This window comes from Saimiri boliviensis, chromosome X (assembly GCF_048565385.1).
Source record: "Saimiri boliviensis isolate mSaiBol1 chromosome X, mSaiBol1.pri, whole genome shotgun sequence".
In the NCBI taxonomy this organism is placed as follows: Eukaryota; Metazoa; Chordata; class Mammalia; order Primates; family Cebidae; genus Saimiri; species Saimiri boliviensis.
Window position 1 is genome coordinate 35,359,160 of NC_133470.1, and position 72,089 is coordinate 35,431,248.

The 72,089-nt window shown below is 40.8% G+C and overlaps 1 protein-coding gene and 1 long non-coding RNA gene across 2 annotated transcripts; both read left to right on the plus strand.

Moving 5' to 3' along the window:
* The first annotated feature begins 7,748 nt into the window (after positions 1 to 7,748).
* MID1IP1 (MID1 interacting protein 1) lies at positions 7,749 to 10,038 on the plus strand. Its single transcript, XM_003924044.4, has 2 exons — positions 7,749 to 8,027; positions 8,281 to 10,038. The coding sequence occupies exon 2, from the start codon at positions 8,533 to 8,535 to the stop codon at positions 9,082 to 9,084; it is 552 nt and encodes a 183-aa protein (XP_003924093.1). The 5' UTR covers positions 7,749 to 8,027; positions 8,281 to 8,532; the 3' UTR covers positions 9,085 to 10,038.
* Positions 10,039 to 21,400: 11,362 nt separating this feature from the next.
* Positions 21,401 to 32,519, plus strand: LOC141582809 (uncharacterized). Its single transcript, XR_012515714.1, has 4 exons — positions 21,401 to 21,633; positions 22,707 to 22,846; positions 24,576 to 24,628; positions 32,240 to 32,519. It is a non-coding gene; the product is annotated as an uncharacterized LOC141582809 (long non-coding RNA).
* Positions 32,520 to 72,089: the final 39,570 nt, after the last annotated feature.

Below are 72,089 nucleotides of genomic sequence, written 5' to 3' on the forward strand. Positions count from 1 at the left end.
CGAGACCATCCTGGTCAACATGGTGAAACCCCGTCTTTACTAAAAACACAAAAAATTAGCTGGGCATGGTGGCACGTGCCTGTAATCCCAGCTACTCAGGAGGCTGAGGCAGGAGAATTGCCTGAACCCAGGAGGCGGAGGTTGCGGTGAGCCAAGATCGCGCCATTGCACTCCAGCCTGGGTAACAAGAGCGAAACTCCGTCTCAAAAAAAAAAAAAAAAGAAAAGAAAAGAAAAGAAAACAGACTCTTTGCTACGGAATGTACTAGTTCCTAAAAGATCTCTTTAAATTGAGAAAAAATATTTTGTAAAGTCTTTAGGTTTTAAATGGCACAATTTGGTTTTAGGCATTGTTGATTGACCTACTGCAAAGAAAGTTGGTTAGCTCTGCTATTTTTCATTCCCCCATCTTCCAATTTTGTTGCTTGCATTGCTTTTTCATTCTTCAGGTTTAAAATATTTACATTATATTCTGCAACAAGTATTTACAATGTTTTATTTTATTTCTGCATTTAAATTGATTCAAACTCACCATCACTCTTCATCAGGGTTTCTCCATTCCTGGATTACTAATTTCAATTAATTTTTTTTTGTTGTTGTTGTTGTTGGCAGGCTTCTACCAGTAAGTGTCTCAAGAAAAATCCTGAGTTCATGTTTGAGAATGTCTGCCTATTGTTTTTTACTTGAGCAATATAATATTTGTGAATCATACATTCTTTCTTCCAGCTCCATTGTCACCTGTAGGGGAATGCTTTTGTAAAGCTGGTTGGATTTTCTTCTGCAACCACCATATTTTTGGTGACTTCTGCAACCACCATATTTTTGGTGACTTGTTTTCCTGCTTGGATACTTGAAGACTTTTTTCTTCTTTTTTGAAGTTGAAAAATACAACTATCTTGTTTTTCAACTATTCTGCATAATTTTATCTGGTATATAGTGTGCTGATTAAATCTGCAGGTGAATGCTCTTGTCAAGGAAAATTTTCTATATTACAGTTGAATTTCTTCTATTTTACTCGTTGAGGTCTCTTTGGAAATGTCAGTTATGCCTATATATATATATATATATATATATATATATATATATATATATAGTATGTGTGTGTGTGTGTGTGTGTGTGTGTGTGTGTGTTGAGACAGAGTCTTGCTCTGTCGCCCAGGCTGGAGTGTAGTGGCATGATCTTGGCTCACTGCAATCTCTGCTTCCTGGGTTCAAGTGATTCTCTTGCCTCAGCCTCCCAAGTAGCTGGGATTACAGGCACGTGCCACCATGCCCAGCTAATTTTTGTTTTGTATTTGTAGTAGAGATGTGGTTTCACTATGTTGGTCAAGCTGGTCTTGAATTCCTGACCTCAAGTAATCTACCCGCCTCAGCCTCCCAAAGTGCTGGGATTATAGGCGTGAGCCACCACGCCTGGCCTGTATTATGTTGTCTTTGTCTTTTTTATCCAACATTTCCTCTCTATTTTCTTCAATTTTTTGTGTCTTTTCATTGTGATTGCCTGAATCCTTTTGCTCTATGCCAGCAATTGAACTTTCCAGCATGCCTGTTTTGTTCCTTGTTTGAAATTACATTTATTGACTCTGTAGTGATGTGTTTTGTTCAAATTTTGTTTCTTTTGCTCTGCAACATCATTTTGTAAATCTTGCTAATGGTTTATTATTTTTCTATTCTTATCAAGGTCTTCTATAACTGGAAGGACTTGTAGGTTGTATTTGCTTCCAGACTTACATCTTTTTTGTACTAACTCTGTCCAGACTGTCTAATATGATGTAGGTGAATTCTCTTTGACTTCATTGTACCTTGTCCAGGTCTAGTTTTCTTTATTATTAAGGTTGGAAAAGTAAGTTATGGAAGACTTGGGCATGTAGCTATTGAACCTGTCCATTGGATAATATTGTATTTATGACACTGTACCTTCAACAAAATGAAACTACAACCCATATGTATATGTACATACATTAACTTGTAAATAGGACTTGAACATATAAAATATTGATAATTGTGCTGTCTCCCTATGTTAATTTGGTGTTATAATTTGTAAACTTTGAATCCAATTTCAGAATTTAAATTAACCGAGCTGACACACTTTAACAGGTTAGAGTGAAGAAAGAACATCCTCATTGTTCCTTCTATGCTGATGGTACAAGAAGGTCCTGGAACCCTAAGGAAAGTAGGAATAATCAACTTGAGAAGTTTCTATATGGTAAGAAAAGATATGATGTGTCTTGCCCTTTTCTTATCTACCATACTGAAATTGAATGCACCATTCTGCATACAGTTCAGAGTTCTTAAAGATGTAGAAATGATGAGAACATAACAAAAGGTATTCTTTAGTATTCTCAACCTTCCCTGTGCTCTACTTCTTCCAAATGAAAGGCTAAAGACATTTTAAAAAATGAGATTGTGACAAAATGCTAACTACGACATATCCATACATTCCAAAACCTGAAATGAGGTCTGAAGCCAGCAGACTCACTACTCTCTGTTCTTAGATTTTAGCATTTTTCCACCTACCTTCTCTCAACTAAATCTTCATGATAGTTTTTCCTGTAAGGACAATTACAATGAGATACGTTCTCTTCCCCATCTTAACTCAGAATATTATGATGCTAATTCTGCATTTTTTTGTATCATGGGATGGTGGTTTCTTTGTGGTATATGACAAAAATGCCCTTCTTCTTGACTCCATAGGAAGAAAACTGGCTATTAGCTTGGGACTTCAGCAAGGCACTTAGCAAGGTCTCTCATAATATCCTGTGGTCAAGAAGAAAAATATAGGCTGGATGACTATACAATTAACATGATTCATAGCTGGCTGAAACAACAGATGCCAAAAGGTGCTAATTAATGGAATGATATCAAACTGAAGGAGCTCTCCAGATGTTCTACAGCAATTTGCCCTTTGCCCAGTGCTGCCTGGTACCTATTATCAATAACTTGGATAAATACATAGAATAGTTTTCAAATACATGGGTAAGATCCAAGTACATTACAGCACAGCATCAGGGCCCAAAATAATAATAAAACAGGCTGAACCAGTGGGCCAAATCTAATGAGATAAAGTTTAAGTAGGATAATATAAAGTTCTGTACTTTGGTCCCTAAAAAATCCCCACTACTCAAGAACAGGATACACAAAATTTTGTTATATAGATGGCAGCATATAGATGTAGCTGTTAAAATAAGTCCATTAAATGTTAGGCAGCATTATAAGCAGTAGATATCTATTGGGTACTAGAAAGAACATTGGATTTGGCATCAGAAAACTGGGTCAAATCCCAGTTCTGAAACTATGGCCCTTAAACTCTTTGATCCTTACTTTCTTCTCAGGGTGGTTGTGAAGTTAAAATGAGTCTCTTAAATTAACATGTCTAAGTTCCAAGCACTTGTGTTCAGTAAATATGATCTAGAAAAATTACCATTTAGATTACAATAATATAAGTGGCTGTGCCACTCCATTTTGTCCTAGAAAAGATGGTACTTGGAATGAGAGGGGCCACACTCGAAAACAAACCAGAGTTACTTCTAAAGAGAGTGACCAGGATGGATGAGTGACTCAAAAGAGAACGTGAAGAATGGCTACAGGAACTGGGGATAACTGACTTGAAGAATAGTAGACTTAAGGAGACCGTATCTACCTTCAAACATCAGATGGTGTGCTTCATGGCCTTCTGCAGAGCTCCAATAGAATACTGGAGAATGGAAAATACAAGAATGTGGGCAAGGGCGACCACTTGGTGGGGATGTTGTGAGCGATTTCAGCACAAGTGGATGGTTGGACTACATGGCCTTTAACACTACAGTCTGATTGTCATATTTCCAGGACATTTTTCATGAAGTGGATCCTTCTAAGTCTGTCTCAAAATAATCCAGGATCTTTGCTATCTTGGATTGGGCTGGTTTCTTGCCTTGACATATCAGCTTTCTTCCAGCTCTAGGCCAGATACATTCTTTAACCTGTCTGACTTTCTTGCACCAGTTTACTCTTGCTGACTACTTTGTTTAGGAATTTCTGGTCACTTTTAAAATGTCATTTTTTCCCAAACTACACAAGGGACACAGTACAAAGGGTAATTTGTGGATATTTTTGGGATGACCAGCAAAGAATGGTTTTCTGGTTGCTGAAGTAAAAGGTGAAGTGGAAATTAAGAAACAGAATTTAAGAGTTCCAGAGTTGGAACTATGAACGAAGAAGTGGGTTGGGTGTATTAGACAAGGATTTTACTGGGAATTTAGCATATAGGATAGAAAGCAGAGACCAAAGACCTCTTGCTTTGAGGCTGTGGGCCTGCCGCAAAGGCTCAAAAGTTATTTGTTCAACGGATGACTTCTGTTTTCTAGATGCAAACTGAATCCCGGGTAGGTGGCTCAGCACCTCCAGCCTGTTCCAGATCGCCATAGGGAGGGTGCCTGGGGCAATCAGTAAGGTTGCCAGCCTCCCGCCGGCCTGGGCCAGCCCGCTCCCCTCCCATGTGACCCCAGGGAGCCATTTTAATTTTTTTACAGCCAGGCGTGGGGGAGAACTGGCTGCGCGCCGGTTGCCAAGGACGCGGCAGCCAGCTCAGCCTGGGGTGAAAGAGGACGCTGCGTGGGGGAGGGCTCCGCGGCTTCCGACTGGCTGAAGCAACAGGACTTATTTGCATAATATTTTCTGACGGCTTCTGATTGGCTGAAGACAAAGGGGCGGTGGTGGGGTGATTCCAAGGGCCCAGAGCTCTGGCCCGCGGACCTTTTCGTTCTGGAGGTACTCCGGTGGGTGTGAGTTGTTGCGGGGGCCCGGTTTGAGAAGTTTTGCAGGCAGGTACAGGAGCCATCTTTCTCTGATAGTGTTTTAAGAAATGTGCAAGGACACTGGCCAGAGTCAAGAAACTGAGGGAGGATGAAGGGTTATCTCGAGACTAGACAGAAGGAAACATATCGGGAGTGGGGGAGGCCAGAAGGAAGGAGTTAGGGGCTCTCTCCCAAGCTGGCGTTTTTGCTGGAATTCTTTTGCTAGGTCCCTTGGATTTCCGTTTTCCGTGAGTTATCACACTGCAGGAACTGGGAAGAAGAGAAAAAGAGGCAAGATTTTGGCATTTAGTAACTTAAGTCTGAATACCGAGTTTTCATTCGGGTGCATACGTACTTAAAATACTAAAAGAGTTCAGGAAGGGGGACAAAGTATGCTTTAGTTTATGAGAAGATCAGCTACTAGAAACCGAGTATCTGTTTTTCTCGAGTTTTCTTCTTGCAGTGCTCTTTCAGTCTCATTGGGCATACTTTATATTCTTTTCCTGCTTAAGCACTGGGGGTTGAGGGGGAAAGATCTGTGGCTCATCATAGCCAATTTCCACACTTTTAAGATTTCTGACTCTTGACATAAACACCTCTCACTATGATGAGGTCCTATATCAAGTACAATAAATATTTGTACCTTAAAATTTACATAGTGATTTTTATTTACATTATTTTATTTAACCTTAATCAAAATCCTTGGCACTGCCCATGGAACATGCTCCATTTTTTTTTTTTTTTTTTTTTTTTGATAAAAAAACGGAGGCTAGGCCGGGCACGGTGGCTCAAGCCTGTAATTCCAGCACTTTGGGAGGCCGAGGCGGGTGGATCACGAGGTCGAGAGATCGAGACCATCCTGGTCAACATGGTGAAACCCCGTCTCTACTAAAAATACAAAAAATTAGCTGGGCATGGTGGCACGTGCCTGTAATCCCAGCTACTCAGGAGGCTGAGGCAGGAGAATTGCTTGAACCCAGGAGGCGGAGGTTGCGGTGAGCCGAGATCGCGCCATTGCACTTCAGCCTGGATAAGAAGAGCGAAACTCCGTCTCAAAAAAAAAAAAAAAACGGAGGCTAGAAAAGTTTCTAAGTTTATGTGTGCAGAGAAAGAAGGTGAGATTATTTTAATACTTCAAAATTATATAATGCTTTTTTTCCCCTCTATATTTTTCTTTCCATTGATCTTCCTTCAAAACCCTGATAGGTCTATCCCAGTTTTGCAAGTAAGAAAATATGGGCTATGATCTAGAGCTAATAAGTTTTGAGGTAGTGGGTCCCCAGGCTTGGGTCTGTCTCCAAGGGTCACTGACTTTTTTTTGTCAACAGATTAGTCCTTGTAGCACCAAGTCAGAATTTCATTCAAAAGACAATTAGGAAGATGGTTTTCTATGGAAAATATTTAAATATAGGTCTTAATGTGAAAGAGAAATGGAAAGAAACTCCTTTATTATGTTCTCCCTTCCTTTGGCATTTTTTGTTCTCTTGGAAAACAGTGTACTAGGGACAGACAACCCTGTTAGGTTTTAGAGAAAAGGGATTTTTTTCTTTTCCTTTTCTTTCTTTCTTTCTTTTCCTTTTTTTTTTTTTTTTTTGAGACGCAGTCCTTGCTCTGTCACCCAGGCTGGAGTGCAGTGGCTCAGTCTCGGCTCACAGCAACCTTCGCCTACCAGGTTCAAGCGATGCTCCTGCCTCAGCCTGAGTAGCTGGGATTACAGGTGCCCTCCACCACGCCCGGCTATTTTGTGTTTTTAGTAGAGACGGGGTTTCACCATGTTGGCCAGGCTGGTCTCGAACTCCTGATCTCATGATCCACCCGCCTCGACCTCCCGAAGTGCTGGGATTACAGAGGTGAGCCACCGCGCCCGGCCGAGAGAAGGGATTTAAAATGAGAAGCTTCAATTTTATTGAACATAATTGTAGGACTATCAGAGAGGACTGGTGGATGAGGAATATGGCAAGGGACGTGAAGTGGGAAAAATTAAATAGACTGTCGTTTGTAAGTCTCAAAGTGAAATTTAAGGTGCAAGGCTCTTAAAAGTTAAATATAGCAATTCGGTACATAGCTTAGGCCCTATTAAATGACCCAGTGCTTTAAGAACTATCTTTTGAAAGGAACACTTCACGCAAGCACCCTCAAAACTAATTGGACACCTCCCCCCTTCTCTGTTAAATGATGAAAGACACCCAACACTGGAGCTAACTACTGTCACCCTCTCCTGGCCTCTTGGCAGCCAAAAGGCCACATGGCCCAAGCTCTCCAGCATCACTGTGTAGCCGACTTGGACAAAAATTGGCTTTTCCTCATTGCCACGTTCAGAGCTCTTGAAAGAATCTGCAGATAGCATAGTGTGCTGCTCTTCATCCCCTGGCTACCACTGTTACAGGCAAGATTGGGAAACATCCCGCCCCGCCGGGAGGGAGGCAAAAGCCTCTGACGGTCCCCTCTCCCCAGTTGATCAAGGCCAGGGCCACTGCGGGAGCACCCCGCGTCCACGTGCACCCAGCATGCGCGGCCACCCTTCTTACGTAAGAGTCCCAGGATGGAGTTGTACCCGCTGCCGGCCCCTCTTCCCCGACAGCTAATAATAAACCTGGGTTCCTGTTTCCCGGCCGCGGCCACTCCAGATTCGGGGTCGAGGGGTTAACTCTGCAACCAAGGCACGTGCATTCCGGTCATCCCACCCCAAGAACGCGCGTACGGCCCGCCTACCCCCCACTTGCCAGCCCACCCTCCAGCTGGTCGGGACGCCGACACCTTTTTGACCCTCGCAGTGCCCGGCTCTCCCCGAGCTGGCCAGCCCAGGGCTTGGTACTGGCGGGGACCGGCTGCTCTAATCCCTCCTCTGCTCTGCCCTGCCCAGTCCTGCCCTGCCCCGCCCCGCCCTGCCGCGCCCTGCCCCGGCGCCCTCCCTCAGCCCGGGTATCAGGCGAGAGGCGGAGCTGGCCCGGCGCGCCCCGCCCCCGCTGTAGAAAGGGCTGGGCAAGTGTTACTCGCGGTCATCCCGGCCCGGGCCTTTTATCTCTGTGCTGCCGGGGGAGGCGGGAGGAGGAGACACAGGGGTGGCCCCCAACGCCGGCGACACCTTTCCTGGTCTATAAATTGAGCACCTGGGATGGGTAGGGGGCCATCTCAGCCACCGCCGCCCGCAGTCATAGTCCGGCCACTGACCGCAGCAGCGCCCTTGGGCAGCAGCCGCTGGCAGCGGGAACACTGAATCGCCAACGAGCAGGGGAATCTCCAGGCACAAAAGGAGGTGGGTGCCCCCGCCCCATCGCTGCCCCGGCCAGCGTAGTTGCTTGAGCTCAGGCTTTTCGGAGGGAGAAGTTGTGGTGGTAGGGGGTAGGGGGACCCTTCTCCCGGCGGCCCTAGGCGGGCGAGGAGGTGGGACTGTCCAGCCGTGGGGAGCCACCCAGGCGTCGTCCGGGACCAGCTGTAGCCAGAGACGGGGGTGCGCACGGGTGGGTGAATAATCTAATCTGTTCTTTCGTCCTCGTGCACCAAACAAGCCAAGGCTTGACCTACAGACCATCCTCAGCCATCGCGAGTTTCCGGACGCCAAAGCCAAGAGAAGCCGCCCATCCCGCAGGGCCGGTCTGCGAGCGAGACGAGAGTTGGCGAGGGCGGAGGACTGCCAAGAATCCCGCCACACCGGCTACAGCCAGGTCCCCAGCGCGGGCCTTGGAGGCGGGCAGACCCTTGACCCGGCTGACCATCCCTGTGCCCCTGCGTCCCTGCGCTCCGGCGCCCGCACGGCCACCATGATGCAAATCTGCGACACCTACAACCAGAAGCACTCGCTCTTTAACGCCATGAATCGCTTCATTGGCGCCGTGAACAACATGGACCAGACGGTGATGGTGCCCAGCTTGCTGCGCGACGTGCCCCTGGCTGAGCCCGGGTTAGACAACGATGTTGGCGTGGAGGTAGGCGGCAGTGGCGGCTGCCTGGAGGAGCGCACGCCCCCAGTCCCCGGCTCGGGAAGCGCCAATGGCAGCTTTTTCGCGCCCTCTCGGGACATGTACAGCCACTACGTACTGCTCAAGTCCATCCGCAACGACATCGAGTGGGGGGTCCTGCACCAGCCGCCTCCAGCGGCAGGGAGCGAAGAGGGCACTGCCTGGAAGTCCAAGGACATCCTGGTGGACCTGGGCCACTTGGAGGGCGCGGACGCCGGCGAAGAAGACCTGGAGCAGCAGTTCCACTACCACCTGCGAGGGCTGCACACTGTGCTCTCGAAACTCACGCGCAAAGCCAACATCCTCACTAACAGATACAAGCAGGAGATCGGCTTCAGCAATTGGGGCCACTGAGGCGGGGCTCCCGCGGCCGTCTAGCACCCTTTTCGACCCATCTCACCCTCTCATTCCTCAAAGCTTTTTTCTTACTGGCTGTGGGGCGGAAAGGGCAGACTGCATATTAGGGGGCGGCATACTTGCAAGAGGCGCGGTAGGGCTGCAAGGAGGAGGGGGCCTCGTGTGAGAGAGGAGAAGAAAATGGTGGCCGGAGAGGGGAGGGCTCAAGGAACCTCCCGGGAGGGGGCCTGCATTCTATGTTGGTGGAAATGGGACTGGGCTGACGCCCTGCATTCAGCCTATGCCTTGCCCTGGGTTTCTTTTCTGTTCTTTTCGGAGGAGAAGGGGCCAAGCCAGGGCGCGGCGCTGGGTTGCCACACTTCGGAAAGAAGCCCGGAGCTGGGTGCTGGGGAAGGCGGGGCACACAGTCTCCCGCCGCCCTGCGGTTGGGTCGGTGGAGGCCCAGGCGTTGTTGCTAGGATTGCATCAGTTTTCCTGTTTGCACTGTTTCTTTTTGTAACATTGGCCCTGTGTTAAGTATTTCGAATCTCCTCCTTGCTCTGAAACTTCAGCGATTCCATTGTGATAAGCGCACAAACAGCACTGTCTGTCGGTAATCGGTACTACTTTATTAATGATTTTCTGTTACACTGTTAACACTGTATAGTAGTCCTGTGGCACCCCCACCCCATCCCTTTCATGCCACTCCCGTCCCCGTCCCCACCGCAGTGTGTATAAGCCAGCATTGCGCCAGCTTGTACGAAGCTTGCCACTCAGTGAAAATAATAACATTATTATGAGAAAGTGGACTTAACCGAAATGGAACCAACTGACATTCTATCGTGTTGTACATAGAATGATGAAGGGTTCCACTGTTGTTGTATGTCTTAAATTTATTTAAAACTTTTTTAATCCAGATGTAGACTATATTCTAAAAAATAAAAACGCAAATGTGTCAGCTAAACTGCAAAATTGTCTGGTCCTCATTAATCTGCCAATGAATGGTTTCGTCGTTAAATAAAAATCAATGTAATTGATTTACTAGCAAAAGTAAATTTTGTATTCTCTGGTATTTCATGGTGGTGGATATTCATCTCTGCAAGTACTTAGTTTTGTTTGGGAACTAGGTATTGAAAAAAATTTACTTCCAAACTTTATTTCTAATTCAGTACCAAGATAGGACCATACATCTCAACAAAAAGTCTATAAATATTCAAACTATTTGGGAAGGTGCATATACTGTATCTTTCAACGAATTTGGCTAACTTATTGGTGTGTGCATAATCAGCATTTTGAATTTTTTAAGAATTTGGAGCACAAGCTAGTGTTTTGAGGCATAAAAACAAGGCTAAAATTTCACTTGGTTACTGAGAAATGAAAATTAGAAAGGGAAGACCAGTGCACACATATTGCAGGTTTTTATGTTTAACTGAGTAGATATTTAAATGCATTATAACATGATCAATGACTTTTTTCACTAGTTCCAACAAAGTACTAAGCCTTGTTGAGCAGCGTCCAGTAATGCTTCCAGTTTTTCAGTGAGCCAGTCTGCAATTGTGGACAGCAATTCTGATCAAGGCTGCTGTAGAGCCCTTGGGAATGCTTAGATGCCATTATGATGCTCTACTGGGGTGGTGGGAAAGGTAAAATACAGTGCTCTGCATATTCTTTATTTCATTATTTGTTTTGGGGGATAAATGTCAGATCAACTTCTTGAAATCATGAGGCATTCTCTAAGCTCATAAGGCTTGAATTTAAAATGCATATAACTTTGCAGTCTTAAACAGCAAAATGTTTTGTGGTGCTGGCGGGCAGGGGCAACTCAAGTCTATTATCAGCTTTTAGCGGCAGTGAAAAAAAATGGGGAAGTGTGAAGATGGGTGCTTGCCAGTTGCCAGAGAAAGTTAATCTTTAATTAGTATAAAGATAAGCTAAGCAGCACCAAAAGTTACGCATACAGCCTCTTGTCTAGAATCCCCTTTAAAATATTAAAGTGCAAGCAAAAAATAAAGGAAACTGAAAAAAAAAAAAAAAAAAAAAGCTACATGGTAGAGACAAAGACTTTCAAAGACTTTGTAGCCAGAAACTGCAAATCCTCTTGCTACTACTTACTAATTGTATGCATTTAACTCCAAGCCTGTTGCCACATTAATAATCAGGCATACTAATAACTACACTGCTTACTTCATGGAGTTGCAGTGAGAATTAAATGAGATTATATATAAAGTGTTTGAGGCTTACAATATTCTTTAGGCACTACTGAAGTGCTTTGCAAGTTTCTTTTTTTGATGTTTACAGTGATTACATTTATCTAAGCAACATTCATATATGTTTAACATGTTGGCTACATTTCTCTGACAAATATGCTTTTAGAAAAAACAACAATAGCATTATAGAGTTAATGCAGAGTCCTAAGCGTAGTCTAGTAGCCACTAAGTTTTTCTTAAGTCTTCATTTTAGGTGCTGTTGTTTCTAGCACAAGTAAGCAGGCAGAGTCTTTCATCTGTGTAAATACTGGAGTCTTGGTTGCTACCATTATCGGCTGGCTTGTAAGCAAGAAGCCAACCATTTTAGGAATGCTTTACATGAACAACTTGCAAACCCCCAGGGATGGAAAAAACCCTAAGAGTGCCTAATTGTGAGCATGTACAACCGTCATAACTGTGGCTGAAGACTATGCCCTTCTGAAATGAGATCTCAAAGCAATATAGTTCGAAACAAAGGGTTTCAGCAAAAAATTGACGTACGCACAATTTCTCCCCCACTTTGTGTGTGTCAGCCATTTAGTTAACTTTTCCACTTGAAAAAATGCAATAGAAAACCAGACACCATGTTTCATCATCTCAGTTAATATTCAAAATTACTGTGGCTACAACTAGGAAAGGCATCACCAGCTGCCCAGAGTCACTTCATATTGAAATTAAGTTCTTTGCATCAAGTAAATGGTTGTTTACAATCACTGGCTAGTGTACATATGAACTAAACTTTCTACATTTGGAGGGGAAACAAATGCTGCTCCCATCATCTCCTGCTACTTCTGTTCCTCAGTTCATCTTAGAAACCTTTCCTGTTACTCTTGGTTTTGTCAGTTTGCTTGCCTGTGGGGGTTTGGGCCTGCTGATCTGTACATTTCTCTCTTAGTCTAAATGCTGTTTCATGTCTCCATTTCTGCTCCCACCCTACATTATCAGTGAATATATGAGGCTTAGGACAATATGTCCACTTTAAGGAAAAGCATAATTTTTATTACATATGTGAAGCAACAAGTAAACTATTTCCTTTCTCAGAACCATGAAGGAGAAACTGACTTAAAAAACCAAAAAATAAAAAATAAAAAATATCACAGTTTGGGCAAGTGACAGCAAGAACTCTGGGGACATTCACTGAAAGTTGTTTTCAGAATATTATTGCAGTGTATGTAATACAGAAAATTACATGCAGATAGCAAAACTAAACTGTAAAGAGTTATTAATTATTAACTTTATTTTTGAAAATATTTCTTCAAGTAAGAGAATTTTTATATGTAAACAGTGACTCTGACCTGGCAGTAATGATGCTCACTGTTAAAAAGCATTGGGATATTTATGAACGAATAAGGTTTCCCAGGCTCAGTAAGTACTATTCCACTAAAGTAACTATGATTTTATTCCAGATCAGTTTGTGAAACAAAATTAGGACAACTCCCCCAAAGATTCACCAGTTAAAACTTCTCAAGCTATTGAAAATTTTGCTTAACTTCTGAAGTAAAGCAATAAGTGACTTCATATTTTCAGAAGGTCTCTCCTGAGGGATCTCAAAGTCATTTGTAGATTTTAAGAGTTGAATAGAGTTGAATTTTAAGACTTGAATACATCGTGTGGCATCCCTTTCAGAGAGCTCTCAGAGATACTGGCTGTCTGACAGTGCCCATCTCCATGGCAGTTTATGACTAAAGGGAAGACACAGATAAATAAACCGGGCAAAAAGGAACAGGTTAGGGGGCAATTGATCACCCTCCAGATATTTACATTTGATAAGAATGTAGGAATTTTTTACATCAAAACCTTGTACCAAAGCTTCTGAGAAAGCCTGATTTTGCCCCTCGACACTGCTTTCTGCTTTGTTCACATGGGGATTTTCATGTTTTACATTTATACAATGTTTCTCAGTGGTTTGGCCTAATTTACTCTTTCTGTAAACTTAAAAGCAGTTTGTTAGAGAGCATGGCACTGCAGCTGCCGTAATTACTCTTTTGACCAACTTGAAAATTATTCTGCTGTTGACAACTTTTTTTTAATGAAGGTTATTGGCATTTGCATATGCCTCATCATTTCCCCTTATTTTTAGTTACTGAGCAAAAATCATTTGAAAAATAGTGCCTCTCCTCTCTCCCTCTTTCTCCCTGTTTGTCTCGCTCCCTGCCCTCATCCCTTCCTCCCTCTGTTCTGCATTGCCAATGATTCTCAGATGTTTGCAAATTGGACACAGTTCTGGTGGATTCAGAGCTCAAATCTCATACAATGTACCTTTTTTCCCAAAGGTATTTATCTTTTGATGGTACATCTAGTACATTTTTCCCAATCATTGCAACTTTCGTTCATTTATTTTGAAGGGTTTTGGATACAATAATGACAGAAGGAATGTTTTTTTTTAAAATTTTGAAGATGATGTTTTGCTCGCAATTAATAAAAAACTTGATTGAAAGTTTTTGAAAACTCTAAAGATGTAGCATATTGGATTAGTCTCTTAAAATTAATATTAGTCTTTTGAAAGTTGAAAAGTTTAGGTAGCTTCTAATCAAGACTAAATTGCTTTAATCGCTAAGATGATTTAAAGTTAAAACTATTTTTTCTTTTAAGGCTGTGCACATTTTTTTTTAATTTTTATTTTTTTTAATAACTCAGGGAAATGTAAAGGTTGTTCTTGAGTCACCAAACATTTTGCTAGGCCTCTAGTTAGTTTACTTGGAGCTGTGTAGAACTTTCTGATAGGTGGCGGACATGATGATAATGATGATAATGTATTACCAACAACTGTTTTGGTCTCTGAAAACTAGTATTATCTGACTCATGCAAATCTCATGCCCAGAATTCTCCACTATATAAGGCCCCAACTCTTACTGTCATAAGGCCTAGCCACTTCCCATGGGGCAAAGAATCCTCACGGCCAAAGGAATACCCAGAACTGTGTCCCTATTTTTAGACCACGCTCTAGGCACTTGGATCCCCAGAGTTTCCTGTCCAAATGGCTCTGGGCTCATTCCTGAGATTTCACAGGCATCTGTTCTGGGTGTATTCTCTAGTGGTAGAGTCGCTGCTGATGTGTGCACCCCTAGGCCTGGGGCTTGTTGGGAAGCTGTGGATGGAGCTTGGACATGCAGACTGGGCTGTTCAAATTTGTGCATACAAGGCCTTTTGCGGTACAGAATGAAGCTTGGGTAGGAAGATAAGGAGGTGGAGCAGAGGTTGGGGATTCCTGTTTGTTCTCTTGCCCCGTCTCCCTGGATTTTAGGATCAACAAAGGGTTTGAAGCCTGCAGAAACGAAACAAGAGGTGAAAGCAGCTCAAGCTTTAAGATCTCTTTTGGTTTCAACAAATGAGGATTTCATGGTTTTTCTTCCTATTTCCTACATACCTCAGGAGTCACCTTGCTCCACGGAAGAATGTTATTTAATTAATACAATGGTGATTGAGGAAAAGAAAATCCGCAACTGTACACAGAACTCTTCCAGCTGCTATTCCGTGCTTGAATAGTATTGATTGCAGCTAATGTACTTATTCCGAACTCAGATACATCTTTCTTACAGACATGAGGATTTCACCTCCCCAGATAGTCTTTTTTTTTTTTTTTGGTTGAGTTAGCTGTTTCCTTTTTAGTATTAAAAGTCTTGGTCGGGGGTGGGGGTGGGGGGTAAAATACATAACAAATAAAATAAAATAAAAGTCTTGTTTAATTTACAGCAGAAAAAGAAGAGTTGTGCATCTGTCTAAAGAAGTCCCCTAAAACCATGGCTATCTTGTCAATCCTTCCTGTTTTGACATTCTGTACTTTTAAGAGAAACATTTTTTTGTGACTTCCAGTGCTTTTCTTTTTTTTCTTTTTTGTTTGTAGAAAGTGATTTATTTAAAGGGAGAGAAACAGGAGGAGAGAGAAAGAAACAGCTAACTCACACTGAGTGAGAGAATCCAGAAAGATGGAATCCAGGAGAGGAAAGCAGCTTCCACACTGAGTGGAAGGGAAGAGAGAGAGATGGAGTTTAGGAGGAGAAGACAGCCTTCCATAAGAACTTCCAGTGTTTTTTGTTGTATTTTATTAATTGTCTATTCTTTCAGAATGCTTTGCCTAGAAGTTTTCAAAACATATCTGCCAAAGGGCCCAATTAGAATAATCCCAAATTGGTAAGAATTTGGATTGTAGAATATCCTCATCACCTAGTTAAGAACAGGGTTGTAAATGAGAACTTTCTGACCTTTGACTGTCTAGAGAAAGTGGTTACATGCACGGTAGATAATAAGACTAGGAAATCACTAGCAAAACATAGAAACCAGTTCTTTATTTTATCTAGCTAAATAAACAATGTTGGCGATGGGCATTTTCGAAAATCTATTTTATTTTTCAATATCAATATTACTAGTGTTGATATGTGCACTTTTATCAATAAGCATTCACTTGAAACTAGACGCGATTCATTTGATTTTGTCAAAGATAGAAACTAACTTGGTAGAGTTGTTTTTTTCTTCCCCTTTTGAATACCACACTGCTGAAGTAAAGAATGTTGTAGCTTGTGGGCGAGCTCAGTAGGGCCAATTAAAACCTGACTACTTTCCACCACGTTGAAATACCTGACAGAACTTGCTGTGCATTTGGATAATGGCCTTGTTTCTTCCTTCTTAGATATCTAATTGAAGAGATTTCCTGTTTGGTAGTCAAGGAAACATGAAAACGAAAGTACCACATTGCTGCTTCTGACCAAGTATATAAAATTGTCCAGTTGTTCACAATGCAATATTAATTTTAAGCCCTGCTTTAAAAAAATAAAATATAGACATTGTAAAAGAATACATACATGTTCTGTAGCAGCCAAAGTATGCATAGAATGCAAAGAGTGTGGTTAGTGTAGATTAGTCATTCAGAAGAAGGTGTAATATTTTATAACATCTAATTGACATTGCAGCTTATAATTCATGGATGCTTTGAGAATATAATTTTGTTTCTGTTGTGATAAATACTTGTTGATAATTTCTTCATAGCTTAAAAGTTTCAAGAGAACTGCCAATTTAGATGGTTAAGTCTTGTGTTGGGGTCTGGGAGGAATTGCAGAAACCAGCAGCCCTTTTCTTCTAGTGGGTTTGGGAGCAGAAGAAAGTGCCTGCTCCTTGCAGCCCTATTGGCTCCATGTGGAAAAAGGGAGGTACCAAGACAAACCTGCCTAATATAGTCTTTCCAAATTTTCCAGATGTGGCTCTCCACTCCCCCATCCTGGGTCAGTGTGAGTAACAGGAGTGATGCAGAAAAGCAAAATGTGATTACATGGGGCCCATCAAGTGATGGAGAAAAGCAAATATGTTTCATTCCTGCCCATTGGAAACCCGAGGAATAAGGAGAAATTGTTTTCTTCCGATAGCCAGCTGTGATACCTTTTTCTCTGACTAGACAGGCAACAGATATTAAGTAGAAGCATGTGAAATTGCTATTTTTGTTCATCAACCAGCATAGTCACTTTGTTGGTACACCAAAATGGTTGAATGCTCCCTAATTCCAGCAGTTAAATGCCCCTCTTGTGCATGTGCTGTAGTCTCTTTCCATCGCTTTATGAAACTATTTTTTGCCAACTCAGGGTTGGCCTGATCTTGAGGTAGAAGGGGTAGGGGACAAAAGGAGATGGGGTAGGGTGAGAAGGATATTATTTAAAGGAGACAAATAGAATGGAAGAAAGAGGAGGATATAAAAATAAAGCGAGGGAATGAAAAAGTGGCAGTGAGTCTGTGGCACATTGTATTTTCTAAAACTGGATGCAAAGTTATTTCCAACCCTACATGTACTTCTACAACCTTGCCACCTTCCTTCAAGAGGTAGAATCTCTGTATCCTCCCATTGAATTTAGGTGGGGCTTTGTGGGCTGCCTTGACAAAATGAATGTGGCTGTCACTTCCAAGACCAGGCCATAAAAGGTGATATATCTTCCTCTTGTATGAGATATGTGACTCAATATTGAGATGCTGGCTCTTGGAATCCAACTGCCATGCTGGGAGGAAGCCCAAGCCACATAGAGAAACCACCTGTAGCTGTTCCAGCTGACAACACCACTGAGGTCCCAGCCAGCAGCCACCATCGACTGCTAAACATATGAGGATGCCTTCAAATGATTCTAGCCCTCAGCTTTCAAGCCACTCCAGCTGATGCCAAGTAGAGCAGAGACAAGCTGTCCCTGTTGAGCCCTGCCCAAATTTCAGACTTGTGTGCAAAATATTTTTATTCTTTAAACCACTGAGTGGTTTGTTACACAGCAATGGATAACTGGAACAGAGACATGTTCCAAATTTCAGGAGACTGTGAAACTAAATGGAAACAATTGAAAGTAGAATGTAATCTATGGAGCAGGATCTGTTCTATCTCGTTTACCTGAGTAGCCGCTTACAATAAACCTGGAACCTTTGGAAACATTTATCTGATGGCTGGCATAGAAAATAGAAGGATTTGAAGTGGTTTATGATGAGACAGGTGCTCCAAGTAACATTTTACAGTGCCGTGAAGACTCAGTATGGTAGGCAGAATAATGGCATTCCACAGACGTCCATATTCCATTCACCGGAACCTGTGAGTATGTTACCTTGCATGGCAAGGGATAATTGAGGTTGCAGATGTGATTAAGGTGGTTAATCGCCTGACCTTCAGATGGGGAGATCATCCTGGGTTATGACCTTGTATTGTATGGGTCCTTGATTGACCCAGTGTAATCACAAATTCCTTTACACAATGGAAGGAGGAGGTAGAAGAATCAAAATCAGAGGGATGTAGCATAAGAAAGACTCCATTTGCCACTGCTGGCTGTGAAGATGGAAGAAGGGGCCATGAGCCAAGAAATGCAGGCAGCCTCTATAAGTTGGAAAAGGCAAGAAAACAGATTCCCCTCAAAGCCTTCAGAAGGTGTGCAGCCCTGCCAACACCTTGATTTTAGCCCATTGAGACTCATTCTGGACTTTTGACCACCAGAACTGTTAGATAAGGTTTAAGCCACCACATTAGTAAGAATTTCTTGCAGAAGCAATGGGAGACTTATTTTAGTTTTCTGTTGGCATCTAGCATATGACCAGAAAACGAAGAAGTTATATATTCTTGTCACCTAATCCATTTGATGCCTTTGGGATGGTTAAAATAGAATTTTTAGTACAACGACCTGCTGAAAGAGTATTAAAAGGTCTTTTTTGTCTTGTTTTGTGAAGGAAACTTGATTTTCTTTTAGGCTCTAATCTTGGTGACAGTGGCTCTGCATAAAAAGATACTACTTATGGTGTTGTCATTGTACTACTAAAAAGCCTTGCTTCAAATATAGCAGCACTATTTATTATATATTTGTGATTAAGATCTTAGACCCAACTTCTCTTTCTTTGTGCATTATTCTTACTTCTTTCGTTCCAAAACATTTTGTGACTCTTTTGTGTAGTATTGTTTTTTGTAGCCTCCATTTCATTATTTTTGTTTTTATTGCCATATAATTAATAAATGCACAGATATTACCTATATAGTTTAAGTTTTGATAAAGGCATACAGCCATGACTAACAGCTCAATCAAAGTACAGAACATAACCTTCACTTTAAAAAAAGTTACCGCATGTTCCTTTCTTTCTTTTTTCCCCACCCTCCACCTGAGACGGAGTCTCACTCTGTTGCCCAGGCTGGAGTGTAGTGGCATGATCTTGGCTCACTGCAACTTCCACCTCCCAGGGTGAAGCCATTCTCCTGCTTCAGTCTCCTGAGGAGCTGGGATTACAGGCGTGCGCCACCACGTACAGCTAATTTTTGTATTTTTAGTAGAGACAGGATTTCACCATGTTGGCCAGGCTGGTCTCGAACTCCTGACCTCATGATCCACCTGCCTCGGCCTCCCAAAGTGCTGGGATTACAGGCGTGAGCCACCGGGGCGCCTGGCCTTTTTTTCTTTCTTTCCTTTTTTTTTTTTTTTTTAATTTTTTTAAATTTTTTTAAGATGGAGTCTTGCTCTGTTGCCCAGGCTGGAGTGCAGTGGCTTTATCTCGGCCTACTGCAACCTCTGTCTCCCAGGTTCAAGCGATTCTCCTGCCTCAAAACCCCAGGTAGCTGGGATTGCAGGCACCCGTCATCACACCCTACTAAGTTTTTGTATTTTTAGGAGAAACAGGGTTTCACCATGTTGGCCAGGCTGGTCTTGAGCTCCTGACCTCAGTCAGAGTGATTCCTTCCACCTTGGCTTTCCAAAGCGCTGGGGTTACAGGCATGAGCCCCAGCACCTGCATGTTCCTTTCTGATCAATCATCCCCCTCATCCCATCTCCCACACAACCCCTGTTCTGATTTTTATCCCCATATAAGTAGTTCTGGCTGTTCTTCAACTTCATAGTAAGAGTGTCATACAGTATGTTCTCTTTGATGTCTTGCTTCTTTTACTCGACAATTTTGAGATTTGTCCATGTTCTTGCATATGTGAGTAGATCATTCCTTTTTAGTGCTGAGATATTTTCCATTTTATAAATGTCCATGACTTATTTATTCATTCTTTTGTTGATAGACATTGAAGTTGATTTCATTTTATTTCTTTTTTTTTTTTTTTTTTTTTGAGACGGAGTTTCGCTCTTGTTACCCAGGCTGGAGTGCAATGACGCGATCTCGGCTCACCGCAACCTCCGCCTCCTGGGTTCAGGCAATTCTCCTGCCTCAGTCTCCTGAGTAGCTGGGATTACAGGCATGGGCCACCATGCCCAGCTAATTTTTTGTATTTTTAGTAGTGACGGGGTTTCACCATGTTGACCAGGATGGTCTCGATCTCTCAACCTCGTGATCCACCCGCCTCGGCCTCCCAAAGTGCTGGGATTACAGGATTTCATTTTATTTCTTTTAGCTATCATGCACAAAGCTGAAAATAGTATTCTAGTGCAAGCCTTTCTTTTTTGTTTTTTGATAAATGCATAGAAGTGAGATTGCTAGTTCAAAAGATAGGCATATATTTAACTTTATAAGAAACTTCTATTAAATGAAAAACCTCACACAAATTAAATTGAACAGAGTTTAATTGAACAAAGAATGATTTTTGAATCAGGCAGCCCCTGAACCAGAATAGGTTCATTCAGAGAGACTCAGGCACTGACGAATGGTTGAAGATATGTGGACAGAAAAAGGAAAGTGATGTTTAGAAAATGGAAGTGAGGTACAGAAACAGCTGGATTGGTTACAGCCCAGTGTTTGAACAGTTGGTCACCTCTGATTGGCCATATCTTGGTGACTGGCAGCAGAGTAGGTGTAGTCTGTTTGCACATCCAGTTAGGTTACAGTTCGCTATGTAAAATCTTTAGCCTGAACTTAAAAGGTGTCAGGGAGCAGCTTTAGGCTAAACTTAATTTAACACTGCCAAGCAGTTTTCCACAGCTGTTATAACATTTACCATTTCGCAAGCAATGCTTGAAAGATGCAGTTATGTAGCCCCTTTGTTGATTAGTGGCTCCTCACCATTGATTCCTTACCATTGGGACCTAGTACTTCTGGTGGTCATTGAATGGTGATGAGTTAGTCTGGAATGAAGCATAAAAGCTTTTCAAAAAAGAGAAGCATATTAGATATTGTCTTGATGAACATAAGGATCATAATATGAGAAGTGGTGTTTGCTAGTTGTTAATTAAATATGAGGGCAAGGGAAAGGAGAAAAAAAGAAATCCTTGAGGAGGGAGCTTTTCTTTCACCTCTTTAAGACTTTATAAGGCACTGCAGCTAATTTCTGGATTGTTCTGACTGGTTATTTAATCTGTGGATTTCCCAGGCCTTTCTTTCTCCTCTTTCTTCTACCTTCATTTACTTTACTGGTTTTTAGGATATGCACTGATGAGAATTCACACTAGAAGCTTTAGATTCTTGTTGATAACACTCAGAAAGACTTGTAAAGACCATAAACTCAAACTCAAAGCAATCATTCCTGATTTGGGCCCTTCAAGGATTGAGAAGGAGGCTAAAGGAACTGGACCAGCTCCCATCCCCCTCCCCCTCCCCTCCCCACTGTGATTCTGGGAGGCAGAGTAAACAGGAAGTGGGGTATGAGGGGGAGGAGTAGCTGGGAGAGACACTCCAAAACAGTCTGCACAAGGCAAACTCAGAAGGAACAAAGTTCTAGAACAAAGTTCTAAAAGAAAGACCTAATCCCTCCCTCTCTCCCTTCTCTCTTTCCTTGCTTCTTTCCTCAGTCTGTTAAGGTGCAGTGGAATCAAATGCAAGAACTCGGATGTGGTTCCAGGAATTTTCAAGTTCACTACAAAGACTGGAGTGTAGACAAACAATTTAGCAATACCATGAGAGAGAGAATGGAATTATGCTGGGCTCTGGGAACGTGCAGGAGGAAGCTTGCAAGGTAAAGGAGGCTTCACAGAAGTGATACTTCATTCAGGAAATATTTATTTAGCACCTGCTTACTGTATGCCAGGCACTGGGCTATGTGCTGACAATGATAGTGAACATTACACAGTCTCTATCCTCAAATGCCTATCGTCCAGAAGAGGATACAGACAAGCAAAGAGGTAGTTAAAATGCAGCCTAATAAGCGCTATGGTGGCTGGGTTCTGGTTACTCAGGAGAGGCCCCTGATGAGGGCAGGGGTTTGAGGAACCATCTCTTGGCAAGTGACCTTTATGCTGAGAACTCGGGGGACAATGTGGATTAACTAGGTGACAATGAGGTTGGAATGGATTCTCTGGGGCTGTAAGAGCCTGGGAGCAGCGATGGGCAGAGGGTGAGAGAGGAGGGCAAGACATGAGCAGCAACACGATGAAGAAGGTTTTAAAATGTGTGGAAGACTGCTTCCTGATAGGATGTACTGAGAAGGACACATCACTTCTGCCAAACATGCATAAGCTACATTTAATCACAAAGAAACATCAGGCAGATACAAACTGAGGGGAATTCTAAAAAACGTCTGATCTATTCTGTTCCAGAGTGTCAAGGTCATAAAAGGTAAAGACAAAGGAACTGTTCTAGGAGAAATAGAGACTTAAGGAGATAGGAAAATGGAATGCAGTATGTTATCCTGGATTAGATCTTGGACCAGAAACATCAACATCTATATGTATATTTACACCTCTTTTGCTATAAAAGACATAATTTGCTTAATTGAAAAATATGAGTAAAGTCTGTATTAAATAATTACGTTGTAGCAACGTTAATTTTCTGATTATGATAATTGTACTGCAATTTTGTGAAAGTCATTTTTCTCATTTAGAGGAAGACATACATCGAAGTATTTAGGGGTACAGGGCATTGTGTTTGCAATGTATTCTCAAATGACTCAGAAAGAAACAAATGAGAGGGAGAGAAGTAAAATAGTTATTTGGGTGAGGGGTAGATGGAAAGTTTTTTGCATAGTTCCTGAAACTTTTCTGTAAGCCAGAAATTATTTCAAAGCAAAAATTCTTAACAAACTATGCTCAGTGCTTTATCCGAGGACGATAGAAAATGGTGGGCCCTTGGAGAGCGTTGTGCTTTTGAAAGATGTCTCATGCTGCAGGGCAGTGAATGGTTCAATCCAGGGAAGACTCATCACCAATTTGGAGGCCCTTATAATAATGCAGGTGAGAAATGATACTGACCTCAAAGTGGTGGCTGTGGATAAAGAGAGAAGTGGATAGCTAAATGAAATAGGAAGTAGGAAGCAGAGCACGTGAGGGACTTAGTGGAGATTTTAGAGAGAGAAGAGTCAAGGGTGGCCTTTGGGATTCTTCCTGGTTTATTGAATAGGTCTTTGTAGAATGTGTGAGGTAGCACTAAGACGAAAGAGTAGATTTTAGATGGAACGACCGTTTTAGTTTTGTAAATTACCCCCAAGCTAGCTCTGGCTGCAGCCTTTCCCATCTAAGTTGATGACAGCTCCATCCCTCCATTTGCTTGGGCTTAAAACTTTGGAGACACCCTTGATTCCTCTCTTTTTCACACAATCTGCATTCAATTTGTCAGGAAATTTTGTTGGCTCTGCCTGCAGAAAATATCAATCTGACACTTCTCACCACCTCCACTGATACTATGCTAGTTCAAACCACCATGATATTTCACCTGATCTCTTTGCATCTAAGCTTTTCCTCTACAGTGGCCAGATAGATGTCACCAAAATAGAAGTGATATGTCATTCCTCTGATCCAAATCGTGCAATGACGCCTCATATCTTTTGGGGTAAAAGCCTTCCAAAGGCCTTCCAGACCCTTCGCAGAATGGCTTCAGTACTGCTCTGATCTTATCTCACACTCTTCCTCTTGCTTCCTCTGTTTCAGCCACATTGATACTCCACGCTCCAGCCCTTGAGCCCTTTCTCTTGCCGCTCTCTTTTCTGGAACACTCCTTCCAGAAATATCAATGTAACAGAAAACCCCAAAATAACAAACACTTAAACAAGATACAATTATTTCTCACTCTTGGATAAAGAAAATGTGCAGTTATCTGGGAGTGCTGTTGTGGCCCCTTGGTGTGCCATCAGGCCCTGGGCTCAGACACTTATGCTTGCATAGCCTCAGAACCGGTCCTTAAGGATATTTCATGGCACAAGATAGATGCTAGAGCTCAGGATATTATGTCTATGTTTCAAGTTGCCAGCAGTAGAACAGGTAGAAAGAAACAGAGGACTACTAAGTAGTTGCTCTCAACTGAGTCAGTTCCATGATAAGCAGCAACTTACAACTTATAATTTGAAGGCTTTGGAAGGAATTTGGCTTTTACATTGAGAAACTGTATCTAGTTGCTAGGAAGTCTGGAGCATGCAGTTGTTTAAACAGGTGGCAGCGTGCCTTGATAAAAGTTAAAGTTATGGTACTAAGGAGAAAGAGGATAATGGATATTGGCATAGGTAGCTAGTAGTGTTTGCCACAGATCTATTGTTTTTGATGTTGATGATCTCACCATTCCCCTGTCCTCTGACAGCATGACCACAGGGTCTGGTACCATGTGGCCCATCTTCATTGTGGGAGATGGGCGGTGGGGAGCCTGGGTTTTGAGCCACACTGGTGAGGTAGTAGGAAGGAAGGACAATTTAGGGGAGAGGGTGTGGAAAGCCTGTACATGTAGGAAATGGGAGGAGATATAAATGCAGGAATGAGGATTCTGCTCCTTGATTGATTTAAAGCTAAACTGAAGTTTGAAGCTTGCTTTTGATGTTTATACTTGTTTCTTTTCCCTCTGTAACCATAGACACTCAGGGTGGTCTCTGGGTGATGGGCCATGACAAGACCTAGTTGTTCTACTGGGTCTGGGTGTGAAATCTATTCATGTTCAGAGTTTCTAATATTTCTCATTCTATTTTTGTTTTCATTTCAGGGCAGGATATTGGTAATGCTTTCTAGCCGTGTGTGAAGTTTTGCTTCAAAGAGGTAAAAAGGACTTAAAATTACAGTGCATTTCAAAAAATATAGTTTCTGAGGCATAAACTTATTTAATAAACCAGCAGAATTAAAGGATTGCAGGAATTAAAATAAATAAAACTCAAGAGATCATTTCCTAGAATTTGACATGTCCATAAATAACTTTTAAAGACAAGGCAAAATATACACATTACAATATATCTCATAGAAAAGACTTTAGGGATATCCAGCATTCTCCAACCACTGATCATCTCTGCCTAAGTGACAGGAGGAATCTTATTTTTTGTTGTCTCCTTTTAAAATTATACATTTGTATAATTTTCAAATGAACGTAAAGCCCCACCCTTAAACCCAAGGCAGGCCGAATAGCTAAGGGATGATGACTATTACTCAGTGAGGAGGCAGCTAACACGAGAATGCTTTTGTGGGACACTGCAGTGGTGTCACATGTGTTGGAGGTAGGGGGAGCTCCTACTTATCCCAACTCTTGAGTTACCAAGAAACTCTATTCTAACTTGTTACAAACCAAGTTTTGGGGAAGTGTGGTGTGGTCAAATAGTTTCTTATTCTATTGTAGGAGTGATGGCTAAGCAGAGGCCCCTGTGTTTTTCTAATAAGAAACCCAGGGCACAATAATCAGACCCTAGCCAACCCAAATAATTAGTCCTAACATTTCCAACTTATCTATTTTGAGAAAGGCTGGAGGAAGAACAGAGATCTTTAAGGTGGGGAACACTTGGAAATGAAGATTGCTCTAAACTTCTAAGCCAACAGTAATGTGGACACCTGGCAAAACATTTAAATGCATGTTAAATATTTAGCAAAAGAGGAAGGTAAAGGATGGGGCTTAAATACTGAACCACGGAGAAATGGAGACAGAGAAGATGAGATAACATAATTGGTATAGAAGGCAGTTCTGATGATGGCAAGGAGACTGTGAGGAGCATAGCATAGCTAGGTAGGATGAGCTTGCTGTTAAGGAAAGGGAGCAAGTCTATGCACATGGTCAGAGCCAAGATCTGTGAGACTAGAGGAAGGGAGAGAGTCAATCTCAACATGTTTTCCTCTGGAAGGTGCCTCTCAGAAAGGTAGAAATAAAGGTCTCGATGTCTGTTTTTTTTGTAGGATCAAACACATTCCTACCTCAGCAAACTAATTCCTTTCCCAAAGATGTGTTTGTAATTCTGTGGAAATAGCCTAATTCTGTGATATAATGCCTGGTAGGAATTCTAGCCTTTTCTCTATAAAGGTCAGCCTCTCGCTAGCAGTTCTCTCATGGAAACAGAGATCTGATGATTATTCCAAGAGAAAATAATTGTGTACATTTGTTGATTTAGGCATTTTGCCAAAAGAAACCATTTCTTCTCTCAATTGAGAAAATGGTCTTATCTAAAAAATTATTATTTAATATGGTAGAAACTTTCATTTCAAGATGAGTCTACGATTCTGTGCATTCATGGGCACCATATCTTGATAGGTCGTTACAGCATGAGCATCCTTGTTAAATAAGAAAGAAGATCTTTGGTAAGACATTATTCCTTGACTCAGGTAATAATGTTACCTCTATGTTAATAGTAGGACAATTTAGGCTGCTTTAGCGATATAATGATCTTTACTCATTTTGGGCATCATGGTTTTTAAAATATGGTTTATTCAGATATGTTTGCAGGTATTATATTAAGATTTTATTCAAACTGAAAGTACAGTGTCCCTTGTTTTTAAATAATGAAAGATAAAATTTAGATAAATAATCCACTGTATTACTTGGTTCTGATATTTTAATCACCTAAGTCAAAGAAATTTAAGTTGCTTTCTCTTGGCAAATACAATTTACAAATGACCTTATTGTTTGCTTCCATCTATTCCTAGGATGGATTAGAGGTTTTACAAAATCTTCAAACCAAGAGAGTTACTGAGGTGCATACTATCAGGGTAACATGAGGAACCTCCCCACTCATAGGTTTTTCCCCAGTTGAAAAGCAGATGAGTTTATGACTTTAAAATGATCACCCGAATAAGGGGTGTATCTCACAGAGGGATATTGTGTGGGAAGAAACATGCCAAATAGTGAAAACCCAGATATAAAAGAGTAATGTGATACATGGAGAGAAGGCAAATATTGTAATCTTGACTATATGAAAAGGAATGGCCCTAGAGATGACCTATTTATCCCTTAGGAAGAGGATCAACGTGCTTTGCTAGAAGGAAGCTTGCTCCAATAATAATTGTATCCCTTCTCAGCTTATGATGGTTTCATACTAAGGTGGCATATATTTCCTTGAAATCTTTCCTTCTTCCCAAAGCAATTATTTCCATTCAAAAATCCAGGCTCACTTTTAAAAGTCTCCTGTGAGAATTAACTTGCATATGATACTTAACTTAGTAAACATTAAAGTGTCATAATGATGCTGATCGTTACAGCATGGGTACATGAATCTACCTGAAGGTAAAGATGTAAAAGGGAATGCTAAATATTCATCAGATTGTAACTAAAATAATAGTAAGACTCATTGGTATTATTCTTATAAGTAATAATTCTATGTAAGAAAATAATTTAAGAAGTGCTTCTAATCTGATATTCTCCCTCCTCAAAATTACACTGAAGTAAGTTAAAAACTCTGATGAAAAAGTTGTTTATATAAATGTATATAGTATGTTATTTATGTGTGTATTGAAAGAAAGACAATGAAATTCACAAATAGATTAGAGCTAACACGAACCTTAGGGATCACCTAGTATATTTTGCATCAAGTAATTTGTGACAAAGGCAAAACTAGAATTTAGGTCTCTCAACTTCTAGATCTTTGTTTCTTTCATTATGCTGAATTTTTTATTGTCCCCATTTAAATGATTTAATTTTCTCAGAAAAGTAATAATTTTACCATATTCTTTTATAATTTTATCCTTGGAGATGAATTTTTTAAATTTTGGGGATATTACTTACTGGTTTTTATGGGAAGGGATCATTTTATAATGAGTATAATAAAAAATTTTTAAGGCTAAGAAATAGTTTTGTTTACCTCACACGTGGGTTAGGAATGCTTACTAGCAAGGTAAATCTCTACTTTTTACCTTGAAAAGATCTTATTTTTATTATGAGTTTTGTAAACTTTTTCTTCCTTGATGATCATTTTGAGCCCCTATATGAATCGAAAATGAAACTCTAAAACCTATTGTAAGAACGTAAGGACTCAAAGTTTTGGTACTACAACTTTAAGGAAAATCTAAGGTCCTTTCTTTGTCGTTGTCTCATTCAGATCATAATAAATATTTCATTCCCAATTTAATGGATTTGGCTTGGAGGTGCCTTACATAGCCATATTGTAATGTTCGGGTTTGGTTTGTTTTAAAAATTTATAGCAATTCCAAGCAGAAGTTAGATCTGTTCTCACAACTGCCAATACCGCAGGCCATTTTCTATAAACATCTTCTCAAAAAAAATCAAACACACATTACCGAAAGAACCGGAGACACAGCTGTTTCTGGTTCTGATCTTAAGAGACATCAACTTTTGCTTGGCATACTGCAAGTGAGAAGGGAATTGATGAAGTCTGATCAACTATTCCAAAAAGTTCTGCCAGGGGATGAAAAGAATGGAAGAGGATGTCTCTGACATCCCCTTATTTAATTCAAAACTTATTTCCTAGCTGAGATGAGAAAGTAGAAGTAGTGAGAAAATCCATATACTCCAAATAAGATAAAACACCATTTTCTTTTTTAAAAAATATAACCCCTTTGAGTTAAATGTGTACTTACCATATCAGCCAGCAATTCCATTTCTAGTTGTTCATCCAAGAGAACTAAAAATGTATGTCCACATAACGACTTCTACACAGTTTTCATTTTATTCCTAAAATCCCTAAACTGGAACCAATCCAAATGCCCATTAGTAAAGTATAGTATAGTCATACAATGGAATACTATTCAATAAAAAGGGAAAAAACTACTAATACATAACAAAATATAGATTACTCCCAATATTATGCTGAGCAAAAGAAGTCAGAGATAAAAGAGGAAATAAAATATGATTTTATTTCTATGAAATTCAAGAACAGATGAAAGTACTCTAAGGAAAAACACATGAAAATAGTAGTTTCCAAGGACAGGTAGTGGGGAAATTGACTGAAAAGAAACACAAGAAACTTTTGGAGTACTGCTATGTCTTGACTTGGAGTAGTGGTCACGTGAGTGTATATCAGGATTTCTCAGGCTTACCACTACTGACATTTTGGTCCAGATAATTTCTTCTTGAGGAGGGCTGTCCTATTTATTATTGGATGTTTAGCAGTGTCTCCAGCTTCTACCCCTTTTCTCTTGTGACAACCAAAAATTTCTTCAGAAATTGTCCCCTGGGTGGTAAAATTACTTCCAGTCAAGAACTACCAGTGTAGTTCATCAATCCCTACCAAAGTGTACACTTAGGATTGGTGCAATACCTCAATAAAGTAAATAAAATAAGCCCTTTTGGGGAAGGGCTTATTTGGGCAAGAGTAACTTTATAGTGGAGAAATCTAACAAACACCATCGCAGCCAGGTGATCAAGGTCAATATCAATAGTGATCCGTCATGTTGACAGTGTGTATCTTCGATGTGACGAGAAGAGAATGACACGTTATCTCTGTGGTCTTCCTTCCAAAAACACATAACCACAGTCTAATCATGAGAAAAAATCAGACAAATCCCAATAGAGGGGCACTTTACAAAATGCATGACTAATACTTCTCAAAACTGTCAAGGCCATCAAAAACAAGGGAAGTCTGTAAAACTGTCACAGCCAAGAGAAGCCTAAGGAGACATGATCACTAAATGTAATGCGGTTCTCTGTATGGGATCTTAGAACAGGAAAAGGATAGTAGGTAAGGAAACTAAGGAAATCTGAATAAAGTATGGACTTTGGTTAATCATAATATATTGGTCAGACATGGTGGCTCACTTCTAGAATCACAGCACTTTGAAAAGCTGAAGTGGGAGGATCACTTGAGCCCAGGTGTTGGAGACCAGCCTGGGCAACATAGTGAGACCCCCATCGCTACAAAAATTAAAAAGGAATAATGTGTCAATATTGGTCTTTAATTCATAACCAATGTACCATACTAATGTAAGACCTTAACAGGAGACACTGTGTGGAATATATAGGAACACTGTACTTTCTATGCAATTTATCATAAATCTAAAATTGTTCATTTTTATTGAATCAAATTAAATCTTACTCAGCCCTAACATGTCAAAGCAGGTTTTAAGATCATTTATGAGATCAAAGGACTAGGTATAGATGACAATGGCTTAATAAAGTGCTGTTTTCATGTTTGTGTTTTTTCAGTATGATAAACAAACAAAAACAACAACAACAAACTAATCAAAAAGCACAATCTGTAGATTTCAGAATGCCATATAAGTTCAGTGTCAATTCTAGAAGAGTTTATTTATATAAAAAATTTCATGTTAAAAAATAAGCCCCTCGATAGGTCATTGGATGGGAAGAAAGAAAAAAAAGTAAGCCCTTTTAGAATTTGTCACACAGGCTGGAGTACAGTGGTGTGATCTGGGCTCACTGCAACCTCTGCCTCCCAGGGTCATGCAATTCTTGTGCCTCAGCCTCCTGAGTAGCTGGGACTACAGGCATGTGTCAGTGCACCCAGTTAATATTTATATATATTTTCTTAGTTGGGATGGTTTCACCATATTGGCCAAGCTGGTCTCAAACTCCTGGCTTCAAGTGATCTGCCCTCTTTGGCCTTCCAAAATGCTGGGATTGCAAGCATGAGACATCGTGCCCAGCTGTAGAAGATAGGATCTTGAATATTTTCACCACAAAGAAATGAAAGATGTTTGAGATGATGGATATGGTAACGATCCTGATTTGATCATTACATATGTATCAAAACATCACACTCTGCGTCATAAATATTACAATTATTATGCGTCAATTAAAAACAAAACTAAAAAGAAAAAAGAAAAAGAAATCTACAGACTTTTTTGTTGTTTTTCGGTTTTGTCTTTGTTTTAAATATTGCTAACCACAAACATGACAAAGGCTTTTATTAAGCCATTGCCACCTATTGCTAGATTTTTGATCTCATTAATGAACTTAAAATCTGTTTTATATATGCTAGGGTCAAATAAGATTTAAATCAATTCAGTAAAAGTTTATTGAGCACTTACTGTATGCTAGGCACTGAACTAGTTATTAGGAATATGAAGATGGATGAGATCTGGTCCCCTGGCCCCTGCTTTCCAGGAACTCAGAGTCTTAAAGGAGGGCATCATCTAATGTAATGGTAAGTCATTTATTACAGGAATATCAAGGTGGAAAATATTGTTGTATAATGAGAGAGAGCATTTTTGTCTCCCACAAAACTGATTTTAGTGATTCTAGCCTAGAGGAAGTGCAAGGTTGGGTTACGGGGGCCAAGGACTATTCTGAAAAAGAGAGAAATACAGGTCAATGGGAAGGAGGAATCGTTCTTCAACCTGCTTCTATTGGTCCCATTGCTCTTTCCATGTTGGCTTGTGGGAGTAGTTCAGAGAGTTTTGTGAACCATAACACTTGCTTCCTGTATTAACACAGAAGAACAATTGTATTGTGCCAGGTAGGCTCTCCTGCTCTACCGACCTCTGAGTCTTATTGTGGCCAACACTTATGCTTACATCTGGAGAGAGCTGTGGAAGGTTTAACCACATGGGTACATCACTGAAACGCCCTGCATCTCTATTTTCTTGTCTACAAAGAGAGGAAAACCCAAAACCTCATAAGATAGTTGAGGTAAATAAAAACTCCTTATAAATGGTTAGGTGTTTGGCAGACATTGGTCATTTTTACTATTCAGGTCTCTTTCTTGACCTGAGATTTACATGGGGCCTTTTATCCTGTGCTGCTTTGCAGTTTTAGGAAGTTACCTACCATAAGGGAATTGGTATGGCATGGTGATTAAGAACATAGACTTTAAAATCAGAGAGACCCTGGGCTTAAATTACAGCTTGAATATTTTCCAGCTGTGTGGGAAGAAACAGTGCTTTCCTTGGAGGTTCCTGTGAGGATGAGATGAAATAATGTACTGTTAAGTGCCAAGCATAGCGCCTGGTGGGCAGCAAACACTTGATAATGAAAGTTGTTCTTTTAGCCCATGTCTTCATTTATGTTTCACTACACCGTAAGCTCCAAGAAGACAGGATTTTACAAAATTTCATTCAGATATATTTCAAGTATGTGAAAAAGTGGATAGCGTATGGGAGTGCTTATTAAATATTTGTCAGATGACTGTATGAACATGTGGGCTTCACGCCAGGCTCTGTCTGCCACATGCAGTACAGAAGACACTCTGGTGAAGATAGAAAACTCAGAGGGTCAAGGATATCTGTGCCAGTTTCTGATATTTCAATAGTTCCATTGCCTCAGGTGGGAGGGTAATCCATTTAAGATCCCCAGTTCTGGTAGACTAAAGATGGCCACACTTTTTTTTACTCGTTTTTCATAGAGACATGGGGATCTATGCCCCCTCCCCTTGAAACGTAACAGGCTTTGTGACTGCTTTGACTAACAGAATATAGTAAAAATTGACTCATGCCAGTTTTAAGACCCAGATATTAACAGAATGATACTCTCCATTTCCTGTCTCTTAGATGCCAGCCACTATTCAAGAAGTATGACTACTCTGAGACCACCTTGCTGTAAGAAGTTCAAGCAACATTCAGAGGCCTTGAAGAGTGGTGCACTGTGTGAAGAGAACAGACAACTGGGACACCGGCTATAGAGAAAGAAAGTATAAACTGTGTGGAAACTGAAATTGGTTTCAGAGTGGTTAGTTACTTATTTTCATCATCCCTCTTCATTTTGTTCCCAGAAATAAAATTGATGACCTGCCCATTTTGAGCAGAGGAGAGAATGTGGGAACTGGCCCCATCAATGAATCACAAAAATTCCTCTTTTAGGTGATTTTATAAAACAAATGGGCCCATGAATTACCATAATTCCTTTGATGGCCATTGTGGCAACCATCCACCATGGTACTCCACTGATCCTTGCCTCCTGGTATTCACATCCTTTTGTAGTCTTTTCTCAAATAGGAAATAGGAATAAGGCTGACGTGGGTTTCCAGTAGGAGAGAGTGGTTTCTGAGGAGTGTGATTTCTGAGTCTAAGTCGTGAAAGAAATTGCAGCTTTCACCTTGCTTCTCTTGAATCACTCATTCTGAAGGAATAGAGATGCCAAGTTGTGAAGACACTCAGGCAGCTCTATGGGGAGATCCATGTGGTGAAGAAATGAGGTATCTAGAAAACAACAAGCACTTATGTGCCAATTGTATCATGAAGCCATATTGGTAGTGGATCCTCCAGTCTCAATCAGGCCTTCAGATGAATGCAGCCCTGGTTGCTGACATGCTGACTGCAACTCAATGAAAAACCATGACCTAGAAACACCCAACCAAGCTATTTCTAGATTCTCGACCCACAGAAACTGTATAAGATAGTAAATGTTAATTTAGAGTTTTAGGGTAATATATTACATAGCAATACATAACAAATATAGCCACTATCTGCATACATAAGGAATTTGTTTTTGTTTCTCTGCTATTTGTTGCTATGTTCACTCAAGTGTAGCTTATATTTGGAGCTCAGAGCTTTAACAACAAAATTGTTTTCTAGCTCTGTGGTGTCTCAGGAAACTGGATCATGTTTTATTGATCATCTGTACTTCATTTGATGGTAGGTAGACTCCGCCTTGTCACATGCCTTATAAAAGGCACACTCTTAGAGATGGTGACACTCATAAGCCAGCCCAAAGTTGCCTAATGGACCCATGTTATCTGAAATATTGCTCATATTTCTATTTCAGCCATATGCAAGTATAATTTTTAAAAAAAATTATCCGTATAAGGAAATTCATGCTGAGGCCCAACTAGGCCATGACTGCCGGACATGAGTCTTCCAAGCATGTGTATACACATACCTAAAAGGAAAGGAATGGCAGGACAGTGAGAAAATTAAGAGACTCCTATGCTTAGTAACTAGCAGCAGAAACTCTTAACATTGTGACTTGGACCCTGCTTTCTCTGCCTTCTTCCTAAAACAAAGTTTTGGCAGTGCCATCAGGAGCTTCTTGCCTATGTTTGCTTAGGAGAAGTTACTTCTCTAGATGAGTGATTTTCCAAGTGTTCAGAGTTAATCTAGAGCAGAGGCAGTTGTCTACCTGTTAATGAGGAGTCTTTTAACATGGACTTCCTCACTCCCCATCTATCCACCTGGCTGTGCTTTGAAAAGTTGACGACTGCTTTATAATATGTAGAGGAGTCAGAAGAAGATAGAGAAGAGTTCTAGAAAGTTCTGCTCCATGCTTATGGAAAGACAAGAAAGAGTAGACTTTGATAAGGCGGGGAATAATTTCATCAAGTATAAGGACATCTTGTCAGCTGCGGCCAAAGAACCCAGGGATGGATTTCTGAACTAGGAGTGTTATCATTCTAGAAGAATTTTAAGAGGAGAATCAGCAATGATCTCACCAGAATGGCTTACATATATTGTTCTATAAAGTAGGACACTGGATCACCTGACCTCAAAAATACTTGATCCAAGTCTAAGATTCCATGAAGAGTTCACCTGGTGTATATATTCTCTTCTCCATGTAACATACTGCTTTCTAATTTTTTTTTTTTTTTGAGACGGAGTTTCGCTCTTGTTACCCAGGCTGGAGTGCAATGGCACGGTCTCGGCTCACCGCAACCTCCGCCTCCTGGGTTCAGGCAATTCTCCTGCCTCAGCCTCCTGAGTAGCTGGGATTACAGGCACGTGCCACCATGCCCAGCTGATTTTTTGTATTTTTAGTAGAGACGGGATTTCACCATGTTGACCAGGATGGTCTCGATCTCTTGACCTTGCTTTCTCATTTTTATGAGAACCTAGGTACTTTAATAACTGCCATCTTTATTTTTGTTGTCTTTTGTGGATGCTATTATAGTAATACAGGTTGATTCTGTTTTTCTACGTCTTTTTTCTCTTCCTATAATTTCATAAACCAGGTGTATACCCAACTTGAATATATCATGAATATGTATAGAAAAAGTAGCTAACTACGTTTGTATCAAAATAAGTTCAGTAAGACTAAGCAGGAGCAGCAAAAGAGGTTAAGAATAACTTCAATTCATGGACTAGGAATGGATGAGAAGTGAGATAATTTATAGCCAACTGGCAGCTGGAAGGATACTGAATGGATAAGGCCACAGTCACAGATCTTTAACTGATGGCTCTACCATCTGTATAGAAATCATGTGTAAATAAGAATGAATGGTTTGGGCATAGAGCTCAGCGTGTCTGTGCAACCAAGTCACAGAAAAAAACATGGTAAAAAAATCAATTTAATCCAGAGTTTATGTTGCTCAGTCTTGCACTAGTTGAGAATGTTTTCTCTGCCATGTCTTAATGAATGCCTTATCTGTATGACTCAAGTGGAGAAGCTTCCACAACAACATGGTAACAAGAAGACCACAAACCTCTACCTAACAATTATTCTTTGCTGGCATGTTCAGGTCAAGTCTCTGAAGCAAGCAAGAAAACAATCATAAAAATGATGTGTATGCATTTATATGGACTTGGCTTCTGCCATGTGTCCACATTTCTTCAGCTCAGGCTGTTGTCAGGGTGCAGGTGCCAAAGGCCCTGTATTTTCAGGTGTTTCCCATGTGGCGTGTCTGCAGTGATTCAGATTGAGAATTATGATCTGCTTAATTTGGCCCCGTTGTTAAGGTCAACACATGAATCTCTGACATGTGATGATGGGAGAAGGTTGAGCAGCTTCACATGTACCAGAAGGTGCTTGACATCTGGTAGTTAGAAGGAATGGAGAGGAGGCATCTGGTCTTCTCTTGCAATGCATGCAGTAAAAAGCAGAGTTATATTAAAAAAAATCCACCTTGATCCATCCACATGATGCTGTGTTAATAGGTGAAGACATAAGAATGAAAACAAAAAAACATACATAACTTTTTTTTTGTTTCTCTTTTTTTTTTTTAATTTTATTTTTTTTATTTTTTGAGACAGAGTTTCGCTCTTGTTACCCAGGCTGGAGTGCAATGGCACGATCTCGGCTCACCGCAACCTCCGCCTCCTGGGTTCAGGCAATTAATTCTCCTGCCTCAGCCTCCTGAGTAGCTGGGATTACAGGCACATGCCACCATACCCAGCTAATTTTTATTTTTAGTAGAGACAGGGTTTCACCATGTTGACCAGGATGGGCTCGATCTCTCGACCTCGTGATCCACCCGCCTCGGCCTCCCAAAGTGCTGGGATTACAGGCTTGAGCCACCGCGCCCGGCCCAAAAATATACATAACTTTGAGATTCTTAGCAAAGCAAGTATGGTGGTGCTCCCAGGGCCAGATTCCATAGCAAGTAAAGGGTTTTTACTGTTGTATAAGTCCATGTTTACCTCTGTGGGAGCTGGATGCCTCTCAAAGCTCATATTCACGTTTTCATTTCAGCCATGTTATCTGTAAACCTTAGTTTTGCTCAACAACATTTTGGTTTTCTTCTTTATAAGGGCAATATATTGACCATAGTAGAAAATTAGAAAAAGTACCTAAATTATAAAATAGAAAATAACAGTTCTCCGTAGAACAACTCCTCAGAAATAACCACAGTTAATATTTGATGCATTTCATGAAAACTTTTCCTCTGTGTGCATGTATGCATAATATTCAGAATAAATACATATAATTTTGTATCATGTCTTCCTTCAATATCAATTTTTCTCTACCATTGAAAGTTAATTTTAATGCATAGTACTTTATACTATAGAGGTGCTGTGTGAGTAAATGCTATGGAGTCAAACAGATCCCAATTCCAGTCATGATTCCTCTAGTTTTCAGCTCTATGAATGGGCAAATGACTTCAGTTTTAGCATCTAACAAATAGGTACAATATGAATTACTTCATATAGTTTCTGTAAGGGTTAAATGAAGCAATATCTACAGATCCCTTACGTAGCTCCCATATATAATAAATGTGAGATATATGTTAGCCAATACTGAATCATTGCTCAGTTGTTGGATATGGCTCCCGTTTCCAGTAATTTTACTCTATAATGCTATTATATTTTACATTTAAAATTATTTCCTTAGGATAAATTCCTAACAGTGGGATAAAGGGCATAAAGCTTGATTCCAGTGCTTTTCTAGACCAGTTGTACTCATTTGCACCCCCACTAATGTTGCATAAGAGTGGTCATCTGTCTCCACCCTTGAGAGCACTATGTATTATCTTTTGTAACTGTGCTAACATAATTGGTAATTAATGATATCTCATTTAAATATAAATGTTGTTGGTTACCAGGTGACATTGAATTGTTTTTCATAGATGTGTCTTCTTTTGTGAAGTCTGCCAATCAGTCAACATATATCAATCATCAGGTGCCACTTTTGTGCCAGACATTCCACTAGATATATGACAGGAATGCTTTGGGGTCTAGGCAGATATGGTCCAAGATCTGGTAACACATCATTTATTGAGGGTGCTTCTCCTGTCAGTCAGTGGGCCAAATGTTTAACTTGAGGGTAATGTTAAACATTTTGTTTTCTGGTTAATAGTTAGCCTCCTTTGAGTGATGTGAAGCGTGCTTTGTGAACTTCCTTATTTTGGCCGCATTCTTCAGGGCTGAGGATGCTGTTTATACACTCTGGATGAGTAACCTGTTATGGTATGAATTTAAATTTCATATACATATATGAAACCAAGATGGGTGGATGGACTCATTACAAAAGGTATAAAGAAGAGGATAGTGATGAATTAACAATATTGAGGGGGACAGAAGTAGCTGAAGAATATACCAAACTAAACAATTTTAGCATGTGTGACCCTGGGGCACTTGATTGAAATTAAGGTTGTATTCTTTGAATTCTCAGGTTGAAACACGTGACCTACATTTGGCAACTGAAGTGGAAGCATCTTGTCATAGCTTCCTACTCATCTATACTACTCAGTGTTCAGTTATGTCTTAGATTAGGAGATCAGCTTTGGTTTGGTAACTGGAGAGTGCCAGCTTTGTCAGCTGTGTAGGTAAAATAGAACAGTCCAAAGTCAAGTGTAGGCGAAAAGGTTTCTCTTTGCTTCCCATAGTAAGTGTAAGATTCCCCAACATCTTAACAGTAGTTTCAAGGAGCTGCCATTCACAGGAGTGTTCACATCCCCTTCTGGCATATTGCCACCCTCCAATTTAACAGAGTATTACTTATGACCCTCTGCAAAGATGTCACACAGGAGGTAGGAGAGGCTAGCTCCTGGTTATTCTGCCATTTCATGTGTGTATATATTTTGAGACAGGCTACTGCTCTGTTGCCCAAGCTGGAGTGCAGTGGTGCAATCATAATTCACTCAGCCTAGAAGTCCTGGGCTCAACTGATTCTCCTGCCTCAGCCTCCAGAGTAGCTGAGACTACAGGCAGCACACACCATCATGACTGGCTAATAATATATATATATATATATATATATATACCCACACACATGCATATATATCTTTTTTAAAATTATATGTATACATATAAATCTTTTGTTTTTTTGGTAGAGATGGGGTCTCACTGTTTTGCCCAGGCTAGTCTCAAACTCCTGTCCTTAAGTCATTTTCACTTCTAAGCTTCCCAAATACTGGGATTGCAGGTGTGAGCCACTGTGCCTGGCCCCCATTTCATATTTGTATTGTAATTCATGACACTCAACAATTTTTCATGCATATTGTTAGAATGATTCTAAGAGGTGCCAAAATATGGTTCCCCAAATATCAACAATACGACCTATTGATAAGACAAAACTGAGATTCTTCCTTTGGTAGCTTCTCAAAGAGAGGAAGGTAAAGTCAGAGTTTCTTGAGAATCAAAAGTTTGTTTTAAGGTGGGTGTTTCCATGCAGGGGGATTTGATTAAGACCTTCCATACAACAGTCCAGAATTGGTTACGAAATAAAAAAGATGTTGAGATGAGAGGTCTTAGAGCACAAATGATCTCCTAATGTGTTGAAGAGGTGATCAGTCCTCCAGCAAGGTCCTGTAATAAAAAATCAAACCATTTACCTAGTCATGACAGTCCTGGAAAAGTAGTCATACTAATAATGCTGGTGGAGTAGCAAAGTCATGTCAGTGTAGCTGGTAAGGTATGATTCGGGCTGAGTGTCAGGAAGATGGTTTTGGTTCTCAGAAGAAACATTGTCACATATCCACTTTATAGATGAGGAAAATGAAGCTCAGGAAGATTTAAATGTCTTGCCAAGTTCAAATATCTAGTTAGTTCTAGTGAGAGAACTAGTGCTGAGCTCCTTTCCATCTTGTTTACTAAGAACTTTGCCTCCTATGCTGTTCTTGCTCTTGTCTCAAATCTCTCTGGGCATTGATGAGTTGCTAGAGCAAGAGGTATCTTCAAATTGATTTTAAAATATAAGCCACACAGTCTTACTTGAACAGATGATAAAATGCTTTACTGAGAATGGGTTTGTCCAATGATTCTAAGTGTCTTCCACTTTATGTTCCCTCAAAGATAATCTGTGGATGAAGAAAAGGGAATTATGTCCTTACTAGAGGTTTGATGTGACAAATTAATCATTAACATGGCACTGGCTGCTATATCATCAATGGTATGCAGGGGACAGAAATGCTTTGCTGTTTTTTCTCTAAGTTTTTTCATAAGGATGTTTTTAAGTGGAAGTAAGAAGGAGCCAGGAAGAAAGGGACAGGAAGTTGGAAAAATGGAGAGAATAGATCTCTGTCTCTCCTCTGTCTGTCTCGCTCTCTCTCTCTCATTTGTGCTGTTTACATTTGGATTTTCTTTAGTTCTTTTTCACCTCCCTGACTCTTCTGTCCTTCTAATTCCCACCCCACCTTATTCCCACATCTTATGTGTCACATCTGTGGGTATAATTCATGAAGATAAAATATACCCCAAACAAAATGGCTATAAAGTGTAATATGGGTGAAAAAGTTTATCAGTGTGAGCCCAAGTATTAGTGTGGTAAGTGGGATACAGATTATGTTTTCTGTAAGTCTACTATTAAGAGCCCACAGCAGGTGCTCCAAAGTATTTGTTAAAAGAACAAATGAACAAACACGTGGACACCAGTTACCATTTCACTTTTGAGGTCAACTCAAGATGCCATTTTGTTTTCGTAACCTTGGTCCTGGACATGCTGATCAGAGCTTTTCCTAATGTCAGCAGTGTGTGAATCAGGTGAAAAGTAGGCAAATACCGAGGGGATTTGGCGGTGTCTCTGCCCTGCCACTGCTGCTTAGAGTGCCAAGTCCTTCTCCAGGTTTGGGTGGAGATGGGGTGAGGGAGACAAAGGCTTGGTGAAGAGAAAGCCTGGATGAGCACTGGAATAAATAACAGAGACTGGATGGATAAACAAGCGTAGAGAGGTGGGGTGACATCGGTGAAGCAGAGCTAGTTTGATTAGAAACTAAATAGATTTTTGGCAGGTTAAGTGGTTCTAAGCCTTTCTATGAATTGCTCTAATGTTATTCTCCAAGAAATATCTTAAAATTATTCACTAAAATCTCACATCGCAGACTCAAGCACCAGTACTCACTTGTAAGCATAGCACAACCAAAGCTACTTGTTTTAAAAACTCATCTAAAGATACTTGCAGAAACTTTATAGACTTTATTAAAAATTATTATCCCTTGAATTGCTCTAACCAATGATTTAAAATTTTGACAGTAGAATATTATATATTTTGATATATATGTCTCAGTAGGCTTACCTTTATGTATGTTGTACTAAAGGCGATTGCACTCAATATCAGCTGCATGGAAGAACAATGTTCCTGTTGATTGTACTTCTATTTATTTATCTATTTAATAATTAAATATCAGATCTAATTATTGATTTAAAGGCACATCACTCAGTGTTAGTAAAAGTATCTGTTGAGTCTAGTTAATTTTATAACAGTTATGGGGCACCAAATTAAATATGAAATGCAAATACACACAAAATGCAAATGCATGAACAAACTGATAAAAATGCTAACTGCTCTGCCTTTAAAAAAAAAGAAGCTTCTGGGTGGCAAATGTACATAACAAAATATCATTACTAGTTATAAAATTTCTTTGTTCCAAGCTGGATGCAAACAGATTGGGGATCTAATCTGTCACATATACACATGAAAAGGTGGATTCTTGGAGACAATGGCTGCAAGGAGCATTTTCATTAGCTTGTCTCTGTCGTATTATATTGGTGTATAATTGAAAAGTGAACTATTTTCATTTCCTTTTTCAAAACAAAGTCCCAAGACTGACAGAATAATGGAATGGCCAGTGGAATACCATGATTTAAACCAGTATTTGTTAGATGTCTTTGTGGGCAATGTAGAAAAGTAATGTCCAAATAATTCTGTTGTGAAGTTTCATGGCTACTTGAGCATTTTAAAAAAATTAGATTTGTGTCAACTTAGAATGAAGTGTTCAGTAGTGGGTTCCAGAACTTAACTTTAGCCTTTTCTTTTTTTACTTTCTTCAACTCTTTGAATGAAGACCCCAAAGACTCATGAATCAAATTTAGAAATGAACTAAAGCTGAAAGAGATTGTTAGATTGGGAGTGTTGGAAAATCAGTCAGAGAACAAAATAAAAATTCAAAGATAAAGTTATAGATTGAAGTTAGGAAACAAAAGCAGCAAAATTAAACCTAACAGAGATAAGTGCAAATTTCTCATTAAGGTTTCATGATTTAATCACCTGAGTACAAGTTGGAAGGAGATCTCAGAACTTCTTATTAAAATGACCTAGGGGATTTAATTGGTTCCAACTTCAGTACAAACCAGTAAGTCTACAAAGCCATCCAAAAGCTATGATTCCCTTGGCTATAAGTTACTCAAGGAAGAAGAGCCTGTTTTTCCTTCTCCCTTCAATCTATATCCAAGGAGGAGTATTGTTTTGGATTCATCAAATTCTGGAACATGATTATGTTATATGTGCCAGGGGGCACAATCACTGTGTGTTTCCAGGTCAGCACTTGGGTGTGACTGTTTTGCTGCTCTCGGAAGTACTACTGAAGTGGAAAGGGTCAGGACCTACTTTCTTTCTGTTGGAGACTCTCTTCCTCTCTCTTCTTTCTCTGCCATCCATATGCCAATTCAGAGCCTACTCCCCTGGAGTATATCCAACCAACTAACTTTTCTTTTTTCTTGACATGGTACTGGAGTATAGTTAGATCTAAAATTTGGGGGCAGATAGAAGCATTCACAGGCCTCACTCACAGCCTGCTTTGGACCGAAGGCATTTAAGCTAAGTAGCCTAGGAAAAAGGTAATGCTACACGTGGCCCAGGTCAAACATTACAGTATCCTTTCTTGGCAGCTTGGGATCTAAATTCGGAAATCAATAAGAATTTATTTCATTTTTCCTTTTTCATTATTTTGAGTGTGTGTTTGTGTCTCTTTCATGAACTTCTCCCTCTCAAGGGAGGATGACAGTGTCTAGAGTAAGCTATTCATATTCCTGTATTCTTGGGACATTTTATCATTCAGAAGCACAGCACCCTATCCTCTACTACCTCTAATAGCCGGACTAAGAGGACAATACAAGAGTTAACATCCCTTTATACTCCAGACATACATTTTTGACTCTATTGTATATCTCTGTTTGGGTGTCCCATATGCACCTCAAACATTTATTTTCAAAATGTAACCTAACTCCTTGCAGCCTCTTCCCTTGACTCTCCACCCCTACTGCTAACTTACAGATGCACTTCTGCTACTGTTTGAGTGTTCTCTGTTCATTAAAGACATCATCATCTTCCTTGTTGCTTGGCTTCTTTGACCTTCCATATTTAGTTGGACACCAAATTCTGTCATCAAAAAAAAAAAAAAGTCTTTGGAACATATCTACTCCTGTCTTCACATAGTTTGCCATCACTATATATCACTTGGATTATTTTCGGTCATGGCCTATATTTCCATTCCTGCTACAATGCTTAGCACATAGTTTGTGACTGACTGGAAAATATAGCTTTTATGTCTGCCTTCAAATGTTTAATGGAACATGATGTTTGAGAGGCAATAAATTTATTTTTTGGCTGCTTCAGATATCAAGGAGGCCAATTTTCATTAATGTAAGATAGAACTTAAGACAGATTGACTCCAACTATGGACTAAACCATTTAATAAATCTTTGAGCTCTTTATCATTGGGACTATTCAAGGAGAGACTGGATAGACATCAGGGAGAAGTGCTGTCAAAAGGATGCTGGCTTTAGGAAAATGTCAGACAATATGACTTTTAGGGTCTCTTTCAACCGTAGGATTTGATGATTTATATATTAATTTTTAAGGTTTAATTGAAATTAATTCAATTCTGTTCTGACTGATAGAATTAGAGATAAGCATTTTTTTTTATTTCTTTCCTATGTTTTTTAAGTATTCCAAATAGAAGTGTATTGCTCCCATAATCAGAAAAATTTCATTTTGAGTAAACTCAAAGACTTTTCTTTTTAAAGGAATATTTTGATCTCCTTTGAATATGAGCATAACCTTTCATTACATGCATCAAAGAAACATTTTTGTTATTGTATATATGCCAACTGTTAATTTGATTTAAATTTGGTTGCATATAATAGAAAAGGAAAAATAACAGGGGCTTAAATAAGCTAGAGTTCTAGTTCTCTGTTTTTATGTAAAAGAGGTTTGGATATAGGCATCCAGAAGTGCTATGGTGACTTCACCGTGTCAGGCACCAACACCAATTTATCTTGTTCAGTTGTACGTGGCTTCAATTCCTAAGGTCACCTCCTGGTCCAAAACAGCCACTGAATATTATCATTACGTATGTGTTCTGAACAGCAGGAAAGAATAGGGAGAAGATGGACCTGCTTCCTTCATTTTAAAGAACTTCCCAGAAATACCAGACAACACTTCTTTATAAATTTCACTGGTGAGAATTTGGCCATAATGTTATATCTAGCTGCAAGGAATTCTGTCGGGAAAATCAGGGCTTTGTTTCTAATGAGGAAGAAGGGAATGGATATTGGGAAGCTAATAGCTGTCTCTGTTACACCTATTGACTAAGGGTAAGCATAATACAGAATCATTAAGGAAATGTTACTGGCCACAACTTCTTTGCTAATAGTTTTAAGAACTTCCTATTGGGCTCCATTTATTTCAATCAGTCAACAATTATTTACCAAAAACCTTCTGTTTGCATCATTCTTTCTTTTGTAGAATGGATCTGTACCTTCCCAGTGGGGTTGTAGTAAGCATTAAATGAGATAATAATGTAAAACACTTGGAAGAACATCTGATATATATTAAGCACTCAATACATGTCAGTTGTTACTCTGATTAATATTACTATTTGTGAAACAATAAAAGTGAGATTGAAAACATAGTTCCTGCCTTAGGCTCCTTCTCTTCTGGTGAAGACAAGATGCATAGATGTGAAGTAACTTCAAATTAAGTGTGCAATTAAGATGCAGATATTATGGAGCAAAGAATATATTTTGTAAAAATTTAAACGCTGAGAAAGTACCTGTAAGGATGTCTTTGTGTGTGTGTGTGTGTGTGTGTGTGTGTGTGTGTGTGTGTGTCTGTGTATGTGTGAGAGAAAGAGAGAGAGAGAGAGAAAAAGAGAGAGAGAAATGTTATTGAATATTTAATGAAGACCTAAGGCTTTAGGTTTTATGACATCTTAATTTTCTCTGGTCACATAATTTGGTTTCATCTCCCAAAGAGGCTAACCACTGGCCTATATCATCTCAGGCTGATAAGGGTCTTTCTGTTTCTTAAAATTCCCAAGGGAGAGGCTACAGACTCCCCAGTTTTCTGTTAGGTTTATTTGTGATACTGTAAGTTTTAGCTTTTTAAGGACAAAACTCATGAATTAAAGTAAAAGTTTTTTCGTTGTTTAAGAATAAAGCACCAACTTAAAATTGTATCAATTGAATGAACAACATCGCCGGTATGGGCGAGAATGAATAACCCATCAGAACAGATATTGTCTGCTATTTTTTTTTTTTTTTGAGAAGGAAAGTCTTTCCTAGCATTGCATTCTATTTTAATGCAGTACATTTGCTAAGAGAATTCAAAAGAAGAGATCGGGCCCATTGTCCTTCATTCCAGCAGCATTGAAGGCCCAATTTCATCTTTTGAGGCTCTTAAGGAGCGTACTGCATAAAAAGGAATGGACTGCTTGCTATTCAACCATAGCTGCAATAGCAATACCAATCATTATACTGTTATCTATTTGAAAAATGTGGATTTTACTTGGAGATGGTATTTATTGAAGCCTGCAAGAAATCCGTTCTCTGTCTACCTGGCAAGAGCAATTTGAAATGGAAAATTCAAGCTCAGAAATCCAGTTGAAATTTGACCTTCTCTCATTGCCATGGATTTTGGTATGATATATGTAGGGGTGGGGGTGAGAGGTGTCCATTGGCTTCTAATCCTGTGCTGTGTTTGTCTCCTGCTGCACAATAGGGCAATCGAAGGAAAACCTTCTCCAGCTTTATTAAAATGGGGAGGGCGTGGGATTCCGGGGCTGATGCACTTAAAATGCTCTCTGAAGCATCATGGAATTTTTACAAAAGACTTTATGTAGCAACAATTCTATTGATAGAGTCAATTAGAGTTTTGTCTGTGTAAGAACTGCAGGATGGGACCCCAAGTCACATGCTTTCAAAATTATTCTCCCTTTGTTGGATATCACAAAGGATATTTTCCCATGAAAACAAGATCTTTTGTTTCTCATGAATTCATTCTAATTGTGAAGTGGGCTGATAGGGTTACTGCATGTTCTTCTCTGGCAGTGGCAAGTGGCCTGAGGGAGCTGGTGAAATGGGCTCAATCATCTATTAAGCTTTTTCCTGATCTTAGTGTCATTCACTTATCATCTAAAACCATAGTCCTTGATGTTCATCTCCAAGGGAGATAACTGATGTCACAGATAATGATTTGTTTCTATTTGGCTTTAAAAGATAGCAGGCAGAATATCCCTGCCTTTCGGTTTTTCTACCTTTTTACAAATGTGTATGACTAACAAAGAAAAACACAGAAAATAAAGACAAGTAGGGAAAGTTGAGACAAGTTACAGCATCAATTTTCAAAAGAACTTGTTAAATACTTCATTGCATATGCTAGGTTCTGTGCAGAAAATAAAATAGGTTCAATTTCCTCTTTATGAGGACTACAATTTACCAGCTACGGTGCTGTGGTGAAAACATTTAGCAGCAATTTGGCAAGCATTTACGTAAATGCTCTGTAGATGACCTGTGCTAAATACAGAGGATTTAAGACAGGTAAGGCCTAGGCTTGGCCCTCAAGAAACTCATGCTGAAATGTTATGTAATGATGCAGCAGTGCTGCAGCAAAAAGATGAACTTAAAAGTGCAAGAGGAACCAGATGAAAGAAAATTCAGCACGTAAACATGAAAGACCGCAGCCAAAAGCCCACAATATATTCGTGAAGGATAGGAAACGTATTTGTAAAAATTTCCTGTATGACCTATTGTGGAACGCTTTGGCCAGATCTTTTGCACGGAAATCTTTAGTAAGTCCAATGGTACAGTAACAAGTGAGAGGGTGTGGGTTGTGCTGTGTTACAGGATGGAGGCTGGGGCTGTGAACCTCTCTGTATAGTAATTATAGTCTGTGAACTGTGCCTGCTTGGACATGCACACACAACCATATGATCACCAAACTTCCAGAGAGAGTCTATGTGGAGCAAGGGAAGGTGAGATGGAGCTTTATTCATTTTTTTTTTTTTTTGTATCTTTGATCTCGAGGTCTCTATTGTACCTTTTGTTTGCTGGTTCCCCACCCAGCATGAGTTATCATTTCATCAATTTTGGAAACCGGACTGACCTTTGAAGTCTAGCATAGCTCATCTATGGTGGTTTTTGAGGACAAGGTAGGCAGGATATGGTTGGAGGCAGAGACGACTGGAGAACATTAGACATGGACAAAACATAGTGTCTCCTTTAGATCAAGAAAAGAGGACTTTGTGGTGAGTGGGATATAAGTTGTCTCCTTAGATGGACAAAGGCAGTAGATTTTCTCCCTTTCTGGTTGAAGTAAGGAAGAAAACCCTGGTTATCAGGGATGAATGGGGAAAGGAGGTGTTCTTGGCCCAAGCATAGGGATCAGGTGCAGCATAGGCCTAAGGGCAATGGAAATATTTTGGCATCACTGAGCGTGGTTTAAGCAGGTTATTCAAGGGCAGGGTGTGCACCATTGTGAAGGGAGGCGGAAAGTGCTGATCTGGGACCTGATACAATGGTATGATGACCACAGTCTTACATTAGAAACAAAGGACACATGATCTGATGAGAGACTGTATCTGAAGATGAATAGAAAAGAGACAGGCAACATAAGCAGGGCATGTGATGTTAGTAATGACAGTGATAAAATAACCAGAGAGTGATTGTATTAAAAATAGGGCTTCTAGTGAAGTCGAGATTGTAGGGGGAGAAAAAACTATTGTTTTGTATCAATCAAGCAACATTTATAGATGTTCAAGGTCTCTGGATTGCATTCCCTGCTTATTATACTGCTTTATCAGATTTTCAAAGGCCATGGTTGCACATTAACCTACAAATACACAAAAGCCAAATTCGGTAGCTGGTATGGTGAAAAGAAGGTTTTCTTTTTCATATATTGTCTTGAAGAGAGTCTTAAGGGACTCAAATGATTCTCACATGCAGTCCTATAGTATAAAGGGACTTCCACCTGAAGTAGGATCTTTAAGCATTTTCCTCCCCTATTCCTATCCCCTCTTTTTTTCTGACCCTAACTCTAAATATCTTTAAGAAAAGCGCTTTGAAAAATATAAAATAAAAGCAGCTGGGTGGGTGGAGGGGGAGTACGCTTTGAATGTTCTTTGTCAAAGCTGCAGGCATTAAGTGAGCCAAGGCCTCACGGAAAGAGCTCTTTCTTGCTCAAGTGTCTGCGGATTTTGCTCTGCACCATTTCTTTGAAAGTCTCCTTGACATAACCGTGATGTTTCTTCTTTCTCTTGCCTGACTGCAGCTGTACCTGACTCTTATTTTGTCACTTGCCAGAGGCAAGAGCTAGCAGATAGATCTTACTAATTTCAGCTGTTTGGATTAGTATCAACATAAGTAGATTAATACGGATTTCATAAAAGACAGAACTCCACTGACTCAATCAAGGCCAAAAACTTTAGTTGGCTAAATCTACAATTCCTTCTGCAACCCCCATTGATAGCAAGGCTGTACCCTCCATTGCATAACCACCACATAGGCAAAGAAGGGCAGACTTTTCATAAATACATATATCTAGCAATGGCCGGCACCGTGGTCCTCAATGTTTGACTGACTGGAGTACCATAAGTAATAAAATGCTAAAAAAAAATCTATTGATGGGAGTATGTCAAAGGAACACGGGGGTTACTGAAAAAGCTCCCAGTGGCAAAAGCTGGAAAAACTTGAGCAACAACGTGAAGTAACATTGATTTAAAACCAAAAGTATGAAAAAAAAAGAGAGAGAGAAAATAAATAAATGGGAGAGAAAAAGAGAAGTCTCCTGTTCAGATAAATTCCAAATAATTTATGTAAGTTCTTTGCCTTCAAGGAGGTGGGATATAACTTCTCACTCCTGATGTGTTGGCTACAGGGACTTTCTTTCAAGCATGCAATATAGAACAAGGGGCGGGGGGGAAGAGAAACTTTACAGTGGGGAAACTTGACAAATGCTACCTCAGCCAGGTGATCAAGGTCAGCATCAACAGTGATCAGTCATGTTGATGGTGTGTACCCTTGAAGTGATGTGACAAAAATGGCACTTCACTTCGGTGGTCTTCCTTCTAAAAACACACAATCGCAGTCTCATTATGAGAAAAACATCAGACAAATTCCAGTTGAGGGACATTCTACAAAATATATGACAAGTACTTCTAAAACTGTCAAGGTCATGAAAGACAAGGAAAGTTTGAGAAACTGTCACAGCCAAGAGGAACCTAAAGAGTCATGATGACTAAATGTCATGTGGTGTCCTTAATGGGATTCCGAAACAGAAAAGAGAAATCTGAATAAAGTATGGTCTCTAGTTAATAATAATGTATCAACATTGGTTCATTAATTGTAACTATACAAATGTACCACACTGATAATGCAAGATGTTAACAATAGGGGAAACTGAGTGTGGAATGCATGGGAACTCTCTGTACTATCTGTAACTCAATAGCTACAGTTCTTTTTTTTTTTTTTATCTGAAATAGTTGTAAAAAATAAAGTCTTTTCAATAAAACAAAGCCCACAGTTAGAGATTGCTGGCAGTCAGCCGGCCTAGGCTCATAGAGGGAAGTGTGGCTGAGATATGGGCATCTGTACCACCTAATATCTACAGATTTGAATTACTAGAAGAGTCCCAGGCATCCTTCTGGGGCATTTTGAAAGTTCTCCTCTCTCACTATGGTCTTTTCTTGGAAAATTTGCAATGCACACTTCAAATCTGTGAGCAGAGAGTGGACTCTGAGTAGAGCTTGCACAGTGGCCTCAAGACGGATAGGAGTCCCATCAGACCACCAAGGCCATCTGAGGCAGAGACTGTGGTGCCTGCCTGTACTGAGCTCTACTGACCAAGTAGGCAGAGCAGCCACCAGTGTGTGTGGGCCTATCCTTGTTCTTAGGAAACATAACAATGCTACCCACTTCTCTGGGCGATTTTCTTGGGGCTTCACAGGGATCCAATCTGGATGAGCCAAGAGGTTCTGCTTTGAGGGTTTAAGTGAAATCTCCCCATTCTATCCAACGTAATCTGGCAGTTTTAGCCACGAAAGTCCCAAAACTACAGAACTGAGGAAGGCATCTAGGCTCTGCAGACCCTGGCCAGGCTGGGGCTGCTATTTGTAAAATTTGAATATCTAAACAAAAGCAGATAGGATAGTGGCTATGTCTATTGTTTCTGGGCAAATCATGAACAATAGTTTGTGTTGGAATTCCATAGGTGGCCAGGAGCATAGACGTCTCTGCTCATGAATGATGTGTTTTTGTCAAGACTGATTGAACAGTTCTCTAACCATGATTCCCAGGAAAGAAGCTGATTAACTTCAACCCCGGGCAGCATGCCTCAAAGCAGCCATGTTAAGCACAAGGCATAGTCTATGTTCCATGGTACCGGTCACTAACCAATACATTTGAGAGTAACATATACTTTCTGATTTTTCTAATTTCCCCTTTGAATTTTAAAATTAGGGCCTGTTGACTCATGGTCAAAAGATGAGGTGTCAGATGGCAATTAATGTAGGCCACAGGTTCCATCCCTTTTCCACATTAATATTGGGAAAAAATGTTTTTATGTTACGTGCTGGCCCTGTGTCAGACTAGTATACAACTACAGTAATTAAGATGTAAATACAAAGCATTAACAAAGAACATTGGTATTTCCCATCTTGCCCAACCGAGAGTCCCCTACTAACAGAACTAAAAAAGGAGGGCCTTGGAAAAAAAAAGAATTATCTCGGACTTTTTATCGAGTCCATCATGATAAGCAGATATCATCAATGAAACTTTATTCCTAACTGACTTTGTTCTCGGCTTTCGTACATGCACAAGTTAGTGCAGAAGAAGAGTTGATAAGGCATGCCAGGCTCTGTACCTATTGATCTAAGATTGGGATTTACTGCTGCTTGGAAAGTTCTAGCCAATTTCAGCTTCTGCCGTGTACCCAGCAGAGAGAATGATAAATACCATTGTGCCATCGGGGCTGTCACTTTAGAGAGTGACATGAATGATGATAAAAGACAAACACAAATTCCAGAAAAAACTTGGATTAGCTTTCCAGTCAACATGACTGAAATGGGAGATGGGAAACTATTGATAGAAAGCACTGAGTGTTCCTGATGCAATGTTATATAACAATGATGATGCTGTGCAAAGGTACATTTCACTGTCTCTGGACAAACAGGAATACATTCTCCTGGGGAATCTGCTTTTAGAAAAGATTCTTATATTTTCCTTCCAAGGGAAATGAAAGCAGAGAGAGAATGGAATTTGAAAAGCACCAGAGAACGTTTAGGACACCACCAGAGACTACAAGATGATGTTTGGGAAATCCTCTGACTACTCTATTATTCTCACTACTTGAAAGAAATGACATCATTCAGGCTTTGGAAAGATGTTTTGGGTTATTTTGACCCAGCTAATGGGCGACTTGATCACTTGCTTTCCCCATTGCCTGATACGGTCAGCAATACAAAATCGTCTTTAGAACAGCTAACAGGTTATGTCAATGACAAAGCCAAAGGCACTTTAAGACGTGATACTAAAGCATGCTCTTTATTAAGTTAACTAATATATGTAAAGAGTTTAGAACAGTACCTGGAATAGAGTTAGTGCTCAATAAATGGTGGCTATTATAACAGACTTTTTTTTTATTTTAAGTTCTGGGGTACATATGTAGAATGTGCGGGTTTGTGCAGAGGTAAATGTGTGTCATGGTGGTTTGCTGTACCTATCAATCCACCACCTCGGTATTAAGACCAGTGTGCATTAGCTCTTTCTCCTAATGCTCTCCATCCCCCTATCCCACCTCCCGACAGGCCCCAGTGTGTGTTGTTTCCCTCCCTGTGTCTATGTGTTCTCATTGTTCAGCTCCCACTTATAAGAGAGAACATGTGGTGTTTGGCTTTCTGCTCCTACATTAGTTTGCTGAGGATAATGGCTTTCAGCATAAGACAGGGTCTTATTCTTTTTTATGGCTGCATAGTATTCCCTGGTATATCTGCACCACATTTTCTTTATCCGGTCTACCATTGATGGGAATTTGAGTTGATTTTATGTCTTTTATAGCAGACACTATTAATGTCCTGCCCCAAATTCCTTGACCTTCTTCTGAGTTTGCTTGCAGGCGCCTCTGAGTTCCTGTGCACATCAGCAGGTGCCCATTTTGAGTGCTGGGCTTCCTTGGCTTCTCTGCCCAAGGGCCTCCTTAGGTACCAGTGAGCTTATACACTTCTTTGCAGAAGAGGCTAGAAATGCTAGGCATTTAAGGGCCCCAGGAGCAACCCCCGACCCATGAGAAATGGAACCTGATGAATAAGTACCCTAGCTCCCATGTTCTTAGGTGGGAAAATTCTGAGGAGTGTTATACAAGTTTCCTCAGAGGATCTTCTTCAGGATTGAGCTCTAGTTACCCACAGCAGAAGCCTACTTTAAAGCACCCTTTTCTTGTCTTTTCACTTTTTCTTATCTCACTTTATCCATTCTATCAATTCTGCTTCCTGGGATTACCTCCCATATAAACTGCCTGAACATAAGTTGTTTTTCAGGATCTATTTTTGGGTAATCAGAACTGAGAAAGTATTGTTGTCATTAACCACTGCTAAGCATGGGGATTATAAAAGGTCATGGCAGAAAAATTCATTACAGTATTATGTAATATGGCTGCACAATGATTTATCATTTGAAGACAAATAGATGCATGCTGATATTTGGATTTATAGAAAATGACCAAAAATTATTCAAGTAATAAGAAACAGGGTTTTGGAATAGTAGCTATAGCTGGGACTCCACTCCCTCAAGAAGCTCATGTATTCCAAAATGTAGAAAGAAGTAGTGGCTACATGGTAATATGTACAGCAACTCTTGTACTCAAAGGTCATCATCTTTATTATGTTCCAACATGGACAGCAAGACATGTACAGTATGCATACACAGTGGTCTGCACAATTGTATTTGCTGCATGAAAAAAATAAGCAAAACAAAAACCGTTCAAGGCTTTTAGTTCAGTATAAATTCATTCCTCTAAAGGAAAATGCCATCCTAAACATTTTTTGCTTGCAAAACAATCTTCAAGCTATAGAGCAATTTATTTCACATGACATTTACAGAAAATCAACAGAAGTAGCTTTTATAATGTGTGAATCCACAAATCACGTTTCCTTGCTATGGTTATGCATTGAAATCTCTTGAGGTCTCTTCTGGTGCTGCCCTTGGGAAAGGGCCTTTAGAGATGATTATTTCTGTTCACGTAAGTATCCTTTTCTCAATGGGAAATTTATATTATTCCCTACTGGGGCACCACTGCTTTCTCCACTCCCAGTCCTCCAAAGACAGTACTTGACAAGGATTGCTATCTTCTGCCTTAATACCTTCATAGTCTCCAACATTTCATATGGTGCTGTACTTGAAACAAACAAGCAAAAACTGAAAAATGAAATAAAAAGAGAAACTGAAGTAGATTCAACATTAATGGTAATTTAAGTGGCACAAAAATAATTTAAACATGAAAATGTAAGTGAGGTCAATGAGTACAATTGTAATCGAATCCTGAGATTAGATAACAATATTACCACCCAGCCTTAGCACACTGTTATTCCAAATGACCTTTCCCCCCTTCCCATTCACTCCCTTCAATACTTGGAGTGATGGGTTTCGTAATGTAAGCTGAGCTCAGGGGTACTGTGGGCTCTCACACAGTGATGCTTAATCACAACATCACTTCTCCAGCCTGGGCTATTGCTATTTACCCTTTAATGCTGGCCAACAGGAGATAGATGGTAAGCAATCATTTTCTAATGGCATGTTCAGAAATCATTACATTTAAAATGTTAATTTATTAACTTTCTTTTTGTTCCAATGGAGCCTAGATCTCTGATCTGGAGGATTTATAAGTTATGAATAAGAACACAATGGTTACCAAAGGGAGAATAAATTAAAATAAGTTTTCAAATGAGTAAGGTGGTGTTGTAAGGGCAGAGGATGTGCTGTCAGTGAAATGTAGGTGAATACAGAGTTTAGTTGTGATGCACATATTTCGTCTACAGTAAGTAAGGCACCCAGATAATGGTCAATAAGAAAGCAACTCCCAAAGAGAGATTTTTGAGTGTCCACTGGCCCAAAGAAGGCAAGGATCTTGTCAGATCTTCCACATCAGCTAACCTTTCTGGTATTGTTAATAGCCTTAAACACACAAAGCCACCTTGTAAAAAGTGAACTGAGGCTGATTCAGATTCTTTAAAAAAAAAGTTTTTTATTTTTTAATTAGAGACAAGGTATTACTACTGTTGCTTAGGCTGGTCTTGAACTCCTGGCCTCAAGTGATCCTCCCACCATGGCCTCCCAAAGTGCTGGAATTACAGGTAAGAGCCACACAGCATCTGGCTCAGATTCCTTTTGAAGAGTTTGGCCACAGGGATTATGCAGAGGCCAGGCACAGTGGCTCATGCCTATAATCCCAGCACTTTGGGAGGCCAAGGCATGAGGATCACTTGAGCTCAGGAGTTCGAGACCAGCCTGCCAACATGGTGAAACCCAATCTCTTACTAAAAGTAAAAAAATAATAGCTGGGTGTGGTTACATGTGCCTGTAGTACCAGCTGCTTGAGAGGCTGAGGTGGGAGGATCGCTTGAGCCTGGGAGCTCAGAGCTGCAGTGAGCTATGATAATGCCACTGTACTCCAGCCTGGCTGACAGAGTGAGACCCTGTACATACACACAAAAAAAGAATTATGCAGAGACTTTCAAACTTGAGTTACTGGGGAAAATAAATGATTCCTGATAGCCACAATGGCCCAGGACCCTCAGGACAGCAGGTCTCATTAAATGAGGGTTGTTTTTTATTTTGATAAAATTCACACAAAAATTTTACCATTTTAAATCAGGGCTTCTTACTCTTCTTATGCCATCATTGGCAAATTGGTAAAATCTGTGGACCCCCTTCTCAGAATCATGTTATTAAGTGCATAAAATAAAATACATAGAATTTCAGAGGAAGCCAATTACTTTGAAACTTTGTTATCAAAGAATTTAAGAATCAAATATGTGAAACTGATATATGTGCTTCTTAATTAATCTATTAATAGCAAGATCTAGCAGGTTAGACTAATAACTAGTATAATTTTAAAGTAGTGATGACTAAAGAGGATATTTTGATTCAGTTGCAACAATTATAATATAAGGTGAAAATATCTGTGACTTCTCCTGGTGGCAGGGGTCTAAGGTACAGATAATACTGCTGTGGGTTATTGATTAGATTCATAATAGAAGCAAACACCAAGTTTTAGTTAGAGGTTATTGTAAATAAAGTAACATTTTTCTATCCAAGTTTATGGAATCCCTGGACTCTTAATACCAGATTAGGAACCCCTGCATGACATGCAAGCCCCACTACTTCCACCTGGTTTGTGGTTATTTAAGTTTGGAAGCCAATAATAGAGGGAGGGTGAAACAGTTGGAGCCAAGAGGGACTCAGCCAGGAAGGGACAAAGTGAGGCCTGTGCCACCATAGTGGCAAGGGAACCATGGGGCACTTTGAAGTCGGTGATGCCTATTCTAATTCAAAAACTTGTTTTTATCATGTAATCATATCATTTTATCAATCATTTTATCAACCATTTCTACGTTTCCCTCTGAACGCTTCGGTAAAGTCGAGTATATTCCAGAATGTATTTTGGGAGTGGCCTTTCCATGGCCCTTGAGGAAGGGTCTAATTTACACACTTGAGAGGCAAAGGCCACTGATCACCCAGGCAGATGCAGGAGTTCTCAGGGCTTTGGACTTCTGTTGCTTATAGAGCTGGGGGCTTAGGTTGACCTAGACCCCCAAAGAACAAAGAGTCCAGATGATATCCAGTTGTACTTGTTTCATATGGAATAAGTATTAATAGAACTACAGGAGGTAAGAGAAAGATCCAGTGAGATCCACTGCCTTCCCTCGCTCTTCAGCTAATCTCTGCAGTCTGGAATGTCTATTTTCCATTAGAGTCTAGGGGCATAAACTAAGATTCTAGCTAAACGAAGAGCATCATTTTGCCTCCTTTGACCTTACACAGAAGTCTCTGCTTGCCTTTGCACTTAAATTGGTACAATTACCATTTGCTTACTGTTCCCAATCATCCAATCTCAGATGTGTGGGGTACCAGAAAGATGATGACACCACAAGCAGAGCTCTGTCATGGATTCCAGGGCCTGAGGGAGGTGGTGATCAGAGTTTGAATACTGGCTCTGCTACTTGCCTTGGGGTACCAGAAAGATGGTGACACCACAAGCAGAGCTCTGTCATGGATTCCAGGGCCTGAGGGAGGTGGTGATCAGAGTTTGAATACTGGCTCTGCTACTTGCCTTGTACAAGTCCCTTCACTTCTGCAAGCAACAATTCTCTCCTGTGTAAATTGAGGAAAACAATTATACCTGATTTATAGGGTTTTTGTGAGTCTTAAACCCAATAATGTGTGTAGCACCTGTAGTGTGGTTTGTGGTGCATCGCAGGTGTTTAATAATGTAGCTTATGGCCAGGCACGGTGGCTCAGGCCTGTAGTCCTAGTACTTTGGGAGGCCTAGGTTGGTGGGTCATATGAGGTCAGGAGTTTGAGACCAGCCTGGCCAACACGGCAAAACTCCGTCTCTACTAAAAATAAAAAAATAAAAAAAAAATTAGCCAGGCATGGTGGTGGGCACCTATAATCCCAGATACTCAGAAGGCTGAGGCAGGAAAATTGCTCGAACCCAGGGGCAGAGGTTGCATTGAGCCGAGATCAGGCCACTTTACTCCAGCCTGGGCGAAAGAGCAAAATTCCATCTTAAAAAAATGTAGCTATGTTTGTTATTATCAATATTATTATTATCACTATATGAAGACTCACCTTGTAAGAGAGGCTAGCCCTATTTTTTAAAATGGTAGTAAAAAACACAGAAAATCTTTCCATAAAAATTTCAAATGTTCACAAAAATGCCTTCTCTCTACTCCAGTCTCTACCCATATGCATCCCCACCATTTCACTTCCTTATCCCCTTTCTTCTCTTCGCCTTCCTTTGGAATGACAAATGTTAACTTTCTTCAAAAGAAACAGGCTTTTTGAGAACCTGCTCTCATCCTCTGCCTCCTCATTCACTGCTACTGTAAACACATGCATGCGCACACACACAGCATGCACACACACACATACACACACATGCACACACACACACGCGTGCACACACATACACACACACGTTCCTCTCTCCCTGCAGCAAGAGAATCAAATCCAGGCCTCCTGCCTGGAACTGCAGAACATTACCATCAGGCTGGTCCATTAAATATCATTTGAAAGTCAATTTTATCCCAGAGTGGTAAGTAGTGTGCGTGCTTATGTCTTCATCTACCTTAATTAGGAAAAGCAATTTGCTGCACATTTCTTAAAAAAAGAAAAAAAGCTGATCAAATTTGAGCTCCTGATAGATTGAAACACGGTGTATGTTGTGGTGGTAATACAAAGATGTGAAACCACTTCCCACATCTAAATTATGGCTTGGTCTAAAAACAGTCCAGTCTTATGATTCTGCGTGTTTTCTAAGTAACTTGTGCAATTGCCCATAATTATGGAAATAGGGGCCATCTCCTGAAAGCTAGCCCCTCCTCATTTTGTTTCCCAAACTGAGAATAGAGAAATCCATTTTGTGTCTATCATTGGAGATCTTTCCATTCCATCATATTTTCTGTGATTTGGTACCATTAACAATCTCAGGACCATTTTTGCACATCTACTTTTGCCAAAATGGTTAGAGCAGCTGAGAAGCTACAGCTCTGCTGAAGGTGGGTCTCTGCTTTGCTCATTTGTTTCTTTTAACTAGGTGAGGCCAATTTTAACTCACATGGATACCTCTGATGTAAGTCTTCCTGATATATCCGCAGGGTGACAGTGGCAACTCAGCTGGCACTCCAATGGCCTTGGAGTATCTGGAGAGCTGCAGGGACAAGCCCATTGAATGGTTTTGTGCTTGAGGAACTAAGGAATATCCTAAGAGGGCACAACCCCTCAGAGAAAGATGAACCAGGGATGAAGCAGCCAGGTTGAAAGACTGTGGCCTGGTAAGAGACCTTTGGACTTTAGAAGGGAGGTGTGATTATGTGGTCACTGGCATGCTAAAGTGACCCCTGTGCAGCCTCTGGACTCCTGTTTGGGTCCTGGTGAGAGATGAACTGTCATTCTTGCACCACTCTCTATATTCCATTTGCCAGGCAGCAGCCAGATAACTATTTCCAAATCATAAATCAGATCACTCCTCTGCTTAAAAATCTTCTATGGCTTTCCACTCCACTTAGCAGTAAATAAAACTCCCCTTCTAAGAGCCTACAGAAAACCAAACTAAGCAGATTCTGCTGGCTTCTCCCACCTCATTTTCACCCCTTTGCCCTGAGTTTTCAACCACAGGGCCTTCTTTGTCTTCCTTAGCCAGGCCCATTCTCACTCTTCTGCCTACATATTTGCTATTTCTTCTGTACCGATTATTCTGCCCTGGAGGATCTCTCCATAACCTCCAGATTTCCATTTAAATATCACTGCATTAAGGAGTCATTTCATTTTTTTGAGCCTTCTGTCTAAAGTGGCTGCCTTCTCATGCCAGGGTAACTCTCACGTATCATTCCCTTTTGTTTTACTCCTAGTCCTTATCACAAGCAAACATGATACTGCTTGCTTATTGATTTATTGTTTGTCTCTTACCTCTTGAGTAGGGGGTCTGTCTTAGTTAGCTTCTTCTCAGAAGCAGAGCTGAGAAAAGGGTTTGGTGCAAGTTCTCTATCTCAGAAGATAGAGCCCCTCTAGGTATAATATTACAGAAATAATGGGTTTGGTGTAGGAATCAGAGCTTCCACAAATACGGAAGGATGCAGGGGAGGGAAGATCAAAGAGACTGAAGCTGGAAGGTCAGAGAAATGGCCCCTGATGACCTCAGCCTGCAGCAAAGCACTGAAATAGTTGGCTCTCAAAAGTTCTCTGGGAAATTATGTCACATCTGTCTTCTATAACTTTCTGAAAATATTAGCCTCTTGGCCTCTCCTAACTTCTGCCTTTCCAGTCTCACTTAGGTTCCTCTCATTGGCAAATTCTAAACTGTAACCATGCAAGTAAAATGTCTTGACGTGTGTCTGGAACTGTTCACTGTAGACATGCTGGGATCAGAAATGAGGCTGAATGGATATGAGGTGCTTGATGCAGAGATACTGCCTGTCTTTTCATTTCTCTGCCCTGGACCCTGAAATAGTGCCTGGTGCACCATAGATACTCAATAAGTGCTTGCTGAGTGGCTGATTCACAAAAGGTCTGTAAGTAAAAACTCATAGAGTTGTGTCATTCAATTTCGGAACTCAGCAGCATCCAAGCTACCTTGCTATGGGACCCCTCTAATAGAGGGTACCTCAAAAATCTAAGAAACATTTGCTATCCATTGTTCCAGACAGTTGGGCTCTGCCAGTGCCTCAAGGTTCCAGGCTTTAATGGCTGTGCTCAGTGGATAGTAATAGAACAAATATGGCTAACAGCAAGGGGTGGTGGATAGACACAGAGATATCTGAGCAAACTTGTTCATGAGCACGTGTGAAACACCCCTGGGGGCTCCTAGAATTACTATGGATAGGGAGAGGGGTGACTGACTGAAATGTCTGCTATTCTTTGTTATATAAGTCCATCAGGACCATTGGCTTGACCAGGGAAAACTGAAGTAATAACAGTATCTGTGAGAAAATGTGTCATGAACATAACACTCAAGGATGGGGCATATTGCTTAAAAGTTCAGAAACTCTTAGAATAGGAGCTACCTATGGGATTCCATTAACCAGTACAAAATTGTACTGGCTTGGAAGAGGGAGGAGGATATGAGTTTAACAGGGTTGTTCTTGCATCTGTTGATAATGTGACCATGGAAGACAACATGAGTCCAGAGGCCTAGAGTCTGAAAGAAATCAAGTAGTGGAAAGTTGCGTTAGAATTTAAATCAGAGAAACCAAAGCATGAGTCATGTACAGGGCAGAGCATTAAAAAGCCCTGTACCTCTGTGTGGTAAGCATGAGCCTGCTGAGGTCTGGGGACTCATTGATGAGATAGATGAGTGCTGTTCCATGAATTCCATAATGGAAATAGATGCTATTCCAGAAGTCATTCAGATAAGATGTTTATAAACATATATGTGGTGTACAGCTACTTTAATTCTCAGCTTTTACTTTAATCTTCCTGGGCATGAAGATGGCTCTTCATCATTTTGAATATGCTATTTCTATGTTCATTCATTCAACAAATATTCATTGAGACCCTACTATGTGCCAAGAAATTAGTTAAGGATGTACTGGTGAACAAAACAGAGCTTATATTACGTATTTATCCACAAGAAATAAAAGCATACATTCATACAAAGATCTATAGACATATGATAACAGTAGCTTTATTTGTAACAGATGAAAACAACCTATCAACTGGAGAATGGATCAACTGGCTGTGCTACATCCATAAGACAGAATGACTCAGCAATAAAAGGAAACAAATTATTGGTAAATGCAATCACATGGACGAATCTCAAAAAGTATGCTAAGAAAAAAGCCAGACACAAAATGACTACACACTGCAATTTCATTGGTATGATAGCATTCTGAAACAGGTAATATTATGAGAACAGAAAATAGATCAGTGGTCGCCAGTGACAATAGAGGATTGATTGCAAATGGGCAGAAAGTAACTTTTAGGGTGTTGGAAATGTTTTATATCTTGATAGTGGTGGCAGTTTTATGACCTAATACACTTATCAAACTCATTGAACTTTACTCTTCAGTGTGGACAGAATGCTCAAAAGGCTGCATATTACTGTATGAAAGTTGTACCTTAATCAACCTGACTTTAAAAAAACAAGTGGGGCAGCAGACCCACTTGTGCCCCATAACACTTCCTGTCAGCCCACCTCTTATTTCGCCTGCTGTTCCAGGGGACAGTTCCCTGCAAAGTTGTGTTTGCCTCACATTCACAGCATCTCTCCTTAAGCACGCGCTCTATGTGCTTTACTTTCAGCTCTGGGGCTTCTCCAACACCTTGGAAATTTTTGGCCTGCAGGCAAATGCAGCCTGGATGTGGGGTGCATGAACTACCAGGGGTAAACTCAGTACTTCAGGCTGAAATTTCTAGGAGGCATTCTGTATACTTTTCAGGAGGGCTCAATGGAACTGAGCCCTCATGGCCCAAGTGGCATCCTTATGAAAGCAACCTTTCATTGGCTTTTCCTTCTTCCCCATCTTACTTTGCCTATTTCTTCACTAACAGGATAACCTCCCCCAATAAACTACCTGCACGGGAGTCCTTGTCTCGGCCTCTGTTTATTTATTTGTGATTTCAGGAACTGAAACTGAGACATATTATAATCTCAGATGATAGAAAGCAAAAGCAAATAGAGGAGATAAAGAGAGAGGAATGCTACAACACATAAGGTGAGGAAAGATTACTATGAAGTGAGGACTTCTGAGCAGAAACCTGAACTCAGCAAAGAACGAGCAATGTGGGTTTTAGGGGAAGAAAATTTGGGGCTGAGGAAGCAGTAAGCCTAAATATGGAACATTCTAGAGATGTCAAAGAGTTCACTGTAGCTAGAGCTCAATGAGCAAATGATTGGGGCCTAGAGGTAGTAAGGCAAGATCATGTAGATTTCATAGGCTACAGAAGAAATTCCGGACTTCATCCTGAATGATTTAGAAACCAATGGAGGGTTTTGAGGAGAAGAATACAATGATCTGATCTAAATGTTCAAAAAGACAATTCTGATCGTTGTGTTATGATAAAATTGTAGGGGTTATTGGTGAAAGTAGGGAGAACAGCCAGAAGTCTGTTGAAATAGTTCTGATAAAAAATGATAGATGAAACCTTGGTGGTCATGGTAGTTTCTGCTGAAAAGTGGTGATCCTGGATAACTTTGCAATAATAACGAACATAATTTGCTGATGAATTGAATGTAGAATATAATAGGGAGAAGATTCAGGATCAATACCAATATTTTTGTCTTGAGCTATTTAAAAAATGGTATCATCCATGGCACTGGTTTGGGTAAGGGGAATAACGATTTTGGTTCAAGCCACGTTAAGTTTGAGAGATTGTTGAGAAATCAATTGGACATACAAGCTAGCAGTTTAGGACAGTTGCCAAGGCTAAAGAAATAAATGTGGGAACTGTCAGCAGATGGCTAATATTTAAGGCCCTGAGATTCAGGATGAGATCACCTAGGCAGCAAGACAGACAGAGAAGAGAAGAGGCCCAAAGACTGAATGCTCAGTCATTTAGAGGTCAGGAAGATGAGGAGTAACCAGCAAAGGAGACTGATATGGTTTGGCTCTGTGTCCCCACCCAAATCGCATCTTGAATTGTAATCACCACATGTTAAGTGAGAAAGCTGGTAGGAGGTGACTGGATCATGGGGGTGGTTTCCCCCATGCTGTTCTTGTGATAGTGAGTGAATTCTTATGAGATCTGACGGTTTTTTAAATGATAGTTTTCCCTGCAGTCTCACATGCTCACATTCTCCCTTGCGGCCTTGTGAAGAAGGTGCCTGCTTCCCTTTCTGCCGTGATTGTAAGTTTCCTGAGGTCTCCCTAACCATGCAGAACTGTGAGTCAATTAAACCTCCTTTGTTTATAAATTACCCAGTCCTGGGTAGTATCTTTATAGCAGTGTGAGAATGGACTAATACAGAGGCTAAGAAAAGAAATCAATGAAACTAGGAGGTGATCTAAGGGGGGGTGGTGTCTGGATGGCCAAGAGAAGAAAACATTTCCAGAAAGAGAAATGATGCTGATGGGTCAAGTTAGGGAGAAGTCTGAAAATTAGTCCTGGACTTAATTGTGGGGACCATTAGTGATACTAAAAGTGAAATTTCAGTGGAACAGTAAGGATTAAAGCCTTGTTAGAGTGAATGCAAGAAAGAAAGAAGGAGGAAGTAGAGCAAGTAGAAATGACTTTTGAGTTTTGCTGTAGAGGAGAGCAGAGAAACAAGACAGTACCTGGAGGGAGATATGGGGTCAAACAATATTTTTATTTCTGTTTTCGTTGTGTTTTAGATTAATAATATAAGAGTGAGTTTGTGTGCTGGTGGGCATGTTTTAGCAGGATGGGCTAACTTCACGATGCAGCAGCAGGCAGGAGGGAAGTCTCAGTAGGCTGAGAGGTGACGGGATCTGATTAACATAGAGATTGCTTTGGCAATCTACTATGATGGAAGAGAAGATGAAGTATATGATCACAGAGACAGAGAGGCTGGCATATATGGTGGGGGATATGGAATTTCTCTTCTGATGACTTTTGTTAGTGAAATAGGCAAGACCATTAGCTGAAAGTGAAGACAAGACAGAGTACTGAAGATTGGAGGAGAGAAAAAGGGTGAAAGTGTTGTTTTAGGGACTGAAAGAATAGACAGACCAGAGAAGTGTAGTAGGACTCTAGACAGCATTACAGACCTGCTTGAAGTTTGTGGTCATGAATTTAAAGTGAGACCAGTCATCATGGAGCTGCCTCAACTCCTTGCGTGCTGGTGCCAAGGAAGTGGAGAGGTTAAACAGCACTGAGATGTGAAGGTTGAAGAAAGAGGTGAGGGAATTGAGGTGGTTGAAGTGGTGGGAAAGGGAGTGGGTGTTATGATGGAGTCAAAGCCAGGTAAGAAGAGAAGCAAGGCTACCAAAAGGTTAAGGGGAGTAAAAAGCTGGTAGGATCAGTGGATAGGAACTCCCAACAAGAGTCAAGAATCGTTGGAGTTGGGAGATGAGAGAGTAATATGGAAAGAAAGAAAGTGGTAATTGGAAAGCAGGAAACTTAAAACCGAGATATGTTGGGAATATAGTCATTGGTGATGACAGGTCTAATGTGTGACCTGGTGAATAGCTAAAGTAGGGCAGGGACAAAATTATTGGAGGAGAAAAGGTCAAAGATCTGAGAAGCTGGAGAGCTGAAAGAATCAAATCTGTTGGAGTTGTGGTCATGAATTTGACCACAAGAATTATGATGGCGGCAGTGGTAGAGGAAGTCATGATCCAGGTGCTTAAATATTTAAGAAACGAGGAGAACGGGGTGACTGGGAGATGTATGACAGCAGCAGGGCATTTTTCATACTCTACCTGTGATGTTCCTTCTTTTGGTTTACGGATTTTGTTTTTGTTCAACCTCTTCCTACCCTTTTCCTGACTAACTATGCTGTGAGCTCATGGAAGGAAGGGACTATGTTATCTTTTTTTGGCAGCTAAAGTAGTGCTTAGACCAGAGGTGTTGGTTACTTGATTGGCAGAGGGAGCAGGACCTTCTTTTCTCAGTCCTTTTTCTAGAATTTCTAAAATGCCAGACATCTGTCCAGATGCATTTCAGCCCTTGTAGCAACTGCCCTTGTGGCAACCACATTTCTAAAGATAGCACAGCCAAGTTAACTCAACTCCACATTACCAGTTATTTTGAGGGCTCAATCAATGCCAAGTCTTGAAGTTGAGAAAATAATTTCTTCAAATCTACATAATTGTGGCCAAAGGTTAGGCCTTAGTAAAGCTGTGAAGCAGTCAGTGTTGTTTCAAATGCTTTTTAATCTCACTGTATGCAAATAGTAGCACCCAATTCCCCACTCCTTTATTTCCCCTAATCAGAGCTTTTTTCAAGAATGACCTGTTAATTCCTGGTCTTCGCCCTGACTAATTAAACCAGCATTATTGGGACAAAGCCCAGGAATCAGCATATTCAATGCTTGTCAGGCATTTCAGTGGCCCATTTCAGAAACTCTGCACTAAAATAGTAAGTGGTAAGGCTGGACCTGTCCCAAGTCTTTTCATATTTTAACAGTGACCTCTTTAAGGGGACAACAGTCTCAAGTCCAAAGGTGCCCATTTTGGCTGGGTGTGGTGGTACATGCCTGTAATTCCAGCACTTTGGGAGGCTGAGGCAGACAGATTACTTGAGGCCAGGAGTTTGAGACCAGCCTGGCCTATATGGTGAAGCCCCATCTCTACTAAAAATACAAAAATAAGCCAGGTGTTGGTGGCATGCACCTCTCATCTCAGCTACTCGGGTGGTTGAAGCTCGAGAATCACTTGAACCCGGGAGGCAGAGGTTGCAGTGAGCCAAGATTGTGCCACTGCACTCCAGCCTGGGCGACAGGACTCTGTCTCAAAAAACAAAAAGACCCAAACTCTAATGGAAGTTGGGGCCCCTGTCAGGATCCTATTAAGCAGCAGAAAATTGGTCTGCAGCTGTTAAATATTTTAAGTCAAGATTAAGGTGGAGAAAGAGATGCTACCAGGTGTGGTCAGATTTGAATGTTTAAAGGATTCTCAGTACCTGGTCCCTGGAGCAGCAGCAGTTTCACCTGGGAACTAGTTAGAAACGCAGGTTCTGGGTCTCACTCCAGACCTGCTGAACCAAAAATTCTGGAGGTGGGGCCCAGCCATCTGTGTTTTCACGAACTGTGATTTTTTTTTTTTTTTTGAGACAGAATCTCGTTCCTATCGCCCAGGCTGGAGTGTAATGGCATGATCTCGGCTCACTGCAACCTCTGCTTCCCGGGTTCAAGTGATTCTCCTGTCTCTGCCTCCTGAGTAGCTAGGATTACAGGCACCTGCCACCATGCTCGGCTAATTTTTGTATTTTTAGTAGAGATGGGGTTTCATCATGTTGGCCAGGGTGGTCTTGAACTCCTGACCTCATGATCCACCTGCCTCAGCCTCCCAAAGTGCTGGGATTACAGGTATGAGCTACCACACCTGGCCCTCACAAACTGTGATTCTGATGCTCACTCAAGTTTGAGAACCACTTTTCTTCTAATGCGTGAGTCTGAGCCATGGAGCCAGGGCGCGGGGCGGGGTGGGGTGCTCCCTATGCATGGTACTCTGGGATGTGGGAGAGGTCCCTTGCTCTGATTACTGTGCCAGGTCACGTGACTGCCATGGTGTCTGCATCTTTTCTGACACCACTCTGATAGGCAGTGGGAAAAGATTTTTGCATAGGGAATAGCTCTTCCTTTCACTCCTACATCCTAAAGTCTCCTCTATGAATGGTCAACCCATGTTTACCCTCAAAGCAGGTGTAGGGTAATATATGCTGATGTGTCTATACAGCAAATCATTTGTTCTGACAAGGGAGGGTTGCCTCCTGATAAGCATCATGAACATTCATCTGTTGGTTTGGATTTCAATGCTGAAAGCCACAGTCTAACACCTCCCAGGTATTGCCTGGGCTATCCCACTACAGCATTAAAGAATGTCACTAATTTAAACAGTCACTTAAATAACATCAAAGTAGCAGTGTCCATCTTATGCAAAGTCACCTACAAATGATTTGGAATTACTTCCCCCCCCACCTCTTTCATTAGTCCAGAAAATAAGGGTTTGATTGAATTATACAGGAGTCTTACATTGGCTGTTGATTATTTTTCAACTTGTTCTATTATTTAAAAGTAATAAAGATTGCACAGTTTTATATGATCTGATTTTTATTCAGATTTGTAAGTCATTCACATCAAATTAAAATTCCTATGGGCTCTTTAAAATACCTTGAATTAAAGTTTATAATTTAATAACTAAAGGGTACACAGGGAATGTGAACTGACTTTCTGAATCGTCAGTGATATGGAAATTTCCAGAAGATTCACAGCTTCTCCAAATTAACATTTCCTTTATTTAGCAGACAGGGTGATGATGCGGGGAAGATCCAGGTCCGTGAACCAAAATACCTACGTTTCAGTAGGCTTTGCTGAAAATGAGTTAGTACAAAGAAAAGAACTAGAATACTTGGTCACTGTCCTTAAAGAACTTAGAAAACCAGAGGACAGACAGAAGGGAAAAGGGCACAAAAATTAAATGTGTAAAAGGCTGGTAGTTTTAAGCAAGTCACAGTGAATACAAACTCCTGTACCAGCACAATGTCCAGTTCCAGGGAAAAGATCTTCCTCTGTCCTTTCCCTTCTGCTTGTTCCTTCCTTCCCTCCTCCTCCTTTTTCTCTTTATTCTTTCTCCCCACCATCACTTTATCAACAAATCTATATAACTGAGCAGGCATTCATTAAACTTCTCTTGGTCCCATAAGTGTGGGAAGTGCCATCTATCCTTAGACCAGAGCTAGAGGAACTGCTGCCCTGGGGACTGGGGCTTCAGACCCTTGCTCCTGAAAGTGTGATCTGTGCACCAGAAGCATTAGCATCACCTGGGAGCTTTTTAGAAATGTAGGCCTTGAGCACCACCCCAGATTTAAGGCATCAGAATCTGCATTTTAACAAGATCCCTGGGTGATTTGCGTGCACATTAAAGTTTGAAAAGTGCGCCTCCCTTAACATCATAGATTGATTTTTGGAAACTGTGACTTTAAGTGAAGTGATATATAATGAAACCAATTTTCCCATAGGCTAATTGATATAAATGAGAGTTAAGTTCTTATGGTACGTCACAAAAATATCACCAAATTTGTAAAGAAAGAACAAAACATTGAAGTAACTGTGAGCCATACATGCATTTAAAAGTGATTAATTAAAACACATAAGATAATTATCCACTTATTCCAGTTCGGGGTCATATCTAGGTGCCTATGCTGGCAGCTCAGGGTGCCAGGTGGGAACCCACTCTTGACAGGATGCCGTCCCATTGCAGGGTGCACTCACACACTCACCACTCACTCAGTGGGACCATTTAGATACAACAGTTCACCAAACGTACACAGTTTAGGGATGTGGGAGGAAATCAGGTACCCAGAGAAGACCCAAGCAGACATGGGGAGAATGTCCCCACAGACAGTGGCCTTGGCCAGGAATCTTTTTTGTTCTTCTCACTAACATTACAACAAAAGGACATTGAATGAAACAATCTTTTAAAAAATTTGTTATTTTTGAAACAGAGTCTCACTCTGTCTCCCAGGCTGGAGTGCCACGGCACAATCATGGCTCACTACAGCTTTGACCATCCCTGCTCAAGCAATCCTCCTACCTCAGCCTCCCGAGGGACTACACCCTCAGCATCCCGAGTAGCCTGAGACTACAGGCACATGTACTATACCCATGCCATCATGCCTGGTTAATTTTCATATATATGAAAGTTATTATATATATGTGTGTGTGCATATGTGTGCACGCGTGTGTGTGTGTGTGTGTGTATACATATATATGTTGTTATTGTTGTTGTTGGCCTGGCTGGTCTCAAATTCCTGGGCTCACACCATCCTCCTACTTCAGCTTCCCAAAGTGCAGGAATGATAGGCATGAGCCAACCATGCCCAACTCAACTAAACAACATTATTTAAGGACTTGCTCTACTATATTAGAGGCCCTTTCTCCAGCTGCACCACTCTGCCAAGCAAGACTCTGAAAGGTCAAGGGATGTGCCCACCTTTGATAACACCCTCTGGGTTCCTGGACCCCTAAATTTCTTGCCTAAAAGTCCTGAGCCTGCTTGTGGGGCCTACACTGAACTGACTGCCAGCCAGTTCCCCTCGGCCTGTTTAGAGGGTAGTACAGGGAGGTCTGTGGAAGGAACTTGGTGAGGCAGCTGAGATAGCCACATACATGGGCCCCCAGGCTCCCTCAGTGCAGGATGGACCTGCAGGGAATGAAGGGTGAAAGGGGATGGCTGAATGCCAGCTCTCTCTCTCTCTCTCTGCTCCTCCAAATTCCAGTGTAAGACTCTGAAGAGCCCCCAAACTCTAAATGCACACCTGGCCTTCCAAATTGTTATGACGAATTTATTTGTCAAGATAGAAAGAAATAACTTTTTTTTTTTTAATTTAAGCATGTGTTAGCTTGATATATAACTTTTAAACATTCACACATATGGTATGTAGGCCTCTGTTTGTACTCTTGGATCAGTCCTGCAGATGTTAAGGGCGAGCCTGCTCCTGGGGAGATGCAAAGACATCTGAGGCTTTCATGTTTTTCAACACAGCATGCTCCTCTGTCTTCTGGAGATTCAAAGCTAGAGTGGCTGTGCTGCGTCTTGCCTGCCTAGCTCTCTCCCTACAGCTGCATTCATTTGTGTACTTGAAGACTCTTCCTAAACCTTCTTGTTTAGATTGTCTTATAGGAGCTATTCATCCAGCCTTTAACAAACCTTCCTCTGGCTTCTCTTCGATTGTTCCCACATTGCTCTTTTTGGGTTCAAGCCTGTAATAGAAGTAGCATTCTATCATAAGCACCGTCCCAATGCAGGGTATAGAACCCAGGGCCTCCACCTCAGCACCCAGCATCTTGGGCCTGATCCCCAAAATTATGATTTGCTAAAGCCAAGGCCCGGGGTTCTGAATTTTAAGCAAACACCCTGGTGACTTTGATGCTGGTGGTTGGTGGGCTACACTTGGAGAAATCTTACTATGGAGGGAAGGTGGCCTCATAGTCCCTGTGTTGTCTAGTTCCATTTATATGCTAGGTCCTGACTGCCAATTAGCTGTACAGACACTGGTGACTCACAAGTGGCTTGGAGCTCATGAAATCCCCTGCACAGAATTTATCTAATATTTATTAGGCATCAGTTCTACATGGAGAAATGTAATAGGCACTGGGAACCCACTAAAGGATAAGACATGGCTCCAGTCATGAGGAGCTTGAACTCCTTTTCTGTCTATTTACGCTAAGTCAAGACTGTCATTAATACAACTTAGGGATATCTATTTTGTTTTGTGAGTAATTCTAGGTTGGAGAGGAAATAGGCACAACACAATACAGAGGGATGATGCAATATCTAATGGTGAAAGAGGACGTATTGACTGTATCTATAGTTACAGAATAAAACAATCTAACAATCCCAAATGCAATTATAATAAATCTGTCTTTATAAAAAACCATCCATTTAAAGCCTAATGAAAACAAACAAACCTACAAGCCACCAAAAGTGGAACTTTTGAGTTCATGTGAAAAAAATTTTAAAAAGACTTTCAAGGAGCTATTACTAAGTCTGTACAGTCACACGATTATGTGATACATGGGACACTATCCACTTAGGTTTATTATCTGAATAAGGAGGAAACCTTTTTTGTTTCTTTTTAGCCTGGAATTGCCGACCTTGATTATCTGTGTTGTTCCCAAAGCTCAAGGCCATCACTTGGCCCCAGCTTTGATATAGCTGGGGTGTAGAATTAGAGATACAAGCAGTATTCTTTTTGTGAAATTCCATGCATAGCTTCTGAAGCCCAGCACAGTGGCTGGCATCCCTCAACAGAGCACAGAAACCCACCTGGACACTGTTGTCAAGGTTTCTCTCACACTTGACAGTTCACTAAGGAAATTATGAGCCTCTGAGGGAGTTTGTTAATTAAATGCCTTTTAGTCAGAAGGTTTATTGAGACTGCTTTTAAGATCTACTTGGAGAATTCATGGACTATCTATTTTTTAACACCCCGCCATCCCTACCACACCCATCAGTCCTTGACTTCTATCTCAGAAAAAACTAAGCTGTGTTTATGCTTTTATTATTCAGCCAGAGCTAATGATTACAAATCCCTCCCAGGTGCATCTGGGGAATAGGGATTCTGCCTGTGCTCACTATGTGCTTGTGGGGGAGGAGCGTTTCTCATAGAAATGCACCTAAACTGTGGAAGATCCTCTGCTTTTGTCTGAGAAGGACCCAACTGCTTGATTCTCCAGGTGCTACTCCCACTGCCTTTCTTATGTTTATTCAATATGCAGAAAAGACCCAAGTGGTCTTAGGTTAAAATTCTTAGCACCCAAAGCAGATGTTAGAAAGGAACATCATCATGCTTTTGGGATTGTGAAATAAAACCACGCAGGACCTCCACACAGGGGGCTCCTCTTTTGCACTCTGTAGGCGATCCACACGTTCATTGCACCAATCATGTTCCCTGGCACTTCAAGTGTGGGGACCACTCAAAGCAGTCCCAAGCTTGTTATTTCTCTGTTTTGTCCTCTGTGGAGGATATGGTTGTGTGAAGGCTTGCTAGCCAAGACAGCCCATCCTCGGGCTGCCCAGCTCTGTAAGTGAGCTCCTGCACAGCCTGTGACTGACTCACGGATGCAGTGGGGCTGATCTTCACATGGCACCCCAAGCAACCTTTTCCAGTTCACATCTGCCAACAAGGCAGCCAAGAGCGTGGTTTAGGAAGTAGAAAAAAGGTGAAAAGGCAGCGGGGTGAGTCAGCTGTCCTGTCTGTCCTCTTTTTCCTGCCCCTGATTACTTGCATTTTCTCTGAGACCGCTGCCATTCTGGTTTCCCAACCATTCTTAGGAAGAGAAGTGCCTGGCTCTGGGAAGGGGCAACTTCTCTGCATGTCAGAGGTAGGGGAATCATGTGACATGTGGGTAGGGGAAGAGTGGGAATTAGGAGTGGGAGAGGGCCCAATCTAAAGCCAACAAAAATCCTATTTTTCTTGTTTTCTCAGGCTGTGTATTATCTGCACGCGCGTGTGCATGCACACACACACACACATATACACACACACACACTCGCTCTCTCTTTGTTTCTCTCTCTCTCTCTCTCTCTGTCTCTCTCTGTACAGGAATTCTCTCCACATCGGCCCTTGTTGATGGCTATCTGGACCCCTGCCTTACTGCCTTAATTGCTTCCAGTGATGAGGCTCACTCTCTTGTGAGGCTGCCCATAAAGTCCACTCAGCAAATTTCCCAGACACCCACTTGTATGCTACAGGTTTAATGTCGTGAACTCAGCCAGACCAGCCCCTCTGAGGACCACAGGGTTAGACCAAAATAGCTTGGGCCTTTAAAATGAAATCATGAAACCCGTTGCCTTCCAGGTCCACCATTCCCTGGCTTTGGACGCTGTTAGTTCTCAAGAATCCTCATGCTGGGTCTCTGTATGTTAAATGTAAACACCACCACTGTATTTCAAATCCTGTTACAATTACCTTTGCTTCTTGTATTTGCTGAAAGTGGTGTTCTTGTTTTTGTTTTTAGTGGGAGTAGGGAGTTCAACTAGCCTAGGTGAAAAGTCTCTAAGTAACTGAATAAATAGGTTCATTTTTCAAGTGAAATGAAGGCAGATAGAAGTTGAATCATACAAAGGACATTTGACTTGAATTTGTCCTGAGACATTTAGAGACTAGCATACCTTTTTGCTACGTTTTATGTTTAATTTTCTTCCAGTGTTTGTTTTGCTCCATTTTCCTGGAGGCTATTTCAGCTGTTTTTTACTAATGGTTCTTAGGACATTTCTGTTGCAAAAATGTACTAGCTAGGAACCTTTGCAAGTATTTAAAAACCCAGCTCCAACTGTCTTAACGGGTAATTAGAGAAAGTGCTGGTTTGCATAATTGAGAAGTTTAGGGCAGATCTGGCTTTAGGTAAGGCTTGATCCAGGGACTTTGGTGCTGTCACCAAGACCCATTTCTCCCCATCTGGAGATTCAGCCTGACTCTTTTCCTTCCATTGGCTTTCTTCTCAGACTTCACAAGGCAACAGGGCGCTGGCAGTAACTTCTCATTATTTTCTCATTTTCAATTCTGCTAGTCTAATCAGAGGGAAGCTACCAGACAGGAGCTACCAGAAAATGACTTCCTTTCTCTTTCTCTTTTTCATATCTTGATATGAGAGGTGTAGCCCTGCCTAGATCATTTGGCCTTGGGATCAAGGGAAGAATCTGTGTCCAGATAAAAATCTGGGTTGCTGTTGGAAGAAAGGGTAATGGGTACTGTGAGACAAACAAAGAATGTCCATAAGAGAGGCAGCCATCAGTTTTCTTCTTGGATGCTGTCACCCCCTCAGTTGGACATGTATGTAAATATACATAGGAAACAGCCAGTACTGGCAGCTATAGCTTCGAACACATGAGGGACAAATCACGAGCTTTTTCTGGAATGG

Excerpts from the sequence above, each read along its gene's own strand:
- MID1IP1 (XM_003924044.4), top strand. The coding sequence starts at position 8,533 with ATGATGCAAATCTGCGACACCTACAACCAGAAGCACTCGCTCTTTAAC.